The sequence below is a fragment of the Zeus faber genome (assembly GCF_960531495.2).
Source record: "Zeus faber genome assembly, chromosome: 17".
In the NCBI taxonomy this organism is placed as follows: Eukaryota; Metazoa; Chordata; class Actinopteri; order Zeiformes; family Zeidae; genus Zeus; species Zeus faber.
The window spans coordinates 12,181,391-12,251,705 of NC_137204.1; the positions used below are offsets into that span (position 1 = coordinate 12,181,391).

Below are 70,315 nucleotides of genomic sequence, written 5' to 3' on the forward strand. Positions count from 1 at the left end.
TTCCCCCTCCTCCAGAAAAATTATTCTGGAGTTGGTCTCAACTTTGCAGTTTTGCACAGCTTGATACCCAACCAGATGTACACAGTGGAGATACAGTGTGGTGCAAAGAATGCATTTTGGAAATGGAGCAATTGGAGCTCGATCACCTTTCAGACGATGACGGACGGTGAGCACGCATACACATACCCATGATGTTGTAGTGCTGTTGTGGCGAGTGTGAAAATTAGACACAGACAGACAGACAGAAAAATAAACAATAAAATACATAGAAAACAATAAAGATTGTCAATGTACAATAAACCTACTGAAAGACAGTAAAGCAAGATGATAAACAAGAAATATTGGCAAAATACATGAAACAGATAGATACAGAAAGTAAAAAAAAAATATATTATTTATATTTCTTTGTCATCATTACCTTTATTATATGGTTTTATATCATAACATATAATAATAGTGAATGTACAATAAAAAAAAAAACCACTCACCGGAAGATAAACAATAAACAAGTTAGAGACCCCACTGCAACAGATCAATTAAGTTGTAATTGACTGAAGATAATCTTTATTCATCACACATGGTTGAAATGGTGGCCATTGAAATGAGTTTTCTGCTTTTGACCCTTCCTGCCTTGTCCTTATTGATACATGGAGGAAACCCCATGTGAGCACGGGGAGAACATGCAAACTCCACACAGATAGGACCCTAATTGGGAGATAACAGCAGCCAACAGCACCCTAGGTGGGAATTGAACCCAGGACCTTCTTGCTATTAACTAGCAGTGCCATGCACTGTGCCACCGTACCCACCAATGAAATGTTAAGTAATGCGATGGTAAGGCTATGATGTTGGTGAATTGGGGCTTCGGCATGCTGGTGGGTGAGATGATGGATAGCGAGATTGATGAAGGATAGAACATCATGGGATGTTACGTTAATTCATGAGGAGCGGCGGTGTGAGCCCCTGGGATGATGGGAGGGCTGCAGGAAAGGATGTGGGGATGGGGAATGCATGTGCGTGGGGAATGGTCGATGCCTGCTAGCACAGGGATGAAAAGAGGGAGATGAAGAGTCAGACATGAAGGGAGCAGGCACGAGGGGGGCGGACAGAGTTGGGCAAGTTACTTTCGAAATGTAATATTTTACATATAACTTCATTTGAAGGTTATAAGTTACTTTATGATACTTGTGTGTAAAAAAACAAAATCCAAAGAACACATTTTATTAATAATTCCGCATTTATTTTGCGTTACTCCACTTAAGAAGCTCAAGTTATTGCAGCTCATAATTAGTCCAGTGGGAGGCGAGATTGTGTAGCCCAATGAAGGCCTGACCAGGCTTGTGCATTTCAGATGAGCGACTGTGATAAAAAAACGATCGAATGTTGGTTGTGCCAGTTTTTGTAGTTGCTGATGTTTTATTGTCTATGAATTGATGATGCACAAGTCCCGGTATCGGAACCAACTTAAAGCAACACTGTGTAATTTTTTTACCTCTAAATAACAGCTTCAAAATCCTTTTGATGGTACACTGACTTGTAAATATTGAGAATGGCACATCTTTCATTCACACCCACACCCCAAACACCTATTCTTGCACTATGTAACTTCGGTGTTCACGGGAAAAGTGCGTTAGGATTTACAGCACTACGTCACTTGCCTGATGTTTGGCTCCGGTATTACTGTTTTTTTTGCCTGGTAAAATGTATTTAAAAAAAAAACCTCTAAATGATAAACTTACAGTAATAATGCTCCGACAAAACGTAGCTGCTCCACCTCCCCGACAGCACGTGCAAGACAGGGCCAGTCGTGTGCCCGGCACCCGCACCTCAGCCGGCATGTGCCGGCCCTCACTTTCATTGCGCCGTGCCAATCTGCCAGGCCGAGTACATCTGGTACCTACATCAGTAGCACTGGGCCCCATCTCTCCCTGCGACCCTCTCTCCCTGCAGCCTCAAGAAGCGGCGAGGTCAGTGCAAGGGGCACTGTAACCTAGGTATACATTCTATTCGCGTTTGTAACATAGACTGTTATTAAAACGTGACCAATAAGGTTCAAACTTGTCCGGTGAAATAAATTATTTTCGGACATCGGACCGAGTTTTACGACAGTGGTGTAAAAGCGCAATTACACTCAAAAACTGTAGGGGCGGCAAATCCCAAATACTAAAAGTTACACAGGTACACAACCTGGGCCTCTGATATCGCCGCAGCGGAGGCCTGAGTGGACAAAGTGACGTCACTGGAAATGGCCGTCGACATGATGTCATCACATAAGCCACCCGCAAGTAGTGCAAGGTGAGAAGAGAAGTTTTTGTCCGGCTGCTTGCTTCCTAGGGAGCCGGTTAGGATACTGAAATGTTTTGCTTGTTTTGGTGCGGCAGAATGAAATATTTTGAGGTATTTTAAAAACTTTCAGGAGGTGAGCTGCGGTCCGGTCCGCGATAGTGGGTGGCGTTGCGGTGAGTGTGTTAGCGCTGGTGCAGCATCACCCTAACCTTTTCTTCAATGTCGGCGTCCCACTGGAAAACACTCTCATCCTGTTCGGTGGGGCTTGTCCACCGATGAGGGAACCGTGGAGGTGGGTTCACCCAGGGCGTCTATCGTCTCCCTGGCTCCAACTTCCCAGGGCGCAGCCGCTCAGAGACAGCAAGGAGGGGCATCCCCCCCCCCCCTTTGTTGAGGCGCCTGATGAAATGGTGAAGGAGTTCTATAAAACTACGCCATCCCGCCATTGATGGCGCCAGGACCACATATGGATCTTTCCAGGCGTCTCCACCTACCTCCCCTTTACGACCGTAGAGGGGAGGGGCAATGCCCAGACGAAGGGGATCCCTTGTCTCAAGGCCGAGCTGGCAGTACTTTTGATCCCTCATGCCACATGGCAGACGGACAAGAAGCCCATCCTGCCAAATAAGTGCCACCAGCTCCTCCCTGGGTTTGCGGAGAAGAGCTTCAAGTGTCGGCGACAGCGGCCAATAATATCACCCTCCTCGGTGCTTCTCTGGGCACCTTGACGCCGGGCAGAGAGACGCCGTCTCTGGAGGAGGTGGTTAGGGTGGCAAGGCGCCATCCTCCAGAAAAAAAAACAAGCTGATCAACGGGCAGCTCGCTGGTGACGGACTCTTCGGACCCTCCTTCACCAAGCTGACCGAGCAGCTCCGCAACTTGGAGGAGGAGAGGGCTCACTTGAGTCGCAGTGTCCCCCTGGCAGACCAGTATCGTCACCCCCATATGCCAGGGCCAACCAGACCAGACACCAAACCAGGGGGGCACGTACAGCCCCAAGAGCCCTCCCGCCAAGCAGACGACCACCAGCAAACAGCCGGACTGGCGCCCTCGTTCCAGACCACTCGGCTTGCACCTGGTCCAACATGTCTGTTGTAGTATATAAAAATAAAGATGTAAAAAAATCTCTATATTGAATAATCAATACATCTTCAACAAAGAGTAAATCCATGATACCCCCCTTACCCACCCTGACTCTCTTGAGCCACGACGCAGGTATATGAGAATGCGGGTTTTCTACGGGCTTCAGACGCCGAGCCAGGTTGGCCATCGTCTTGCCCTCAGCGCTTCCTGCCAAGAGGATAAGCCTGTGGGAACCGCTTATCCAATATGCAAATTAAAATGGACCCAGCGTGGGATTGGTTTAACCGCTGGTCTAGATACATCGTGGACCTGCTTACCCAGATATGCAAATGAGGACAGCCAGTCCCAGCGCATGCTTGGTTTAACCATCGTTCCTATTTTAATCGATGCTATTTTAAAGTGGAAAACCACATATGAATATAACGCTGTTCCCCACTGCTCTGTTACATGTTGGAAGTTATTATATCTGTCAGTTGGCCGGTTGTACCGGCAGAGCAATTGCCTTGATTCTTGACAGCAGGGCGTAGACTCAACTGCCTTTGCCTTATGCCAAAAATGACAAAGCTAGAGGGCAGAGCCTTTGTGAAATAGAATGATAGTTATACTGTTTTTACTCCAAAATTAGCGGGTATACCCAGGTTTTTTAAACGGCAGTAAACCTCTTAAAAAATAGGTGATTTTCTCATTTCACATTTTTTTCTCCTGTGTTAAGTTTGACGTCACGAACACGCCGGAAAGCGGGCTTGTCATGGTTCCAGTGTCATTGGGGAAAAACAGTAGCAGTGACAGCAACCTAAACAAACAACGATATAAAACAGTAAAAAAGAGCGCTCCCACAAAAGAGCCGTTCAAAAGAATCGGATCGTTCGTGACCTGCCCGCAAGCACTGGTAGCGCCTGATGCGCGGTGCGCGCACCGGTCCTTTAGCAGTGGGGGGCGGAGACCGGCTTGGGGCGGTGCTGGAATCCCTTGGAGCCTGTGGGATGCATGGGGGTTCAGCTGTGGTCCCCTCGGAGCGGTCCCCACATTGGAAACATTTTATGGTCCCCCGTGCAGGAAAAAAGCCATTAACCTCTGAATTTCATTTTGGATTCTAAATCCGATATGAAATTATCGAATGATACACGGATATTTCTGTTTATTTTTATGTCAACGTCAATGCGGGTTGCATTGTGCAGGTAAAGAGTGTGAAAAGGGGGTGAAAAGAGGGTGAGAATTGGCGGTCGAACCCAGATGTCGTGTTTACATCAAAACCTGACATTTGACCCGGGACTGAAACCCGGGTGTTTCCTTTCCCACTAATGACAAATGCCGGATGTTAATGGGTAGTACCGGGTTTTTGGCGCAGTGAAAAAGGGGTATTATCTTGCTCTAACTCAAGTTCTATGATCATAAGCGAAGCCCTCTAGCTTTCCTGGCCCTGCTGTCTTCCGAGGGTCGCTGGAGAGCCCTGGGAAGCAGAACGGCGGGGGCACTGCCCTTTTATAGTGGCAGGCCACAGCTGATAGGCCGATGAGTACATCAAAAAATTTCAGAAAGACGTGCATGCGCCAATAAGGACAATCAGGATGAAGCTAGAGGGCTTTGCCTGTGATCATAGAACTTGAGTTAGAGCAAGCTAACTATCGGTTTCTTGCGGGGTGAGTTTCATGCCTGGGTCCTGCTGTTACTGGGGAGGTTGACTGCCGTTGCCGGGATTTTGTCCGGGGATGCTGTGGAGGTTTCTGTTGGTCTCGACCCTCACCGGTTGGTGAGCTGTCCTCATTGTGAGGCGGATCGGTGAGCTGTCCTCATCGTAAGGCGGATAGGTGAGATTTCCTCGTTGTGTGGAGGATCTGTGAGCTGTCCCCATTGTGAGGCGGATAAGTGAGATGTCCTCGTTGTGTGGCGGATCGGAGAGATAGATGTTTCTCGTCCGGAGACGTATCGGTGAGATAGATATTTCTCGCCGTGAGGCGGATCGGTCAGATGGGTTTCATCATCGTGAGGCGGTTTGGTGAGATGGATGTCCTCGTCGTGAGGCTGATCAGGTGAAATGCTGAACAAATCTTTGACCGAAGAAGTGTTGAGGTTCGGGATTGGGTCCATTGCTGGGAGCTCAGGAAGGCAGTGAGTGGCTCTAGTATGAAAGCTAAGGTGACCGAGTGACAGGTGGATCTAACGGGTATATGTATGTAAAGTTGATTGGCAGTAGGTGAGGTTGGGGCGTGGTCTCTGCTCTCGAACCACAGTGAATTCTAATCCCATTACAAAATAAAATTGGCTATTATTACAATAACCTACTAACCTAAACAGTTAACAATAAGTGTAAACCTTATAATTAACAAGCAGCAATATATAATATACAATATAACATGATAAGAGAGAATTATACAACAAACCCAGAAATTTGAAGATCGGAATAAAATGGAAAATAAAACATTAATGATATTGTAACTAAGCAATTTTCTTGTAATATCTGGCAATATACAATAAAAATAATGATAAATAGTAATAAATATATGTAAACATAACCCAATTTTTTTTTTAATTTTTATTGGTATAAATGATACCAATAACCAAAAAGAACAATAAATCATACTTCTAGGTATCAACCAAAAATCACAAATATCACCAAAAAGTTTAAAACACCTAAAAAATTATGAATACATTTATATAAATTACTGATGAACAATAAAAATTGCCGATATACAATAAGCCTAATAATAAATAACAAACAATAGAAGTAAACATACCTAAAAACAATAAACAATGAGAATTATTTAAAAAAAAACATAAATATATACGCTAAACCTAAAAAATTAACAATTCACATTCCAGCAGTTGTGCAATTGTTGCAATTTGCATAGATATAGATATAAAATAAAAACATGAAACCATTACAGTTCCCAGTCTCGTCAATTTTTTATTTTTTTTTGGCATAGATGGACCATCGAGATAGTTCCATTATGTCTTTCCCATTTCACCCACAGTACCAGATCCATTAGATGTTTGGTGGATGATGGAGGACAACCAAACTGTCATCACTTGGAAAGTGAGTTCAACGGGGTTTCATGTTTCTCTGCATCTGAGTCATTCCATAAGATGGGTGCCATTTGGCCTTTCTATTTTCAGAATGTATAAAGGGGACCTATTATGCTTTTTCTTATTTTCTGTCATACTGTATATATAATGTTACAATGTCAGAGGGCTTTGTACTGTGCGGGGTTGTGTATCATTGATTAGGTGTCATTCACAAGACCATGGCCCCCACTCACATACAATGATTTTACAGTCAAACTCCAGTCACAGATACAATCTTAGTGTGCTATAAACAATCCACAATACTCTGTCAAGCCCCCTGTGGTTATCCTTGTCTCTTCGCAAGGTTGGGTAAAGATGGGCATGTGGTCTGGTCTTTGAAGTTTGGTATTATCTTAAAAGACAGTGTCTCTTCAAGTGAGCTCTGAGGGAGTCGTTAAAAACCCAAGACAATGTGTTTTAAAAGCTAAGATACAAAAAAAGGCTATTGACTTATATAAGACATAAAAAACATCATTCAAAGCATTGGTCATCTGCATTTTCTCTCACGCGTGGCCAAAGTGTCAAAAAATCAGGTAAACGAATGACAAAGTAAACACTGTGTGCAAAACGCTCAGGCTTCCGACTACCCTGAACGCTCGGTTTTCCAAAGTTTTTCCTCTCTCTGCACGAGCTGATGTCAGCTCATCACAGATTCCCTCATATGGTTATCTGCACCATCCCATCCGCTGTGCGTTTCTCCAAACAACATCACTAAAAATAGGGGTTTTATTGTAGATGTATTTATTTATTTTATTTTATTAAATTTTTTTACGATATTTACCTGAAACAAAAAAATCCCTGCGTGCGAGCGTCCAGTACGTCGTGGTGTCTGTGTCTTTCACAAGTCTGGAGCACGGCAAAGAAGGTTGGAAATAGCTTTTAAATGAGGCCTTGTAGATCCAATATGAGTGAAGATTCAGCAACTGGATTGCTTATTTCTCGCCTCATACTTGTTCAGAAACAGATTTCAGGTTTAGAGCCATGTCACAATGGCTCGAATGCATAATCTGAGTGGTATTTTCAGCAAAAAACTTAAAACATGCTTTGGGGACCTCAGAGACCTATATTAACTTGTTGAAAAGGAGTATAATAGGTCCTTTTTAAGTCTGAGTGACATCAAACTTGCTGCACATATCCAGCTATCCTGGTTCTACAATATGGACTCAAGAACAACTACGCTCCGTCAGCATCCATTTTTTGGGGAGTTTGGGGGACCTCAGAGACCTCCCATAGAAAGGAACATAATAGATCCCCTTTAATAACAAAGAAGGCATTTTTTTCACATATGATTAATTTCATTACACACGTTAAACTTCCCAGAAAAATATTTTTTCCACCTCAGGCAGGAGGGTGTGTACTGGTGATGAGCAGTAAATAACATGTTTTCTCTGTAAATATAACACAGAATTTATTTTAAATCTGTTTTATCAGTGATCAGGTTGTACTCGACAAATCCCCTCAAATATTATCAAACATATTTTTAACACATTTAAATTCAATATAATGTTTTTTATATTTTAGTAATGTGTGCTATGTGTATGGGTAAACAGATTCACTTCTGAAAATAACAAAATTGTGATGGTAACATGTTTTATTCTGTAATATTTGTGATGCAACTTCAGTGACTGTGTACGGACATGAAAATAAACAGTAGTCTTTTGACAAAGTTATAAAAGAAAATATATTATGATTCACTTTAAATAACATTTTCCCATATAGTTTGTTTATGAAGAACATTAAATGAATATTTTTTAGCCTTGCAAACATGAGGACAGATTATTGTGTCTTTTATAGACTTCATAAATTGTTGTGGCCCCAAATGGTACTCCTCTCATGGAATGGCTCATCTATTAAATACGAGGTGAAGTAAAATGATCTAATCTATTATTATTATTATTATTATTATTATTATTTTTATTTTATTTTTTTAATTATTATTATTCAGAGACCATTATCAAACCACAGTCACGGACAGATCCTGGACTACGAGGTGACCTGGGGGAAGACAAGGAACGAGGCGGTTTCCTCAACTCAGCACCACGTCTCTCTGAATCTCAGCACGAGTGAGGAGCGTGTCTTCTCCGTCACAGCGAGGAACTGGAACGGCAGCTCTTCACCTTCCTCTGTAACTGTCCCCAGGATACATCCAGGTATGAAGCAACTGTTTCTAATTCAGCTTTTTTGTTGTTGTTGTTGATGTTTTGTTTCTTTTAGCAATGGGGCCCAATGGACTACGTATTATAGATTGGTGCACGGCAGCTCAGCTGAAGGAAGACAGATATAGATAGATAGATAGATAGATAGATAGATAGATAGATAGATAGACAGACAGATAGACAGACAGACAGACAGACAGACAGACAGATAGATAGACAGACAGACAGACAGACAGACAGACAGACAGACAGACAGACAGACAGACATAGATAGACAGACAGACAGACAGACAGACAGACAGACAGATAGACAGATAGATAGATAGATAGATAGATAGATAGATAGATAGATAGATAGATAGATAGATAGATAGATAGATAGATAGATCGATCGATCGATCGATCGATCGATCGATCGATCGATAGATAGATAGAATACACCTAAAAAGAAACAATAAAATTAACCCAATAAAACAGTCAAATTAACTTTAAGATAAACAATGAACAATAAAGATTGTCAATGGACAATAAACCCCCTGATAAACGATAAAAATAAACCTAGATAAACAATAAACATGAAATATTGCCAATATACAGTATTTAAACCTAAATGTTAGCGGGATAAAAGCGAGATACTGGTTTTGCTTTTTCTCTGAATTAAATCCAAGGTTGGGTGACAATAGGGATGCACTGTAGGGTCATACCCTCAGTATGAATTTCATTCATAGATACAATTAAATTGTATATAAATTTCAGCGTTTGCGCACCTAGCTGAACAAATGAATGTTCCCATCAGCTGGTATGGTAAACATTTCTATGGTAACAGCGAGCTCCACCAATCAAAGACGTCACTGCTAGCCTTAGGATTATGGGTAGTGTAGTACTTCTCCATGACATTGCGAATAAAACATGTTTTTCTAAAAACAAGGTTGATATCATACAGCCTTGTGGCTTCTACAGGAGCGAAAAGCAATTATTATATACATTGAGTCATATTAACGCAATTTTTTTATAAACGTTTGAAACCCTAACCCTAAAAACGACAAAAACTGCAATCTTGTGCCATTTTGTCATGCATCTTGATGCAATTGCCTCATGGGTAAAGCTGTGATAGTTATATTATTATGAACCTAAAAAGGAAAACAAGGTATTGGTGAATAACGACATGCATGTGTTAGTAGGTGTTCATTTGGTCGCGGAATATACCTGCGTTATATGTCATTTGCTCATACATGGAAGGTATTGTGCATTTGATGACTAAAGCATTGAAACATTCTCCAGTGTTTCTATAAACTATGACGTTTATTTTCAGACATGGAGGCATTTCAGACTTGACCTCTGCGACTAGGCAGTACAAATTGTCTGAGTCGGGCCCCTCTGTCGTAAGCGTGGCACTGATGTTCCTGAGACTGAAGCAAATTTCTCCCTCTCGCTTTCAGGTTCATAACATACTCTATTTCCATTTTTACTGGTGTCAGGCCCTTCCTCTCAATTTTCCTTAATCGGGCCTAGTACGCCTTGGGGTCTCCTGCCGAAAATATGTTCAGAGGGAGAAAACCCTGTGGAGGCCTGGGGAACTTCCACTTTTGCCAACTATGGCTATCGTCGTGCGCAAACTTCCGAAACATGTTTTGTTTTTTTTCCAGCATTTTATTGAAGTACTCCACCAGGCCGTGCGTCTGGGGGTTGTTAACGCTGGTCCGAATTGAGCGGACACCCAGTAATTCGTAAATTTCCTTCAGTGAACGTGCCATAAAGCTAGTTCCCCGGTTAGTCCGGATTTCCTTTGGAATCTCGACTCGGGAGACGCCCTAAAACAGCGCCTGCGCCACATCTTTGCAGTGCAGTAATTCTGCACAGGGGCACTGCTTTGGGATGTCGGGTCGCGTAGTCCACTAGAACTAACAAAAAACGATACCGAGGTTCTGCCTCACATTGATCCATTCCGTCCCTGTTCAGGCGCCAATATGTGGCGGGTTGGCCACATTGAGGTACAGAACGGACGAGGCAGCGGTCCATGCGGCTTAAACGGCGCCGATTGGCATGTGTTTTTATTTTTAAAGGAAACGCTCACAGGCCACACATAGAACGCTGAAATACAGACGTTAAAGAAAGCTTGCTGTCCCGAGTCAAGCTAATCAGCGCCGCTGGGGCGCTGATTTCCGCGTCTGCAGACCGCGGCTTAACCACACCCCTCGGTCTGCCACAATGCACAACAAACTTCCCGGCACGGAACTCTTCTGCTGGGTGTTTCTTAGAGAAGACATCATGTCACAAACATGTACTGAGAGCCACATGGAGTAGTGAATGTGATCCAGGGCAAACAAGCCACAATCCAGCGGAGGAGCTGTGTGAGAGTTTCCACATAGAGCTGAAAGTTGCCGTCCCGCGGTGATTTTATGTACATGTACTTGTTACAGGCCATGGCTGAGGCAGCTGGCAATAAATAAGCATCTTTATAAGAATTTTTTTTTTGGCATAGATATACTGTACATGATTATAAAGAAAAGTGATGGGGCTTAAACTGGAATTATGCAATACTGAGGAGAATGACCTGCCACACTCTTAACGTTGCAAGTATACATTAACTATTCTTTTATGAAGCCTGCTTTCCAAATACAGAGGAGGACTGATTGCGGAGTGGTGAGAATACATTTGTGCACACTTAGAAATCAAACTGTCAGATGCAATTACGGATTCTGTGTGGAGCAAGCTTCAGGTTAACACTACTTCTATCTTTTTTCGGATAAAGCCGTCAACTCCTCGAGGATCACCGGAAACCACGGTTGCTTTGACCTCTCCTGGTGCGCTCACCCCGAGGCCATCTGCGGCTACGTGGTGGACTGGCGTCCCGCTTTCGACCGGGGGAGTCTGGAGTGGGTGAAAGTGCCCCCAGGTGTAACGAGTGCCAGGATTTCCTCAGGTACATCTTTCGCGTAAAGCCCGCAAAAAAACAACAGTGACAACAACCTTATATCTGTCAGGTTTTGTTTGATAATTAGTACCCATCTGTGTCCCAGAAAACTTTCAAGACGGGAGAAGATACTCCCTCTCTATACACGCCTGCACCCAAGGAGCCCCCGTGCTGCTGGAGAAAAGAGAGGGCTACGTCAGAGAGACAAGTAAACGTCGAAGGGTTTGACTTTTGTATTTCGACGGCTCTGCCGACTCAGACGGGCTTTACCCACTGTCCTGTGTGTTTGACGTTACCAGGAATTCCCGTTAAACAGATTGGAATGTTGAACTACGAACCGACGGGGTCAGATGTGCGTGTATCCTGGGCTCCTATTCCAGCGAGAAACCAGAGTGCTTTTATCCAAGGCTACATACTGTATTATACCAACGATGCACGTCAAAAGGATCCAAACAACCAAGTGTTCAATGTCAGCACCGGTATGTCAACAACACCCCCTTGTTTTTTGAGATTTATACGTTTTTAACTGTTTGAGATCATTTCCAGTCACATTTTTTAAATCTTTCGATGCGATTTCACGTTATTGATGATTATATTGCCAAGTTAAAATTATATTGGACAGTTCTGCCATTTGCGTGTCGAGAAAACATAATTTTTGTCAAACAATAGATTTCTATCAAAGAGATGAGTTTAAACAAACGTGATGGTGTTTGCCGCAGATTGCAATACATTTTCAATTGATCCCTTTTTCCCTTTTTCTCTAAGGCAACCCTGAAGCCAGCAGCCTGAGAGCAAAAAACCTTCAAATCGGTTCCTACACTTTTACAGTGAAGGCGCTGACGTCCGTTGGAGAGGGGGGTGATTCAACCTTAACCATAACCATAAATCCAAGTATGAACTCTGATAAAAATATAATAACTATATTATTACATACCTGCATCTTAAGCATATTTGCTTAATCCTTAATTCAGTGGCCAGCAACTCGCGGCTCAGAAGCCACATGCAGCTCTTTAGCCCCTCCCTATTTGCTCCCTGGTGATGACAAAATAAAAATGTATAATTTTTTTTTATTATTTAGTTTTAATATTTTGTAATCGTTACACTTGTATACCGCAGGGTTCTAGAATACACCTTCTGGTGCTACTTCGACACGTCTTCAGCGATGAACCCGGGGACATAGTGTGTTTCAGGTAGTTAATCAACAGACACCCTCCTCAAGCAGGGGCGCACTGCTCAACAGTGGCGCACCGCTCCACGGATTCCCCCTCCAGATCCACAGCCACTGCAAAGCCTTTTCAGCAGCCTGCAGAATGTTTTTGTGGCTCTTCTGCACTGCCACCCTTTTACTCCAAGGAGTTTGAGATTTTGCTGTAATGAATGGCCAGCAAAGAACCATCTTCGACTGGCTCACAGCGGGCTCTCCAGCTATTGCTCCAGCAATCTGTTGTAACAATATTATTTAGCCCTTTTGCTCTCGGTCTTTTATCAATCTGGTCTTCCCAGGGGACAGTGTGTTACAGCAGGACCGCTTGCTTTGTAGTCTCGATCTTTACAACATTTCTGGCCGCAGCAGAGTGGTTGTGATGTTCTCTGGGAACTTGAGCAACGCTCAAGACTAGAAGGACCCAGAGTAGCGTTGGCCTATTAGTTAAGAGGCAAGGCTCTTAATTGATTTTTCTGTCAGCCATGGAATCTGGTTAAAACTTCCAACTTTTTACGAAATGATTCCACAATAATGGACCAATCTGAATCAAACTTGGACAATGGCATGTCGGGATTGCCCCTAATACATATTTTTAACATCTTGTCTGTGAGTGCGGTGATACTTGAGATCCACACTCCACTGACATCAGTGTTTCATTAACAAAAACAACAACAACTAATAATATAGAATCAGATCATTCTATTTCACCTCATTCCATGCAAGGAGTGCCATTTGTGGGCCACAACATTTTGTCTAAAAATGTCTATAAGGTCTATAAATCTATCCAATCTGTCCACATTTTTGCCAGGCTAAAAAAAAATAATAATAATAATAATAATTTCAAGTTAATTCAACAAAGAAAATATAAATATATAAATTAATTTCATGAGCCAGAAAATGCATCTGGATTGCTCAGCTACTACGTTCGGTCACGTTCTGCTTGGGACTGAAACTGAGTTACCGTTCAGTCAGTACAGCGCCCCCTAGTGACCAGGGGCCATTAGCTAGCTGGCTATGGCTGCAAGAAGCTTCAGAGGAAAACCATGAATTAAATGATACTGGAAACACAATCATTTGTGTTCATTGCCATTGTTGCCATTATTATTCTTGGACGCTCTTTATTGTCCGTTTTCTATGCACTTGATATTGATGAAGTAGCCGACAAGTCATTAACGGTGACCAGCAGCGATATGAAGGGAAAACAGCCAGAGCTTGTTTATCAGTTGTCAATATGAATAGTGAGGTTAATTACCTGCATGAATGGCTCTACCAGGATTAAAAGTTGGTGAGCGCTGCCGTAGTTGGATCTAATTCAAGGTCAATGGACAAAGTGAAATTTAATGTTAAATTTGAAAAAATGCAAAGTTTTCATTCATTTCATCTACTTTCATTAATGGAAGTTTTGCCCCTTAAAATTAATCTCTCGCTTGTAAATCAGAAAGGAAAAAAAGGAAAAACATATGAAATACAATACTGGTGAAGCTGAAATAAATTCCTATATGTGTGTGTGTGTGTGTGTGTGTGTGTGTATATATATATATATATATATATATATATATATATATATATATATATATATATATATATATATAGGATATGATATGTATATATATGTCTGTGTGTGTGTGTGTGTATATATATGTATTTAATGGCATTTTACAATAACCACATATGGTTTTATCACCATAAACAAGCCAATAGCTAAGACAAACAAGCATTTTTACATCAAATGCTATATTAAAACATATCAACAATAACCAATATAAATGGATAAAATAAATAAGTAACAATAACTTTGGTGCGGATCTAGGAAGCGTGTTAATGGCATAAAAAATGTATTGCGTTAACTTTGACAGCTATATATATATATATACACATGCATACATACAAACAACTTTATGCACTACATTTTAAATACCTTTTCACCAACCTTTCTTTAAGGTCATATTTGAGTACATAAATGCAATTAATTGCAAGAATATCAAGTAATTAAAAATTATTTATTATTTTGTCATATATATATATGTGTGTTTGTGTGTGTGTGTGTATATATATATATATATATATGGCTGTCAAAGTTATGCAATATATATAAGTTAAACTATATATACTGTATATATGTATGTATGTATGTATCTGTGTGTGTGTGTGTGTGTGTGTGTGTGTGTGTGTGTGTGTGTGTGTGTGTGTGTGTGTGTGTGTGTGTGTGTGTGTGTGTGTGTGTGTGTGTGTGTGTGTGTGTGTGTGTGTGTGTCTAAGAGTTGCTTTGTTTTTATTTTCCATAGGTGACAAGTTGTACTTGGTCGTCACAATTGCCGTTGTCTATGTTTTCCTTCTAATTTTCCTCTTCATCCTTGGATACAAATACTGGACATGGTAACCAAATCTTTGCATTATTTCAGATCTATTACCAGTGACTATTTGAGTACAAATGAGTCTTTACTATTGTCCTGTTGTTTTCTCTCGATGTGTCTGTCCTTTGACAGTATTAAAGAGAAGGTCTACCCTCCAATCCCAAAGCCTGTTTTGCCAGGGGACTGGTTGACACTGGTAGGTCTCCTATGTCCCTGCAATGCATTATGTCCATTGTTGAAGAACAACCAATATGATTTTGCATTTGTGTGAAGGAAGCCTTAGAGAGCAAATAAGACATTGAAACCACATTTATTCTTGGGGGGGGTTTAGCCACAGTAACTTATATTGATGTCAGTTTCATTCATCTGTTTCTGGGTTGTTTTTTTTTATATATATATATATCAGGGGGACCAGAGCCTGCCAATCCTCAGTGAAAAAGAAGAAGTGGTCATTCCGAGCCTGCATCGGATTCTAATACCAGTGCATACTGATACCCAGCCGAGGGAAGGCCCCTTCACCATGGCACCAGCTTGTCCTGCTTACGAAAACCACCCAGAGATAAACGACACAGCGACCACCCTCAATGCGACCGCTAAAGGCGCGTGTCGATCGGAGGTGCCACCTCATCCACCCAGAAGCTTATTTGTGAACCCTCTGTACATCCTGCCCATGCCGAGTGAAGGGGAGAGCATGCAATACCAGCCCCTTTCGGAACTTGAATTGGAGTCTGATTTGCGTTTGCTGTCTTACCTAAACGCTGCGACCCCGACTGTTGGATCTTCGCCCTCAGAGAGGATCTCTCGTGACTATCAGCCTCAGCCTTTTTCTGAACCCCACGTCACATCCAGAGATGATCATCCAGAGCCGAATTTCCACTGACTTTCCCTCCCAGATTCATTTTTACAAATCTAAGATAAATGAATAACAAAACAAACAAACAAGGAACCAACCTAAGGCACAACCAAAACAGAACTAATGGTTTCCCCGGTTACATGCTGGGCGCTACAATATACAGTGTACAGGGACAGATTTGAGAAGCACACGACTCAATTGACAAATTTTAAATCCTTAATGAATGAACCTGCAACAACATAACACGACACACACAATCACATCCCAGACGGATACCTCTTACCACTACATTTATTTAGTTATTACTGTATTTTAGACAAAAAATAATAATATGAACCAACCATTAAGAGAGACATAACTGGTGCATGGCTGAACTTCAAAAAAAAAAAAAAAACATTGTAAATTGTTTGTATTGATATTAAACAGCATGTAAACCCCTATTTAAGATTGATGACGGTGAAACAGAGAAAAGGTGGATTTTACTGTTTGTTTCTACACACAAACTGATTGTACTTATCGTAGTCATACATGAAATACATTTTAATGAGAAGCCTAAACAGCATTTCAAACGCAATTATAACCCTATATAACCCAGATTTGGGAAATCTTTGTTATATTTGTGAAAACAAGAAAAATGCGGATTTCACTTAACTTTTTCCACACAGACCAGTGAGTGGCCTACTAACAAAACTAAACTAGCAGAAATCTAAATCTGAAATAAAAACACTCGGGAACCTGGTCCGTGAGCATCATAACTTGATGAATAAATAGGTAAAAAAAAGGCATTCGTGTCTCCAATGCACTTATCTAATGTAAAAAAAAACAACAAAAAAGCAAAAACAATTTAAGCAAAAATAAGCATATGACCCAATGGTGAACCCAATACACCACATGTATTGCTGGGTCCTCCCCCACGAAATTTTGCAGCGTCAAAACTTAATTTCCTGCATTCTGGTGAATTTTAATGCACCAATTGTGCCTTTCCTGTATCAATTTATGGTGGGAATGTTTTTTTTCATGTAAAGGAAAACACAAAATTCAGGTGCCAGGTGACAATTCAAATTATAATGGGGTATAATTAATTCAGGCTTTCTGTATTGCTTTCAAATATGTATTCTCCAGTAGATCAACTTTTCTCATTTAATATTATCCCTGTTGAGTCAACACACATATAGGCTGTTTAACTCTTCTGTCTTCTTCTGTTTGGGGAAGTATCTTCTTTAAATGGGCTTGTGGCACCCATTTACATGAATGACAAATCAATTCATTTTCATCCATTTATAAAGCCCTGGACTTGAATAGCTCGATGGCGGATGAGGGGGCGTGGTTAAGCCATGTCTGCAAGGGAGGGACAGGGCTGGCTTGGCCCTGTGACGGCGCAGCTTTACCGGAGAGTTTTCATATTTGTTGTTCTGTCTTTCAGTGGAGGTCGTGAGGTGCATGACGCGGAAACGCCTGCGGTCCAGAGCGCGACCGAGAGAAGCAAACTCTGTTCATCCCTTTTACTTTATGTTCCTGTTGTGCCAGCGAGCCTTTGTGTTATCCTTATTAATAAAATCCTCGCCATGTCCGCGCCCCACTGCCATAATGACTCCATCTCCCTCCCTAAACCCGTACATGTGGGTAGAGACTCCCACAAGCTCATATGTGTTCCAGCAAGATTTCTGCTCATGTTGAAAACTTTTTGCACAATCAAAACATATACTGCGTCTGTGTTTTGGGATGATTTTTAGGAATCATGTACATCTTAACTATTAGTAACTATAGTATTGAAGCTGACTGAAAACTAGAAACAACACATTTTGGCACTAACCGATTAAAACGTTGGTCAAAAATGTATTCTGGAAAACATGTTAATCACGATCATATTATAACGCCATTGGCTCACAGAACTCGGAATTTGTGCTCATATATATATGTGTGTGTGTGTTTATATTCTTGAGGTTCTCGAAGTTCTGTCAAACACTTTTTTTTATATTGACACTAATTACAAATTTGTAAGACCAGTTGAACATATTTATATATATATATGTGTGTGTGTGTGTGTGTGTGTGAGTGTGTGTGTGTGTGAGAAATGTAATTTGGGATAGCCAAGACTTATGTCTCTTAAAAACCATACATTAAACCTATTCTCACATTCATCAACCACTTTCCAGACATTCTCTTGTCAGGTAAAGTCAAGTGTACCTAGATGCAGACAGAATGGCAGACCTCCGCGAGCGGCACCTCCGCAGGTTGACAGGAAATCAGGTGCCCTCAGCAGCGGAAGTCGGCCTTCTTCCTGTTCGTTTTTTTCCTCTGTGAAGACGTGTGAATCCTATTTTAAAAAATAGATTTACAGCGGTACCTCGACTTACGACTGTAATTGGTTCTATAAGAACGGTCGTATGTTAAAACAGTCGTATGTCGAAGCAATTTTTCCCATATGAATTATGAAATCATGAAGGGTGAAAATAAACAAAATACAAAGTACAAACACAGTAAATATGAAAAAAATATCGATAAGCCACAAACTACGAGCACACACGATGTAGGTCGCCCGCTGACTGACTGCTGACTGGCAATGACTACAATTTCTCATAAACAATTTGTTTAACAATGTGAATGGGCACTGGAAGACCCTCTGAGCTATTATTGCATCCTCTTGTCAAACAGAACCCAGCTATTATGTTAAAATAAACAGACGCTCTTTATGTTTAGGGTCAAATTGACTCCAGCAATTTAAACCTACAAAGAAAAAATGGCTGTAATTCAATGTGTTACCCAGGTTTACACTTCAGAACATCAGCAAGGAACACATGACAGTAAGTCGATCATGGAAAAAACACCAATAAAAAGAATATAAAAACTCAGTAAAACTGTGTGTCTGGTATGGGCCGGACTCAACAGGTCATCAGAGCAGCAGAGAGGATCATCGACTGTGACCTGTGCATCCTTTAGGACCTCTGTACTTCCAGGTCAGGAAGAAGGGCCAAAAAGATGATCAGTGACCTGGATTGATGCGTTGATTCAGATGTCTGTACAAGTCTTTATTCCTTACACGTGTACATGGAGAGAGGACTCTTACAGGAGAATCATCACACAACACTACAACTCACTGTTATCCATTTATTTATTCATTCATTCATTCATTCAATGCGCTTTAAATGGCTTTATCCTTGTCCGTCGTGGAAACACGAGGGTCCTGGAAACGCCGTCCGGGAGCCGCGGCCTCCGCCGTCGCGGCGGGTTCAGGGGGACGCGCTCCTCGCGTGGCCTCGTAAAGTGACGTCAGATTTGCAGACGCTCTCCGCACGGCCAATCGGCGCCGGCCGCGGCGAGACGGCGCGTTCTGATTGGCCCAAAAGCCCCGCCGCTCAAGCGGCCGCCGCACGCCAGTGACCTACTAACACACACTCTTCGAACCGGGCTTCCTCGCCCTTGCCCCGCTCGTCGCTGGCACAACGCGGGGTGTGACGGTGGGCGAGCAGGAGCCGTGTGTTTCGGCCCGGCGCGAGAAAAAAAAGGTTTGTTCCGTTTCTCGTTCTTTTTCAGGTGATGAACTCTGCGTTTTGCGCCCCGGCGGCGGGTGATCTACGCGCAATAATGTAACGGCCGACGTTAAGTAACGCCTTTGCCGTTCTGAATCTCTCCCCCCCCCTCCCCCCGCTTGTCGGTCGCGATTCGCTTGTAAATTTCCGTGAGTGCGGAACGCTCGTTTTGGGGAAGATTGTTGGTTTTAATTTCCAACAGACACACACACGAACTGCGGGTTTACGCGCACGACGGGGGACTGTGGAAATTACAACTCAACACGAACGGGCAGCGGCGTGTCGCTACGAGACACCAAATGCCGTAAAGCAGCGTGTTGTCGTTATTTATTTTTTATTTTTTTTTTTTAACATTTAACTGTATAATATTTATAGTTCCTGCGCAAATGCTCCGCCGTCGCTCAGCTACCTCTGCGGAGCTGTCGAACCTCTTGGCCGGTCGGGTGGGAGGGAAGGAGACATGGTTGTTGTGTAATCCCGGCAGGGAGGGGGGGGGGGACGAATGAATCTGGGGGCAATAGGACATGGCGACGGTGTTGTAACCCCTGTGTCGTCGGGTGGCAGACGACGTGACTGTCGACAGCGGCAACACCGTCAGCGATTAAATATTCGCGGCTTATGAGATGTTTGTTTTGGGGTTTATTTTATTTTTTTTAATAGTTATAATTAGTTTATTTGTTGCTTGGGGTGACATTTCTTCCGTTCAGCCACGTGTTTATATAGTTGGGGCTCTTCCTTTGTTGCCCGTGGTTCTCGGCACTGCGGTCTTTGAAGCGAGCTGGCCGGTGGCCGAATGCACGTAGCGCTTTACGGCAATAGATGTACCGCGTCCGAAATATCTGCGACCATACGAGGTAGTGTGTCCTACGGCACGCCGGCGGGATAGGGCGAACTAGTCACTTGTTGAAAGTGACTAGTACTTATGTTTAAGTTACTAGTTGCTATTCCAACACTTACTAGTCCAAACGTATTAGGTCCTTGTAATTATGTATTAGATACTAGTAACTATTCCATTTGTGACTAGTTACTATTGTAATGCTACCAGTAATAATTTGCACAATTTTGTCATTGAATCCCATGAAACATCAAATATTTTTCCCCGGCTAGTATCTATACCGGCTGTTACTAGCGTCCATTTAAACATTACTATTTTACAAAAATGTAACACTCGTACTTCTTTATTGGTGACGGGTGCCATTTCCTGTTGTTACTCGTAACGTTTATATTTTTACTGGCAACGTTTAAATTAAACTATCAACAAGCTGTTCTGACTGGTAATTTCTCATGCCGTGTAAAAATACATTGTTACTGGTAACAGCAAGAAAAGGCACTAGTCACTCATAAATAAGTACTCGTGCAGGTACTCCTCACTTAACGACCAAGTTCCGTTCCCAGGACCCGGTCGTTCAGCCAATTTCACGGTAAGGGGGCGTGGCGATTGCAAACGCTAGTGTAGTGACAGACTGCAGAAACGAGACTGAGACTGAGTGATAAGGTGATCAGCGATTAGATGCCTGGATGAGACACCGTGCACACCACGGTCTTGTATTTCCGAATGGTCCTTAAAGAGGTAGGTCGTTAAGTGAGGAGTACCTGTACTCAATTAATAGTGACTAGTAATATTGAAATATATATATTAGTAACAAATGGAATGAAAAAAAAAAAAAAAAAAAAAAAATCCGAAAACCTTTCGCAGGCCCCACTTCGAGAATCACTGAACTAATATGGGGAGGCCGGTAAAATGTTTCTACGTATTGCATTTGACGTGTTTATAATGATTTCTCGGCAGGGTGATTGTTTGTACTGTTTCATTACCAGGCAAAAATGTTGTACAACCGCGTCATGAACAGGAAGTAGCGTTTTAGTTGTGTGGCTGCTCTACGTTGATATCTCTGCTTATTACTTGGGTCGTTCAAATCTCTCTTAAAGTACTGCAGCTGAACTATTGTTCGCCAGACGAGCACTACCATCTGACATAATCGAAATATTTTCTTTTTCCACAGTCATATTTGCCCGTGATTTGACTGCTCCGATGCGGAAGTAACCGTAACGGGACTCCAACGTCATGACCCTGGCCAAGCTTTGATTGAAAGGACCCATGAGTTTATTAAGAGTCTCAAATAGTGATAATATGCAAGCGGTCAAGAAAGAACCGGGTTTAAGCGGCTCCCACCCCGGCGAAGACGCCCTGGTCCTGGCTGTGGCTCTTCAGGGAAACGCCGGAGACCTGACGGGACATGAATTCCCCAGAATGCAGCTAATGGCTAAAGCAGCTTGCCGCCGGAAAAGGGAGTTCATCTTAGACGAGAAGAAGGACACAGTCTACTGGGAGAGGCGCCGCAAAAATAACGAGGCGGCCAAGCGCTCGCGGGAGAAACGGCGCATCAACAACCTTGTTCTAGAAAACAAGCTGATGGCGCTCGGGGAGGAGAACGCGTCCCTTAAGACCGAGCTTCTGTTGCTGAAGCTCAAGTTTGGCCTTCTAAGCTCAGCAGCGTACGCTCGGGAGGTGCAGAACATTTCCCGCTCCACGGCCACCTTGTACCAGGATTTTGTTGCGCCCCGGGCAGGCCCAAGTTCTGACGGCGGGGACCTCGGCAGCACCTGCATTTCAGTCATCAAGCATTCGCCTCATAGCGCACTGTTGGACATTTCCGCAGCCCCCCAGGGCAGCTTAAACGGCATTTGCACGATAAACGAGGGAGTCAAAAAAGAGCCATCGGAAACCGGGTGCTACACGCACGAAAGGGGTAGCCCGTACGAGCTCTACAAGAACTACAGTTCGAGCCCTCTCCCCCGATCGACCTCGCTCTTGCAGACCGCCAGGTCCTCCAGTAACTCTCCTAGGAGCTCCGAGGACGGCGCCATGAGCAAGTTCTCAGATGTTGAGGACGAGCAGCAGGTTCCCAAAGGGCCCTCGCAGGCTGTGAACCAGCCCAGGGGTGTTATCGTCTCAACGCTTAAAGTGCCGGACGCCAACTCTTCAGCTTTGCCCCATAAACTGCGCCTTAAAGCCAGATCCACCCAAATCAAGGTCGAGCCCATCGACCCGGAGTATGAGCCTTTGGTGAAGCCCTCGCCTCCCGCCGGAGCGCTGGGGACGACTCCGGACATTGCATCGGATTATAACCTGTCATCGCTAAGCCCTTTGTCGGTACAAGTAACAAACATTCACGAGTGGGCCCATTTAAGACGTGAGCGATGGCACAGAAATGACGGCGCACAAACTAATGACCGCAACAGCAGCGTGGTGGGACTGAATGCGGCCTGCGACGAGACAATTGGTAAAGATTTTTCCTATGGCCCTAGAGACTCGGAAAGCATTTACTTCAAGCAGGGCCCCGCCGACCACTCTCCTTAAAGACCACCGACAACAAAGAGTGGGTCTGCGGTGGAGTCTCCCGGTAGCCCTCCTTGTATTTGCGAGCGATTTTTCAGACGCTTCTCTCAATGAATTCTGCATGTTTGGCGCTGTGTAGTGTAAAAATGATATACATTAAAAATAAATGAATAAAAATGCCTGTGCCGCAGAGGTGTTGTAGTTTTGCATCTTGACGAAAACTCAAATTTGTACTATAGCAGCCTTACATCCAGCTCAATTTACACTTAAATAAAACTTTGAAACACATAACGTTTTGTGGTGGTTTTTGTTTGCAATGAATGTCTTCTATTGGAGTATTGACAATGAAACACTTTAATCCAGGATGGATTTTTGGTTAATTTCACCTTTTTGCAATTTGTCTCCGAGGTGCTGTATTCTACTGCCTGTCATTCCTAGGTATAACTGTTCCTAGGGAAGGAACGAGAGATTGGAGCTTACTGAGTGACGTCTTCAAACAAGGTGTTCAATTAATGGTTGCATTTTTTTTTTTTTTTTTTTTAAATTGGAGCTCCCGGGACAATTCATTATATTAAAAAAATCTATGGGAGCGGGGTTCGATTTATTTCAAAATATTAGTGCAGTAATAAACAAACTATAATTGATTATGTCTTGGGGAAATGCCTTGACATAGAAAGAAATAACGTTTGTCGCCTGAAGAAACAGGAATAGGAAGATAAACGGAATGGAAAGATTACCTCTTCTCCCAACGGTTTACCTAAATGTGTTTCGGGTGCCTCTGTATTAGTCTTTCGTAAGTCTAAAATTTTATACAGCGGGAAGAACATTTCCACACGTCAAATAACGGATCAGTCCGAACCCGATTGTGAAAGATCTTTCCATTTGGAAACTAACGGAATCGACTTTCTTGGGCAAGTCACCAGTGGGTATAACCCTAAAGGTATGCGCAGGCCTATGAACCATAATTACTTTTTTGCGTTTTGAACCCGACAATAGCGCCGCCACATAATTTAATGCATGCGTTTTATTTTATTTTATTCATAATAACAATTTTGATAATACCATTCCTATATTATCAATAATAGTAAATATTATTATAAGCCCAAAACGATTCGACGTCAAACTCCTCAGGCGAGAGTTCCCCCACGTGATCGAAACACGTGACCGGGGTTCAGAGGTGAAAGTCGAAGCGGCACTGCGGCTCGGCAGCATGGCGGCCTCGGTGGGATGCAAGCTCCTTTCGCAAGCCCTGGGCGGCTTGTCCCGACCGAGCCTGGCCCGGACCGCCTCCGTACGCCGTGTCGCCCCGGCCAGGGCGTCCCGCGTCTGCCCGGCCGCCTGTGGGCCGACGCGCCACTGCAGCTCCGACGCCAAGAATGACCTACGCGTTAGATACTTGGACGGCGACGACTCAGGTAGAGACTCTCGATTGGCGCAATCTCTGCTCGACGGGGCCGTTTTTGTTTTGTGCTTTGCGGGCCGCCAAAATAGATCATTTTGACGAATTAATTATTTTCACCGCACCGTCACATTTTGGCATTTCTCTCCACAAATGATTTTATTTTTTAATTTTTATTTAGTGCATTTCAATATTTGCATTCTTACACCCAAAGTGACGCTTGTGAGAATTGACGAACAATGTTCAACCGCCAACCGACCCCTCTGACGTCATATGGCCGCGCCGCTTCCTCCCATTAGTTCAAGCTCAAGTGATAATTCATATTTTTTTTAGTTCAAGTGATCATACATATATGCAGCGAAATGTCATGATGGCGTCACTGCGTAGAAGCACAAGCATGTTACTGATAACAAACCTATAAGGGCAGCTTGGTCGCTTTTCAACCCAAGTCTTATCAAAATGTTAGTTTCCATCATTTAAAATGTCTGTCATGCGCTTGCTTTACTGTTGGGAATCCTAGCACTCCGCGGCACCCTCCCACTGTGCTTGACTACAGTCAAACGGGACAAATATTTGAGCCGTAAAAGCTGAACATTGCTTTGGGACAAGTTTGACGCTTCAGCCGCGAGCGTTGTGTCCGGACACTGTGTGCGCCCGGTGCCCGTAAGCCACAGCACCGACTATGAGACTGTGGCAGTTTCGCCGTGTCCTTCTGGCGTGTGGCAGAAGGACACAGGTCATGACGGCTCCTCTCTCCTGAGCGTGTGTGTGTGTGGGGATGGGGGTTTTACCCGTTGCTTGTCAGACCAACCCAGACCAGAGCAAGCAACGCGAGCCACTCTGATCCTGGGTCCCCGATTTTCCTAGACCCAGGACAGGTGTGGCTGCTCGAACCAGACCATCCTCACATTCTGAAGTTGTGTCCATTTACAAAATAGAGAACTCTTGGATTATCTGCTGAGGTTAGGGTCCTCTAGAGGTTCAAGTCCTCAAAACCTGTTTAAAGTCCTTCTATAATTGTAAACGTAAAAACCTGGTTAAAGTCCTTCTATAATTTAAACGTAAAAAAACCTGAGGTTAGATTTCTAGAAATTTACTGACATTCCAATGACGGAGACTAGACACAGACTGAGGGACAGTTTGTTGCTTTAAAACATATGCATAGGCCACAAATCTTTAGGTGTCTAAATTAGTAGACATCGACTGCGGAAACTGTGCTTTGGCTTGTTTTTAATAATTCTTATGATTAATGTTTTTGATTTTGAATCTTCTAATTCTTATGATTAATGCCTTGATTGTATATGATTAATGGCTTGATTTTAATCTTTCACTCTCTGATTAATGTTTAAATCTTTTACTTTCTAATGCAGTGTTTGAGTTGCATTTATTGTTGGAAAGGTGCTATATAAATACATTTTTACTTACTTACCACAGAGACTAAATAACATGACCCTATGGTTATGGAAAGTCAAAAGAATTGGGGGTAAGCATGACAACCCACGACTATTGGCAAAGAATTGCATTATTTTACATCAGCTATGAAAAGGTGTAAATGATGGGTGGGATTCTGCAATGAATCACGATTCAGCGACTGCACCTTGAATATGTTCAAGAAACAGATTATGTTGGATTGTTAAGGTGAAATAAGGGAACAATGATAAAGAAATATTGTTCAGTAAGGGAACTGGTTGGATCGCTCACATTTGAATAGCTTAGGACCATAGAGTTCAAAAACTTTAAAGCAATCCTAAATTTTTGAGGTTTTTCGCTTTTTCAGCTCATAACCGGCATGTGTAATTGTTTTTCAGGTATTGTTGTTTTGGGAATTAACAGAGCCAAAGCCAAGAATGCCATAAGCAAAAACTTAGTCAAACTGGTAAGTGTTTCTCTTTATGTTGTCTTTTTTGACAATGACGCTGTTCTCATTTCAGTGATGTCTCGTGTATTAATTGAGATTAATCGCCCATTTTACATATCCACTGATCAATTTCCTGGTGATAGTTCAAATTTTTTGAATATTGTCTCTTATTATTTTCAGATTTTGTAGAATTCTAACCATTTAATGAGAAATAGAGGTCAGCATCGGGCTAGAAATAAAGCCTAGCGGTAAAAGTAAAATGAATTTCCACTAAAAACCCTTTATCCCTTCAACACTACAGAGCTTTTTGACAAAGGGCTGATAAATATGTATGTATGTATGTGTTAACTGAACAATTGACACTACAGTATGCTATTTTTCAACCCAGTCCTTATTAATGTTACTTCCCATAATTTCTACCTGTTCAACACAACTTGCTGAACTGTTGAGAAAAATACCACTCTGCTGCAGCTTCTCACTGTGCTTAAATGCAGTGCAACAGGGCAAACGTTTGAGCCTTAAACTTAAATCTCCTCTTTGAAAGCGGTATTCTCACCTTTTTATTTCAAACTCGTTTTTTACAAAAAGTACATCCAGAGCATAACAGTTTGTTGCCTGTAGGAAGTGGCACAACTTCCTGTTTCTAGTCTCTTACGTTAGTGCGCATGCACAATGAAGACAACTTTTATTTGAGGAAGTGCAAAATAATTTTAAAATATTTAAAAACAAATGTATTAAATGGAGTCGGATCATATATTATGGATTTGTTTAAAAAATAAATAAATAAATCCATCCATTTTTTGGAAGGTTGTTGTCTTATAGATAATTTTCTAGTATAAACTTAGTCAACCACTATAGGGAAGTTAAATGGAAAACATTTGTATACCTAAAATTGCACTTGGTTTTCAGATGTCCGAGGCCGTGGATGATATTAAGAAAAATAACAAAGTACGGAGTGTCATTTTATGCAGTTTGGCTCCTGGAATTTTCTGCGCTGGTAACGTCTTTTTGATTTTCTTCCTGTGAATTTAGCAAACTCAAGCTACTTTAGAATTGTGGAAAGAACTAGCTTGTTTATTGTGACATTGTACTTTGAAACACTTAATCTCTCTTCACACCTGGTATCATGTCTGTCTGTCTATTATATCTCTCAACATATTCATTTCTCATTAACTGTGGATAAATATGTACTCTTTGATTAGTGGAGATGGTTCTCTTAATTGAAATCTCAGAAATACATAAATCTACAGTAATAGTGTACCGTCTTTTTAAGAGCCTTCCTGGTCAGTGTCCTATGTTTTTCTGTCACGTAGGAGGCATGCAGTATGAACTCTCACTGCCTCGTGGATTGACTATGGAATTGGGAATAAATCCCCTCTACCAAATCTTTTACATCCGAGTGATTAGAGTTGTGTTATTGTTAAAGTCAGGATATGGTCAGATTTAGTATGGAGTGTTTTAGAGTTAATTAACGAATCTATTTTAAATGTTTTTAATCACTCTTTTTAAATTTCCACTCAGATGAATGTCTTTGGGTCAGTGATCATTCTTTGTCTATTGTCATTGAGTTTGTAAATTTTATTATGTGAAAATGTTGATTTGAGTTGTGTTGTGCTCAGGGCAACCTTTGTTTAAAAAGAGAATGTGTTCTCTGAGATTTCCCTGAATGAATCGAATGATCTCTTCCCTCTATGCAGGTGCAGACCTAAAGGAAAGGGCTAAAATGCAACCGAGTGAAGTGGGGCCATTTGTGTCTAAAGCCAGAGAACTTATTACAGAACTCGGTGAGTTGGCTTTTATCAATAGAAGTCTTGGCGGCGCACGGCTTTTCCAGAAAAAAAATAACCAGCAAGGAAGTAGTAGTACTCACCTGACAGGGGGCATTGAGGAAAAAAATGCCCATTGGAGTGGGAAGTAGTAGTAAAGGAGACGGAGGCTTCCGGAAGAACAACAAACATGGCTGCCTGGTCGATGCCGAGGACGAAAATATGTTTATTGTTGCTCAACAACTAGTGCTGCGTTCAGATGGAGAATAACAGCACTTTGTGAACGCCACAGGGGAGGAAGAAAGACCCCGAGCATGGAGAGGTACGATGGCAAAACAAAAAACAAGCAATATGTTGTTATGGTGATGACCTTGATCTGCTACGTAACATCCGGCTCAATCTGTCGCGCAGAACGGCAAAAACTTTAAATATTTCAATTATATTCACATTATTATATTTAATTTATATTTAAACTTGTGCAAAGACTGGTCGTAAATATTCCTGTATGTGAAAACCAGCTCAGCAAGTCTTGTCTCGAGGCCATTTTGCCCATTTTGAAATGAAAAGAAATGAGGAGAAAGGCTCCTCACATCCCATCACAAAATCTCCAAGGTGCACAACGTTGTCCCCACGCGTCATGGCGCCAACCCCTGGGGATGTCATTAGTTTTTATGTAATCAATTAATCAAGGAGTGTTTAAGGTTAACAACTATCGATTAAGGACATTTCTTTAAATGTACATCCCTAGATTGTGCCGATTGACTGTTTAGTCGGCAAACTCATTGACGATACAATAGAAGGACATTAATGACACTTTTTTTTTATTTTTTTTATCCGCCAGGAAAAATCCTGTCAGGAATTGAAACTGTGTCATTGCAGGTTGGTGGTCACTGCTGCCTGAGTTGGCATCTCATGGGCATGCAATCGGCAAATTTCCCAATATTCACAGGTTCCCTTCTCTCACTAGGCTTGAAACCAAAACTGGCAAAGTGCCCTTTTTTTGCGAACAAACACAGCGATGTTTGAAATAATTGTACTTGAAGGTCACGGTTATGGTGCCGCTGATGAGTGCTACCCTCAGCAACACTCCGGAGTCCCTAGCAACACTACATGCCTAGCAGCAACAGGGCTGTAATCAGCACTGTTACCCAGCATGCGCTGCAAAAATGTTTATAATTTATTATTGATTATTTGTAATGTTCATTGTATAAAAGTGTTCTTCTATTGCATGTAAAAAAATACTGTGATGTTTTCCCTCTCGTAATATATGTGATTTTTTTTCTTCTTTTTTTTTTTTTTATCTACTTGGGGCCGCACCAGCCCCCCACACCCAAGTGGTACCCCAGATACGTACCTCCCTCCGCCAAACTGCCCACTTCTTAGGGTTGGCGGTAAGCCCCACCCATGTCAGGGATTCAAGTACTGCCCGCACATGCTGCATGTGCCATCCCCAGCTGTTGCTATGAATGATTATGTCGTCTAAGTAGGCGGTGGCGGCGTTTGCCACATGTGGGCGCAGAACCTGGTCCATGAGTCTCTGGAAGGTGGCTGGGGCCCTGAACAACCTGAATGGAAGCATAACAAATGTGTACAACCCCTGCGGAGTGGAGAAAACACTTTTTTGAGAGATGGTCCGGGGTCTCACTGGTAGCTTTTGAGACCTCCGAGCCCAACTCGTCTCTTCCGATCACCAAGGTGGCCAGAGAGACGGACGGAAGACCCTTCCTCCTTCCTTAAGAGGTTAAGGTGATACACCTGAGTCACCCCTTGCCTATCAGTTTGATCCACCTCCCCGACTTGCCGTGAGACCGCGAAGGATCCTTGCCACCTGGCGAGTAATTTATAGCCGGACATTGGGAATAAAACCAGCTCCCTGTCTCCCGGTGAAAACTGTCTCAGCCGCCCCCCTCTGTCATACCACTGCCGTGCCTGGGCCTGGAGAAAATTCTCACGTAATAGGTTGACCAACATGTGTAGTTTTGCTCGCAGGTCCAGAACATACTGGATTTCATTTTTACTGGTGCTAGGCCCTTCCTCCCAGTTTTCCTTAATAAGGTCTAGCACCCCCCGGGGTCTCCCACCAAAGAGGAGTTCAAAGGGAGAGAATCCCGTGGAGGCCTTGGGAACCTTCCGTACAGCAAAAAATGGAGGGTCCAACCATTTATCCAAATTGTGGCTATTGTCATGCACAAACTTACGAACCATGTTCTTCAGCGTGTTATTTAACTGCTCCACTGTCTGGGGGTAGTACACGCTGGTCCGAATTGAGCAGACGCCCAATGTCCCATGTCCCTACCGGTCGCGAACGCAACCCCCCCCCTGTTTCCTGCATCAGAGCTCCAAACCTTACCTTATAACACATAGGCAGGAACTCAACCCAGCCTGCATCAAATGCTTCTTCCCCCGGTGACGAATTTCCCGCCGCTACATCGGATACACGTGAATAACCCCTTGTACGCACAGAATCTCCACCCGTGATGCCTCCACCAAAGCCCCGGGCCAAACCAGGCTTTTCCGGACCATGGACTGCATGCAGCAAGAGTCCAGCATAGCCGGGTGTCTACCCCCTTGTAGCCTTACCGGTACGTAGTAGACCCCTTCCTGATAGGGGGAGGGGCCCAGCGAGTGACCCGGGACAACTTGTCCGACCTCCATCCAAGGGGCAGTCCCCGAGGCGGTGGCCGAGCGTACTAGCGATCGCAATGGCCAAGCCCCCTTACCGTGAAATAACAGGGGTCCTCGCTTATCGACCAATTCGCTTAACGACCCGGTCCTAGGAACGGAACTCGGTCGTTAAGTGAGGAGTACCTGTACAGACATGCAAATTGGACTTACAAAAATAAAAAAAGAAATGGCAAGATACATTTTTGACAAGCGACAAGATCATACAAATTATATAAATATCTGTAAGCACATCGTAAAAAATATTTATAATCTATATACCCATAATATAATTTATCCTGTGCAGAGTATCGCATTTTGTATATTTGCGCACGTGCGTGTGTGTGTCTGTGTACTCCTCATTTAACGACCTACCTGTTTAGCGACCGTTCGGACTTACCACCAGCTCTCTGACCAGTCTGTATTGTGCGCTGGGTACAATACCTCAGCGTCAAGCATCTCATCGCGCATCCACCCTTTATATACATCTCCTCTCATCACCGTTCTCAGCCTCGTTCCCGCAGTCTGTCAGTATTCACTACACTTGCGTTCGCAATGGCCACGCCCCCTTACCGTGAAATAACACGGGTCCTCATTTATCGAGTGAGGACCCGTGTGAGGACCCAATTCGCTTAACGACCTGGTTGTAGGAATGGAACTCGGTCGTTAAGTGAGGGAGACCTGGATATTGTATTGTTTATTCTCTTTATATTCATTTGATTACTTTTTATTCTAATGGTCAGCATGCACCAAACCTCACCAAAACAAATTCCTAGTATATGTAAATATACCTGGCGGAATAAACAGATTCTGATTCTGACAACAGATTAAATGGAAAAAAATATTTATTTAATGAAATGTTTAAATAAAAAAATAATAAATTGATGCAAATCTTCTACATAAACAAAACCCGGATGGTTTTAATTGAGTATCTAGTGTCTGTATTTGTGTATTTCTTCTTTCGAAGGTAATCTGCCAATGCCGACAATCGCTGCAATCGATGGAGCCGCTTTAGGAGGAGGCCTGGAAATGGCTCTTGCGTGTGACATCAGAATTGCATGTAAGGAGTTAACCTTTTGAACGTAAATGAATGTATTATGTTTTACCATTGACGGCGTAGCCCCTAGACACGTTCTTCTGACACTTAATCCTCTGAATTGAGGAAGAATTTGGCTGATTTTGCTCCCCTTTAGTCTGTTGATTTGATTTGTTTTGACATAACTAGACTACCCTGGCACTTTTAGTGTGGTAATTCTGTTTTGAATTACTATGTGGATCTTGTATACAACTATCCAGCTGTGAAAGTCTGTCCTTAATGGTGAACCAAGTTCTCTCTGAATGAATGTAGGGTCCAGTCCTTGCATTGAATCAATGATTTAGCATCGACGCATCATTCGTTTTCCAACTCGTCAGGACAAGCCCCCCCCCCCCCCCCCCCCCCCATCATTTGACCATGACAAAAGGCATGTTGGGCCAGAACGTATTAAGTATTTTACTTTTACGCTAATTCCAAACAATATACAAATAGAATCTGAATTCTACTTCAAAACAATATGTTTCACATGTGCTTAGGTCACATGTCTTACAGCATTTTTAATAACAGTGACATTTTATTTCAAACTGTTCTTGCAGTTGCTGCAGTAGATCAAAAAGCGTCACATTGGCTACAGTAGTTTGGCAGTAGGAAGCGGTGCAACTTCCTGTTTCTAGTCTCTGCTTTGGGAGGGGGATGCTCCTCCACTTGTTATTCGACTAGATGGGCGATAGTAGGCACCACTGTCTGCCACAAGAAAAAACATTTTATTCTCTGTAAATATACTTTATATCAATAGAACTAAGTTAAGTTCACGATAACGCCTGCTCGTGTGACCCTCTAACTTACCTTTCTTTAATTTCACCAGCCAGCACTGCCAAAATGGGACTGGTTGAGGCCAAACTTGCCATTATTCCAGGAGCTGGTAAGGTTCATTTTCTTGGTTCGATATTGTTGCCTAGAGTGCATTGTAATAAATGGTTTGTTTAGACATTTTTTGTGGTGCCAATAATTAGAAAAATAATAGTGTGGTCGGAAACCTTGTGCAAGAAAGTCTTGAACTAACCATTTTAAAGTTTTGAACGTCCCAATGTAGATCTTGTGTAGATCGGGGGAGAGTGAAAGACCATGTGGGACCAAGTCCAATGTCCACAGTGGTCTTTATTTTATGTTATTGTGATGTCATTTTGAAGAATAGGCTCATCAGTTGGTCCCATTTTGATCAATTGCACCAGCGATTCTCAAAGTGGAATCACTGCACTTTCCATTACACACTTGATGATCGGGGTCATGATTTATCATTCTAGCAGTTCCTATTCAGGCAGGGCGGGATCATATTAAATGGTATTTGATTTCAAGGTTACAGTATCTACATCAGTGGAGAAGATGGTTGACTATCCCCAAGTAACAATTATAAGTAATTGTCATGACCAACTTCTTGTCTTTCCATCGCAGGTGGCACACAGCGCCTACCAAGGGCCATTGGTGTGTCCCTGGCGAAGGAGCTTATTTTCGCTGCCCGGGTGGTGGACGGGGCGGAGGCCAGTCGGGTCGGTCTGGTCAACCACTCCGTAGCTCAGAACAAGAGTGGAGACGCAGCCTACCTCCGTGCCTTGGATCTGGCCCGGGAGTTCAACCCTCAGGTGAGAAACCAGTGTTTAGCCATAGCCCAGAAATACAAGCACTGAGAAAGTGAGTTTTTCATAATAGGTCCCCTTTAAGCCATAGGAGTTCTGAATTTTCAAAGTTCCGAAATTTTAGCCCCGTATTGAACGGAACTCTAAACCAATACCAGCACAAAACCAATAGGCTGTCTGCCAGTGTTTCCAATAAGAATTCAAGACTTCAGATTGCACAGTTGCTTAATCAGGACATATTTCATTCTAACTAATGTTTCATTGTGTTTCTCCAACAGGGTCCAATTGCGATAAGAATGGCAAAATTGGCCATTAACCAGGGTATAGAGGTGAGATGTTACAGCAAACTGATTGTTTTATGGTCGTTTAAATGTTATCCAGCTATAATCCTTTCATACCATTTTTCTTCCAATGATTTTTAATGCATTATGAGAATTATATTCATATTGCTCAACTTTTTGCCCTTATTGGGACATTGTCAGATAAAAAAAAAAAAAAAAAAAAATCAAGCTCATTATTGGACTATATACCACTTTTGAAAACTTGGTTGTTTGAAGTGCTTGCATACGCACATATGCGTGTGACCCAAAGCGGCCTGCTGGGAAGCTCTTTCACGTTTAATCAATGGTTAGCAAAAAAATAAAGAAGGAAAATTCTCCAAATGATAAAGCATTTTTTTGTACCAGAATAACTCAAAATGTGAAACGCATGCTTAAATCGTCCGTAATTATGCCATGAAAATCTCGACCAAAAGAAGCCTCTTGAGTGTTTGCCGTGGGCGACGTCGGCGTACATGTACGAGCATAGCATGAGGAACCTGAGCTCTATCCTTTCTTCCACAGGTGGATTTGTCTACTGGACTGGCCATTGAAGAGGCGTGCTATGCCCAGGTGATCCTTCAGCCTGGGTTCCCCTTTCATTCTCAATAACGCTAGGTTGCTGACGATCATTGAACATGGATAAAGCGTCCTTATCCTCATGGCCTCATGGGGAATCACTGATGAAAATATGCGTGGTAAACCTGTCGAATATTGCTCCGTATTTGAACGTCTACGTTAAAGGATAGGCTCGCCATTTCTCAACTCAGGCCTTTGCCCCATTGGACTGCCTTTATGCACAATGAGAAGCTGCATCCAGGTGGTAAGTTTCTCAATAGTTAAGTGTTCAGCCAGGTTCTAAATTATTATAATAATTCTAAATTATGCAAACCCACACTCACCCCCTTAAGACCTGGCTTGAAAAATAGCAATTTACTCATCCGCCACTGTACTTATTACAACTCGAGGCGTGATTAAGAGGATGAAGAAGCTGTATCTACTTTAGATGAAGCAGAGCGACCCCCCCCCCAAAGATCCTTTGCCATAGGACTTTCTCCTCTGAATAACACATACTGACGTATCCCCCCAATTCATCTGTTTGTTTGTTTGTTTGTTTGTCAAGGTGATACCAACGAAGGACAGACTGGAGGGTCTCGCTGCGTTCAAGGAGAAGAGACCCCCTCGCTTTAAGGGGGAGTAGGGACTGTTCCTGGAAACCACCTTGAGCACTGCCTTCAGCCCCTTCCCCCAGACACACAAACAGTCAACGCTGCTTCGGTTGCGTTGACAAACGAACCCGTATCAGAACGATCGCCTTTGAAATGCAATAAATGCAATGACTTTGAATTTTAGTTTGACTAATAATTTGGCAGGTGTCTATGGGGAAAAAATATTGAAGTTAATCTGCCTAGTTTTAATACCGAAAGCACTGTAGTGCCAGGTAAGCGACAACTGTTTCAGTGAAATTCCAATGCTGATTTCTGTGATTTGTCTGAGGCATCCTGTAGTTAGTAATCCTACTAATGGTTTGACTGTGATTTATCTCTGTGGAAACATCCATGAATGAACAGCTAAAGTCAGTTTTCCTGGGGCATTAGCGTCCAGCTACCAGTCAACTTCATGTTATTACTAAATAAAGCTTTCCTCCATTGGCATGGAAATGATTGTCGCTGCGCTTTTCGCTGAAACAGATCAGCTCCTTTTTACCATGATGGCTTTACAACATGGAAACAACACTACATACGCGGAAGCATAAGACAATGTGTTTGTATCGTTATCGGGCGGAAATGCAACTGTGATAACGGAATTTTATCCAGACTCTGGATGTTATATAAGACTGGTCAAATATGAAGCCACAACTCATCTGTTGAGTTTTTGAAACTAATATTAAATGTACAAGTATAATAAATAATAAACTGCAAGTTAATTTATGTCTGTGTGCTTGTCTCTGAAACATAATGAAGAAAATGAACTATAAAGTACACATATTTTTGGTATTCTGTTCAGTATTGTAAAGTTTAATCTGAAACATTAAACTTTTGAACCTTAACATTATCAACTGTTGATTTATTAAGCTCTCAATCCTTACATCACCATTGTAAGTTTGTATAATTAGCACTTGGCTTGTATGGAAGTGGAGAGATCAACTGCAGACTCTGTACGCTTCTAGTTCAAGAATGATTCACTCATTGTCGCCCAACTTCCCAAACCCAGCGACTCGCATTGTTTCCAGAAGACAAATGCTTCTCCCCTTCCATGAACCCCCCTTTTCAGTCCTTCATACCATTACGATCTATGTTTATTGACCTCATCAGTTCCAAGGAGCGCTGAACAAAATTTTCAAGTACACATACTTTTAGTTGAGTAAGTATCGTGCAGTTAATGGTCCACTTGAGTACTTTTGACGTGTTCTGTATTATTCCAATGGAATTGTGAACCTGAAACTACTCAGAAAGCTGCTTATTGGATTTTGGAAGCCACCCATTCTGATTTGGTCAGTGTATGAATCCTGACCTTTTTCAGTTCCAGTCTAGATTGTTCACAAATCAGCTGTGAATAATTTCAAACTATCTTTTAGAACAATATTTTGCTCAACATTTTTATGTCTCCCCTTGACAAAAATTCACTATTCATCACCAGCATTAAGCCAATTACTGGCTGTCTTGATTGGCTCCATTCCTACAGCTCAAATACAAGTTTCAAAGTATCCGTCGGCAGCTCATCTCGCTGAAGTTTCATGTGGGGTCCCGCAAGGTTCAATTCTTGGGCCACTCCTTTTCTCAAGTTACATGCCTCCATTCAGCAAAATTATTCACAATTCCAACATTTCCTTTCATTCCTGCAAACTACACACATACTGTATATATATATATATATCACAGAAACCAAAGTACCGGCCCGGCCTTCGTACGCTTACTGAATGCACAAGAAACATTTAATCCTGGATGGAGCAGAATTTTCTTCAACTTAATGAAAACAAAACTAAAATTATGCTCTTTGGTCCTCTGGTCTCTACTAGCATCATTACTTTGAACCTTGATCAGCTATCCGCTTGTATCAGACCACCAACATTTGACAGTACGTTGGAGGAAATTTGACAAACAAATCAGTTCAGATGTGAAGTCAAAATTGTCGCAAGCATCAGGGGCTTTCTGTCCTTCTCAGCTTTCAAAAGCCATTCATGCACTTGAGAAGCAGTGAAGTTCTTCTATAAACAGCACAGGCTTTTACCAAAAAGTTCCCTGAGAATAAGACCACTTTTTTTGAGGGTTCCAATTCCTGACTCTGTAACTCTTTGGTTTCTCACAACGTTTCGGTCTGGAAATATATTGACCTATTTTCCAGTATTTGCTTGATATAGGCAAAAGCAAGGTAGGTCTATAGGTCTTTGCTATATCTAAACCATATTATGATGCATTCAATCTGGATTGGCTTATATTATATTGTATTATGCTTAGTTAGAAAAGGACCAGAGTCCAAACATTGATTTAATAGGATTAATCAGAGCACACAAGTGTTAGGTTAAATAACTTGCAAATGTGAGAGTTACTGAAGTTCATGCGGATAACAGTTTAATATGAAGGGAACATGAATATATTTATGAAACTCAAATATCCTGTTGAGGACCAACGTGTACACAAGACAGCGGTTTCTGACAGTTACACCAGTTAGCCCACCCCCAGTTGGGGCATCTCACCATCATCGCCAAAGAACACCTTTCATGGCCCAGGTGCAGTGTCCATCCGACCGCAGGCACAAGATGTGAGATGTCTGACTGTTGGGTCCTCGATGAGATGGTAGGTCTGGGTCTTCGTTGTGGCTTTGGGCTGTCGCTGTACAGGGGGGGCCTTAAGACATCGGTTCCCACCCCCACTGTGGCTGACCTGCTTCCGGCAGATGTTCCAGCCCTGAGCCGAAGGGGGATCCCACCACAAGTTGAGATTGCGTAAAGAAGAAAGGTGTCCTCCGAGATACGTTTAGAAACCGAAGAGCCGTTCCCCCGACAGCGGCTCATGGGAAACAATGAAAGTGTCTTTGAGGTCAGCGTCTGCTCCTGCAGATGTTTCTGCTTTGACGTTTGCCCTTTTTCCTCCACTTAATGGGTCTATTCCTTTATACAAGATATTGAGTTTAATGTGGTAATCTGTTCAATTATTTTGTGAAAGTGATCTTTTTTTGTTAATCATTTTGGCAAGGTCAATACTAATTTCATCCTTACGTGGTCGATAGCAACGGGCTACATGCTAATTATGTTAGCTCGATGCAAGGCTGCGTCTTCCATTCCAGCAGTTATTTATTTTATATTTTTCATATATTCTTTTCATATTCATCTTGCATCAATGTGACAAGTAAAAACAAAACACAAAAACGAAATCTGGCGTTACAGGGTTGCCAGTTCAATCAACTGAATTTTGTTGATGCAATTCGCACCTGACCACCTCTAAACGACTTGATGCAGCCCTTCACCGCGCCCAGCAGATGGAAAGTCAAAAATAGTTCCAGCGGTAGCAGCATTTAAAGTAACCAAGATCGTGTTGGGCAAACCTATGTGAAACTGGGGGAAAGGTGTAAATTCTACCTAGAAAGGTCCTAGTCAAGTTCAAATCGTGGACCTTCTTGCTGTGAGGCAACAGTCATAACAGTGCCAGAAAAGACGGCGAGTTCATAGCTCTGCATTGCAAATCAATAGAACACCATTCATTTCAGGAGTACAAAATGAATATAAAACGGTGATCAGTGCTCTGCCTTGTATCCGGCAACCGAAACTTGCCTCCCGTCCTTGCAGTAGTGAGACGAGTAGCAAAGCTGGATCACGAAAGCCACAACGCATGGGGCTGGTCTGCATCCAGTTGCCCATATATGCTCCAGCCCTGTACATTGGCACCTTATAGGCCTTAAGCCTGGTTCATAGTTGCCGCAGCCATAGTGTTGTTTAGTGCGCGCTGCATAAATACGTCATTGCCGCGCTCGCTACGCGGCCATTTTTCGCAAGGGTGCACACCAGCTTCAGGTTCTTCTTCTTGCCCTCAACCAGACTCCCTCCCTTCTCCTTCTGTACGTCTTGCTGTGCAATGCACTGTGCCACCGTGTCACACTGTGTCACTAAACCGGGAGCCAATGCAAGGTGGCCAGTATTGGGGTGATATGGTCAAACGTCCTAGTCCTTGTCAAGAATCTAGCCGTAGAATTTTGTGCTAACTTTTATCTTAGCTAGCTCATTTTGGCTTGTAGCACTAGTCATCAGAAAGGTCGGAGAGCAACACATTACAATAATCTAGGCGGGATGTTACAAATGCATGGACTATGGTCTCTGCATCCCTCATGGATAGAATGGGCCGTATCTTCGCGATATTGAGAAGACGAAAAAAACGCAGTTCTGCTAATGTTCTGAATATGCAGCTGAAAAGAGAGAGTGGGGTTAAATATAACCGCTAAATACTTTGCTGAGTTACTTTGGGTAAAAGTACAGCTATCAAAGTTCAGAGTGCTATTCTTTAAAAGGTCCCTGTGTCTGGCAGGACCAATAACCAGCATCTCCGTTTTCTCAAGAGTTTAGAAGCAAGAAATGACAAGACATCCACTGCTGAAGTTCAGCAAGACATGCCTCTAGAGTACAACAATCGCGCGGGTTTGTTAGCTCTAAGGGCATTTGTAGTTGGGTGTCATCAGCATAACAATGAAAGCTAATGCCATAGTTGCATATGATATCTCCCTGTGGCAAGATATAGACGCTAAACAACAAAGGACCAAGCACTGATCCCTGCGGGACCCCACAAGTTACTTTAGAGGTGAATTTGTCACATTGTGTCCTCCCTGAAGGATAAGATCCAAAACAAGAAAGTGCCAAATCTCTCATGCCAATGCACGTGTCAGGGCGATCGAGCAGTAGGTTGTTATCAGCAGTATCAAAGGCAGCGCTGAGGTCAAGGAATAATAGCAGCGGTGTAAAGTAACAAAGTGCAAGTCTCAATTACTGTACTTAATTACTTTTATGGAGTATCTGTTCTTTACTTGAGTTATTATATTTATGTCTACTTTTACTTACTTTGCTACATTTAGCCCCAAATAAGTATACTTTTACTCCAACACATTTCCCCTGAACACCTTTGTTACATCCTACAAAATGAAATCAGAGGCAAACTTGGCGCCAATGCTGTTAGCGAAGCCAGTTATTGCGAAGTTCATGTTGTGACTCAAGGGTCACATCCAGCAGCAAGCTGAGTGTAACAAACACTCTTGAGCCCGTGCTCAGAGTTGCCAGGTCTGCAGTTTTCCCCGCGGAATTGGGCTACTTTTTCAGTGTTGTAGCAGGTCATTTCTTTTTGTCCGTGGGTTGGGGACTGCTGGGTTTGTCATGGAGACCTGGCAACCCCGCCCGAGTTAAGTTTAGTTTTTGTGGCATTGCCCCTGAACTAGCCGGAGAGCGAGGACAACGGCGACGGCCTCCTGCAGCAGTGATGCTGCCCCACCCGCACCTGCTCCTGCTACGACTGATGGAGACGTACACCCCACGGCCATGTTTTACGACACATGTTTTCTTATGTCAGAGTGAAAGAAAATTAAGTACCTTTAATATCAGCTACTTTAAAACTTTTTCTCAAGTAGAATTCCAATGAGTGACTTTCACTTTTAGTCATTTTTCAGTTAGATATCTCTACTTCTACACTGTGGTGGAAAAAGTACTGGAAAGCCACACTTGAGTAATAGTACTGTAACTACTAATTCTAAATGATATATCCTGTGGTTTTAACACATTTTTGAACATGTACATATTATTGTCACTATAAATCAAAGCATGTTGTACAGTATATACTGTATATTGTATACACGCATGTACTGTCATGTCCATATGCCCCTCATTTATAAAAAGGTAACCTGTTAATAATTCATATTTATTGCAGCATCTTTGCACTCTGCACCATTATCTTCATGTTACAAATTCCATGGTTGTTTCTTATATATACACTTTTTATATATATTTATATATGCACATAGTCGTTAAATGTTTATGTGTAGAAAAAAACAGTCATATTCCTTGTATGTGTACACATACTTGGCCAATAAAGATGATTCTGATTCTAATCAATGCCCCGGGCTAGTACAAAGTCAATAGTGTTCCTATTATTATGGGTCGGTTCATGAATTAGTGACAAGCCAAATGTATAAATTATTGTCTGGAATGCCCTGCTAAGGGTTGAGACGGGGAGTTCACATGGATATTATAGTCACCAATAATTAATATATTATCTGCGTGCATCACCATGTCAGAAACAAAGTACGAGAATTTGTCTAAGAAGCTCGAGTAGGGGCCAGGAGTACGGTAGATCACTGCTAGGTAAATGGGCAGTGGTGTTGAGGGCCATCTTGTTGCATAACAAGAGCCTCAAATGTTTTAAAGTCATTGTTCAATTTAGGATTGAAGTTAAGATTTGATTTAGAGATGAGGGCAATGCCACCACCTTTCTTGGGTGGACGCGCAGCATAGCTAACATAGTTTGGCTGAGCAGCTTTGTTTAGTGGTAAGAAATCGCTTGGATTTCAGCAAAGTCTCACATAGACCCATCACATTGAGATTCTGATCAAATCATAAACTAACAAGGCTTTGGAGGGGAGTGATGTCATATTCATTAGACCAATTCTGCTTAAGTGAGGCCGATTGATGGCCTTCACCTCCATTCCCTCCATCGTATTCATTTTAATAAGACTGCATCTGATTTGTATTTTTAGGAACTATAGGCACAGCAGGCAAGTAATACTGTAGGTATCTGATCAGAAATGTGCAATGTATTCTACAAACAGTATGATTACCAGGGGGTCTAGCAGTAACCATGGTAGAAGTATAAACCATCTGAGTAGTATGAGCTACTGAAATGATATAGAGACGAGAGGAAGGCTGATTAAAATCACACAGTATCACATGAGTCTGTCTGGCAGGACCGGTCCTCTCTAGTACGCTAGGCAGGTTTACAACTGTCCTGCATAATACTGACTGAACTGGTAGAGTCTACACCCTCTGAGGTTGTAACATGTGCAGGCTTACTATCAGCCGGCCCTACCTTGACTGGGCTGGAGTCCACACCCTTTATAATGGTACTGTCAGGCTCTGTACTGACCCGCGTCCCGACCTGCCCTAGAGTGTGATGTAATGCTTGACTCAAGCATTTATTTATGTTCCTAGAAAGAATGATGACACCTTCCCCCGTTAGGGTGAAGGCCGTCCATCCTCAGCAGGTCGGTTCGCCCCCCAAAAGGAGGGCCGGTTATCTGAAAAACGGGGCAGTCCCTGATCTCTGGAGAACTTAGCCAGCCACCAGTTAAGCGAGACTAATCTACTGCACCTTTCATCATCGCCTCTCGAAGGCGAGGCACCAGAGACGATCACTCGATGCGGACTCACCTTTCTGGCGAGATCGCAAGTTCGAGCTCTGCTGCTCTTTGGGATCCCTGCTTGCCTCATCCGCCGAGATGCCTTTGTGTGCCTGTTTCTTATGGTTGTTCCTGTTGCTTGCCAGCACTCCAAGATTGGATTCAATGTCAATGTGCTCTGGCCCCAGGTAAACACACTACTGCCTCTGGCCTTCTAAGCCTGACGTGGCGGGCGATGGAGTCCACTATGACTAAGGTGCGGAGGCCAGGAGGAGCAGCTGGGGTAGGACTAGTTGATGTTTCTAACAGATTTGCCCCTTCAGCAACGGGCTCAAACTAGCTGTGCTTAGCTACAACCCATGCTATCAGGGGTGCCTGACACATCTTACCTTATCCGATCACTCCGCTCTTGGACACGTCACTCTAGCAGGGATGACCTCTCAAGGAGCAAGGTGCACGAGGAGCAGGAGTCCATACTCACCGCTGTGTCGGAGGGGCACGCAGCACGTCGCTTTTTTTTCAGGCTTGCGTAAACAGAGATGGTTTTGTTACCTGTTTTGGGATAGGTTGCTCCTAGCCTGCTCGTTCATGCTTCACATCTCTTCTTTATTTCCCAAAAACAAAAGGGAAAACCAACTATTCTGGACCTGCTGTTTACAGGCCGTCGGTCAGCAACCTTCCTTATCCCTATATCTACTCTTTTCTTGGATTGAGCCGTCTGGTTCAGAACATGGGGTAATTCTTTCATTTGAGTCATTCAGTACAGTACTGAGTCAGTCGGTACATGTAGTACATATTATTGTTTCATGGTGCAACAGTTTGAAGCCGTCAGCCTTACAGCGAGGTATACGTTCAACACCTCAGGGGAGACCCTGGTTGTACTGGAGGAGTTTAAATTCAAATTTACATCCGGGAGTTGGTCTCAATCTACCACTGTTTAGTTAAGACAATGCAGTGTATTCCTCGTAAACACCAGAGAACTTCAACCAGAACCCCTCTGTGATGGAAAATAAGTCTTTAAATGTGTGAGGCAGCCTTCTGGAAGTCTTTCAGTGTATCCCGACCACTAGATAAAGCATCTTCCCAGTGGCGATGGGGACGATCTTGCACATGGTGAAAGGTCTCCTTCCACTGAGCACCGAAGGTACGTGGGAAGTAACCTATTGTTAATGTATTCAAATGTGTTTTCAATTTTTTTCTAAATGGCCCGTAACTTGTGAACAGTTTGGCATAACAAAATGTTTGTTTTCTTCGGCTGGTAGCTCCAGTTACCAACACAGCTTGACATTTCATCATTTATCATTTCTATTTTGCTCTTTTTCCATAAGTTAATATAAGTCTCCGAGTTCCCCAAAAAGATGTATTTGAAGGTTGTTGCTGAAAATACACGTAGATTATGCATTCTAGCCATTCTAACATGCCTCTTAACCCTCATGTTCCTGACGCTCTGTTTAAGTGTGTGCGTTGGCCACTCCGGAGCTGCCCAGAGCCCGTTGCATGAAGTCCGTAAACGCTCACCGATTTCACCGCATCACTCCAGCAAAATCTGTTTCTGAACAAATCTGAGGCGACATATAAGCAATCCAGTTGCTGAATTTTCACTCATAATAGATCTACAAGGCCTAATTTCAAAGTTCGTTCCGACTTTCACTGCCGTTCTCAAAGCTTGTGGCCTTGCGGACATCGCACACGGGGTGCGATGTCCGCATACTTTTTTTATTTATTTATTTATTCATTGATATTTTTTTTTTAGAAAGAAACACAGCAGAATTATTTTTGAAATACTTACATTTCCACCGTCTGCAGTTTCTTCACAGACAGTTGGTATTAATTCCCCTTTCTTTTAAAATGCTTTTGCTGATCTTCCCAGTGGGGCAACTGTGGTTGGGGGGGTACTCTCAGATCGAGGGCGGTTCTAATTCTACTGAAGCGCAACGTGACGTAGGGTTGGGCTGCAAAATGTGAATGAGTTGTTTCAAGACATGTTTTCTGAAATAGAGAACTCACAAAAAAACCCTCACTGACTTGTCTTATTTCACAGTTTGTGCGTTAGTAGGCCCATCTCAAACCCAAACATATGTACACAAGTTATGCACTTGAGACAAAGGTCCCCTTCTTCCTCCAGGGTACGTTTCCAGCATTTGCAATAATATGAAAATGAACATGTAACATGAAAAGCTTACTGCATAAGCATCCATTTTATAATCAATTCGGCAATATATGTGCAATAACACTGTAGGATCTGGAATAACTTAGTAAGTACATGGTAATGTATAATTTATACCATAAATAACCATACCAATAATTGATCCTGTGCATAGAATCACATTTTGTAGATATCTATAGAACGCACTAATGGTCACCGTGACAAATTCCTTGTTTATGTAAATGGCGGAATACACTTTACACGCGGAACACTTTGATTCAGATTTTAATTCAGATCATGCCAGCAACAGTCCCACTGGTTGCAATATGTTAAATAGGAAACAGGCTTTATATCCTCAATGGTGTGATTCTTTAAATTTTTATGAATTAATTGTTTTTATGCATTGTTTTTGCAACAGTTCAGTTGACTGCTTGTCTAAACCTTCTTGCACATAATTAATTAGCACACACACACACACACACACACACACACACACACACACACACACACACACACACACACACACACACACACACACACACACACACACACACACACACACACACACACACACAATAAAACAAAGGCCATTTTGTCGTTTTCATAAGTTTGCATGTTGATCTTACCTACTGTACTGTATAACATTTATTGAATAACTGAATTCACATGCCCACCTGACAAACCCTTTGTCTCAATTCATGCCAAGAAAGTGGGAAGAGCTCATCGGGAAGAAGAAAGAATTACTTAGTTGGCAGAGTTTGTCCAAATGATTGTAATAACATATTATTTGACATATTATTGGAAAGAATTCATATACTGCTGAACAAATCAGGAGGAAGAAATACAATGAATATACATAATCATAAAATAAGCTTTTATGATTAATATAAAGAAGACACAGCCTGACATGCCTTATTCAACCCCATGCACTGCTTCACTGCGGGATGTCGTAGTAATATGTCCTCAGTCGCAGCTCGACGATGGAGAATGCGGGTCGCTCCGCTGCCCTGGAAGAAACAAGGAGATTTTGTTTATTATTTTTTGAAAAGTAACAGATTTCGGAACTGGTTGAAGTATGAGAGTGATTTGGAAACGATTCTCTCACAGCCTCACGTTGGACGTTAAATGCGAAAAAATGACCAAAAAGTAGTTATAGACTAGACTACTAGTTAAAGATTATTTTTATTATAGATTGTTTTTTATTATAGATATGTTTTTATATAGGCAGATGAATAAATGGCAATAAACACCAACCTCAAAGTTAACTCGAAGATGGAAGGGGGGGGCGTGGTTATGGCGGAAAGGTGAGCGCAACCTTTTGGCCCAAGCTCCGCACCCCTCCGTTCCAATTTTTAATTTATCCTAAAAAATGTGCGTTGGAAGCCACTCTTGGTATGAACATTTCATGTTGTGTCCTGAGAAAACCTTTGGCTGCAGTCTTTTGACAAAATGGGAAGAAACCAAAGGAAAAGAGCCCTAAAAAAAAAAAAAGACACGCCATCGAAGCCCGGCGAGGGCACACAAGATGGCCACCAGACTGAAGGCAATATCTCTGACAGACTCAACCCGGCACTCAATGCTCTTCATTCGATGGCCGTGAATATTATATTATCTAACTTCTATAAAGGAAGGAATCTCTGTCTATCTGTCAATCTGTCTGTCTGTCCTTTCATTAACTCGACAATTGTATTGCTGGGGACCCAAGGATGTGAAACGTCGAATTTGGTGCAATTTGGACGTGGGACACGTGTGATATTAATAAACTTTGAATAAACAGAGAAAAGCTCCAGGGCTCTGCGACTGAGTCACAAAGAGTGTCTTGAACGGCCGTACTCAGGACTGAATCGTTGCCATTTTGTTAACCTGTGCCATTCACATGCTCGAATTGGAAAAGCAGGTCAGTGCTCTAACTGAAAGTTGGCGGAGAACTACAGCGGGCGCCCGAATATTCGGGTCGTTGGCTCGGCAGAAGGCACAGAGGCGGGGCGGCCGGTGGATTTCTTTGAAGCATGGCTGCCCTGCGTCCTCAAGATGACTACCAAAGCCGGGCATCCGAGAGACAAGCAGAGGGCGAAGGAAGCAGTGCGCCGTGCCAGACGGCGCCTTAATGGGCAACGGATCCAGACTCTCTTTCCACAGTGACTTCTCAGAGACCATCTCATATGATGCGGTAAAACAGTGGCTACGGAAGCGTGGGATACCATATGCCATGCCCTGCCGGCCACTCTACAAGTGTCCCAGGGCGGCACCAAGAGGAGGTTCACCACCCAGGAGCAGGTACGTGACTACATTGACTCCCTGCGTGGATCACAGATCGAACTCACAGGTTGTCTCATCTTTGACATTTTTTACCAAAGTCTTGGTTCCTCTCCCGCTCATATCAATTGGACCGATCTAGTTATGTAGATGCCATTCTGAACATTACTTTTTTGACACACACACACACACACACACACACACACACACACACACACACACACACACACACACACACACACACACACACACACACACACACACACACACACACACACACAATATCAATATAGCCAATACAATGTCTTTTGGCCATGTCTAAATTAAATACCAAAAAAGTCTACGTCTCCATCCCTAAACCCCTACCAGTGGGTAGAGACACCCACGTGTCTGCCACCCAAGTGGCACCGGAACAGGAGGGGAAGGGCGTCGGATGAAAGGCGCCCCGGAGCCGAACGGCTTACTGCTGACACGACTCGCCGAACTGGGGGACGAGCGCCACTTCCCTCCGCTGCCAGCCGGAGTGCGTCATCGCTAGCATGGGCTCCCGGGAGGACAGGCGGACCCACCACTGGCAGTAAGAAGACGTCTGGGCAGGGGTGCACGGACTACCCCCCGATGGAAGTCAGCTGAATATATATTTCCCTCCTGGTTATTCCCCCAATTTTCTTTCCAAGGCCTTTGCAGAGTTTGCAGAACTGGCATCTGAGAATTGCTACGTGGGAGGAGATTTCAACTGCCATCTTAATACCCCTCTTGATAAAGGAAAAACACGGGTCTCAGTGCAATAGACCCGGGTTTTAATCGGCTCCACGTCCGATCGGCTCCGATGTGAACAGGACACCCGGTTCAACCCGCTAATTTGGGCCCCATTACCTGCGCGACGAGACGTGCGTTGAAATTGCGGACTCTGCCGCATAAACAGACAGGAATATCTATGCGTCCATCCCATCATTTCGTATCCCATTTAGAATCCAAAATCAGAAGTTATTGACTTTTTTCCGGGTGGTGGACCGGGAAATGTTGCGAGTGTCGAGATCGCACCGTGGGGAGCACGGCGGAGAACCCCCACGCTCCCCGCCATGCTGCTTCTACCGTAGCGCTGGGTCGTTCACGAACGATCCGATTCTTTTGACGGGCTCAAAATACAAGTTTTACACTTTTAAGTGGTTGTTTGTTTGTACTCGTGGTACTGTTTGGTTCACAATAACACTGGAACCATGACACACCCCTTTCCCGACGTGCTTCTGACGTCGAACGTGACGCACCGGAAAGAAACTGCATTTCTCCTGGCAATGGGAAAGGTGTCAACCGGCTATTTTTAGCGGGTTGACCCGGATTTAAAAAGCCCGGGTCAACCCGCTAACTATGGTGTGAGAAACGGTATAAAGGGCTGAGATCTGGCAACTTTCCCCTTCACCGTGGGAATAGACAGAGCGTCCCTCTCAGCCCACTGCTCTTCGATGTTGCTATCGAGCCACTGGCCCAAGCAATATGGCTGAACGCTCTACTATCTGGCATCCTCATTGGAGAGAGGGGGCGTAAGATTACTCTGTATGTGGATGATGTATTAATAGTTTCTTATCACGACCACAAACCTCTATTCCCTGCCTGACCCAAACCATTTCAACGTTCGGCACTTTCTCAGGATAAAAAAAAAAAATTTTATAAATGAATTTAGCGAAGTCTGAGGCCATGCCACTGGGGTCTCTCACGTCTATCCGAGGCAGGTCAGAGCCCTCTCCTTTGCGATGGGCACCCTCAGGTTTTGTTTACTTGGGAGTGCATATAACATCCACATATGGTCGGTTGCTTAAGGCCAATCTCCCTCCCCTTCTGGATGCCATAAAGGCAGATTTAGTTTGCTTGCCCCCCTTCCTCTTTTCCTGGCTGGGTAGGATTGCTCTCATTAAAATGCACATCTTGCCCAGATTACTCTACCCACTGAAAATGATCCCTATTTTATCATTATATCATATTTGTTTTGTAATGTTATTAAGGTGCTTGAAGGCTGGCTGAGTTATTTTATTTGGAGCAAAAGGAAGCCCTGACTGAAGATGGCAAACCTCCAAATGGCTGGCTCTGATTGGGGCTTAGATGTACCGAATGTGAGGTTGATAGCGGATTGGCTCAAAACCGACCCAGCTTCAATTTGGCTAACATTGAATCTTCTCGGTCCAAATGCCCCTTGCGGAATTTGCTGTTTGTCAAGGGCCTCTGCCTTGACAAACAGCTTTAAGCTTTAATTACTTTAAGCACAGTCGAAGCCTGGCGGTCGCGCCGTACTGTAGAGGGCCATGCTCAGTTAACATCCCCTCTTACTCCAACTCTAGATGGCCTGGACATTCTGCTCGACTTTCTTTCTTCTCTTTCAGGTCAATTTCAAACACAAGAGGTTATTCAATTTACGGACTTCGGGAAGAGTATCTCGCTCTTTCGGGACCCAGGATGCTGCTCCAACAAAGTCATGGTACAATCTTATAATGGAGTGTATACCCAATAAACACATCACGTGCATGCTTCACTCCTCAGTGGACGCTTTCTGTAAAGTCTGGGACCCTTACTTAGAATATATTGCACCTATGGCCAATCTTCCGTACTACAAGGGTGTCCTGAACTGGCTTAGCTTGTCTATTTACCGTTTTCTTTTTAAATGCAAAACCAGTATTCCTGTAATCTAGCTATTTGTTCATGTATTAATTTACTTTCTTTATTTACTTGGTGCGGCTCTATCTGTTTATTTCCTATTCTTACCCACTCTTGTTATTAAACATGTCATGTCTGAGCTGGTCTGTGTTGTACATGAAAAATGTAATAAATATATTCTTAAAAAAAAACAAAAAAAGAAAACAAGATGGGAAAATGTGAAAAAATACACAATACCTCAAAAAATCAACAGTAAAGTAAAATAAAATATTAAATATACAATAAACACTTAACACTAAGTAGAGAAGGTTACACTTGCCAAGTGAAATAAACCTCGGAAGCAAACAATAAAATCAGCCTAACAATAAAACAGAAAAAATGAACCTAAAGATAACGGTGAACGGTAAAGATTTGATAATGAACAATAAACCAAATTATAAATATAAAATATAAACGTAGAAACCTGCGCTAAAAAAAAAAACAACAAAAAAAAACAAAAACAGCCCAATAAAATAAAACTAAAATTAGAACATTTGACATCTTTCAATGTAAAACAGTAAAAACCTGCCACTCACTCGCACGTCCAACACTTCTTCATGAGTTCGTACATCTCCGGGGGGCAGTTGAGGGGAGCGTCCATGCGCTTGCCGCTCTCAATCATTCCCATGACGTCAGACCCTTTCATTCCCTGCGGGTACAACAGAGTCACAGCGATTCACCTCCACGGAGACGGCGGCGGCGTCGTCAGCAAACAACCGCAATCGAGTCACAAGGCAGCGCACAGTGGTATTTAACTTGTTGACGCGGCTCTTGCACAGGTGTTAAAATGCTAAATTCTGCCACGACCACGGTAAAGCATGGAGCGATTTTAGGGATTTCCCGCGCGGTACGGGGAGCGTTCAGACCTTGTACGGCTTCTGTCCGAGCGAGAAGGCCTCCCACATCAGGACTCCGAAGCTCCACACGTCGCTTTTCGACGAGAATTTCAGGTAGTTTATACACTCGGGGGCGTACCACTTCACGGGCCACTTGCCGTGACATTTGGACTGAAAACGAGAAGTGAACGAGAAAGAAACAGTCAGACGTGGATTCGGACATTCCAAAGGGCGTATGACGGCTGTTTGATATATGTGACTGGCGAGTGCTTTTCTGCATCACACGAATCAAATCAATTACCGCTTACAAACTTGCTCCAAAATGTGTGATTTGGCAGTTTGCAGGAAGCAGGTTTTTTGCAAATGAAAGACGCTGCCGACTTTGGGCCACTTCTTTTAGCGCAAATGTAAGCCACGGAGTAGAAAATGAAAAACCTGATCAGATGCGATGGTTTGTGACCATCTTTTAAGGGGCATAACATAATAATCACGACTCTGGGACAATAATGTCAGCTACCCGTTTTTCGAAACTGAGATTTAACATTTTTCTTGTCATGGCTTAAACGTTTGCCCCCATTTAAGCACAGTGAGAAGCTGCAGCAGGGTGGTAATTTTCTCAATAGCAAAGCGTTCAATGAGGTCGTACTACGAACTGCCCTAACATAACCTCAAAAACCTTGTCAAATTGGTTATTTAACATCACTGTCTCAAAAACGTTCCATCCCTCCCACCATCCTCATAGTACCTCATAGTATTTCTGATCCTCGCCGAGGGCTTTAGACAAGCCAAAATCGCTGATCTTGGCGTAGTGCTGGGTGACTAGCAACACATTCCTGGCAGCAAGGTCCCGATGGACAAAGTTGTGATCCTCCAGGTATTTCATGCCCATGGACACCTGGTGGACCAGCTCTGTGATGTTCCTGATGCTTATGGATCTGTGAAGGTATTATATGCTTTTATTTTTGATTCTGATGATTTTGATGATTCCCAGAGCCAAACAGACTCTTTCCGACTCTCGTCACACCAACTGAATCAAACCAAAGAGTCGGGAAATTCGGAAGGACTCTTTTTACCGAGTCACTCGCAAAGAGCCGAAATCTCCAAAAGGGAGCCAAACTTTTCATCCCCAAGATTGCTCAGATTTCAACCCCTCTTCCAGAAATCTCCAGGAACGGTGCTTACTTGTTCTTTTGCAGGAACTTGTTGAGTGGCCCAAGGTTTGCCAGCTCCATGACCAGCAGCAGGTTCTCCACGTCGCAGATCCCGATCATGCGGACGATGTACGGATTGTCCAGCTTCTGCATGACATTGGCCTCCTTCAGCATCTCCTCACGCATCACTGGGTTGTTGTCGCTGTTTTTCAGGATCTTCACAGCCACTGGCTTTTGGGTCCTAATGGGCAAAAGTTGTTGTTGTCAGCGAGAGAGAACTAATGTAGAATGTAATAAACCCACGGTACGCCACTATCCTATTAACCACTAAAAACGCCAGACCATGTATAACTGTGCTTAATATTATGGCCTACTTCATGTCGAAACAAATGTTCTAAATGACTCAGGAGTGAGGAGTCACTCAGGCAAAAGAGGGGGCGAGCGAATCGACTCACAAACTGAAAATAATTACAGGGGGTGAATATATTGATAATATCATTTAATATCAATAGCATTTAAGGTTAAAGTGTCTATCACGTACTTCTTCATCATGTAGGTGCCCTTTATAACGGTTCCAAAGTTTCCGGATCCCAATTCGGCGTCCTCAAGGAAGAGCTGGTCGCGCTGCAACATGAAAGTTCTCAGCTCGTCGGGATCAGCATAGGGGCTCTCGTACACCCCCGTGTCCATGGGCATGGCCTCTGTTGGAGTTAGGTGTCAAATTAACAGTCTCCCCAAATTTCTACGTTCTGAGGTTCATGTCAATAAATGACTCTTCTTCATAGGGTTGATGTGTGTTATTACGATATAATAATATTATTATTATTATTGCATTCTGAGAATAAATACATGAATAATAAATGTATAATAATATTTTTTTATTTTAATAAAATAAATACTATAATATGCTTATTAATAAAGTTGTATCTTATACCACTGTAGTGACATACAATTATCCAAGAAGACCATCACAACGACTTGTATGACAGTTGATCATCAGCTAAGATTTTAAGATAATGACAACCCTAGTTTGAGTTGTTAACAAAACATAATATAACATAACTACATGCAAATATCGTCATATTGACAGATTACATAGTCTGAATATAAATGGAGTCAATGTATTGTCAAAAAACCATAAGAGAAACATTTGCAGGAAATGCTGCACAAGTCAATGGTGCTCAAACAAATAACAAAATAATAAAAACGAAAAATAAAAACAAATTCCACCATAACCTACCTTTGTCGACTGATATGCCGTCCTCATAAGGATTGTTTGTTGCGCTGTGGCGAGACCCTCTCCATCCTGGTTGCTATATCAGACAGCAGACAGTCAAGAAAAACAAACAAACACACAGCAGTGACTTAATTTCCTCATTTAATTACATACATTTATTTATTTTTTACTTTTATTAGCATGGTCAATATGAAAGGGTTGTAGAATTTTTTTTGACAGTTAGTTTTTTGCAGTCCCTTATCTTGATATTGACAACACACACTTTTACCAGTGAAGAACAGTGGTTTACTGTTCAAAAACCAAAACTATCTAAATCACACTGCCGAATATCAATAAAGCCAGCAAGTTAAAAAAAACAAAAAAAAACATGCCACGTGTGTATATCCAAAAAGATTAATCCACGCGGTTCAATGCAGTTTGACCGTTTGAGTTTGAGTATTCTTCTTAAGCTTGTTTGTGAATGGAAAACCTCCATTGTGTTCATATAGTCTCGGAGAAGCCTCTGGTAAAAGCATGCGTCCTCTGCGTGTGGATTAATGGACTTGCGCTGACGGACATGGGCTTTCTGAATGTTGTACAAAACTATACCATATCACCTTTAAATAAGTTGAGCGTAAAACATATATTCTTTTCAAATGTTTCCATCCCTTTTGTTTTGGCCATTAACCTTAAATTGGAATGGCTTATGGAACCCAGCCAGTTGTATTCCTACATGTAGATTAAGGCTATTTTTGTATTTATTTTTTCTGATCTGAATTTGTTATTTGGTACACCGAGAATGAAAGTGCCTCAAACATGTGGCCAGGCTTACTTGGAAAATAAATTGCAATACTGCAAAACGTATCATTAAGAGCATAATGTGGCGGTGGGTTACATTTGTAGACCTAAATATGTACTATAACTTATAACCATATTAAACACCCTTGTTCAAGGTGATTAAGGGTAAATAAGGACCTTAGAATCCATTTCAAGGCAATGGCTTATTTGCAAATAACCTATTGTCCGCATGCGCTATATATATATATATATATATATATATATATATATATATATATATATATATATATATATATATATATGCAAATTATACATGCTATAATTTGACCCCGTCAGTGCCATAAAAGGCATGATTTACATGATTTGTGAGCTTGTTTCAGACATTTGTAGGAAGATAATTGAGCTAAGGACCAAGAATAGAAGAGAGAGCTTCTCTACATATTGTATAGGCAAGATCAGGCTTGAGATAAGTGTAGGGGAGATAAGGGAGTCATTTGTACACATTGTGTAAGTTAAGTTGTATGTAAGTAGTTATGACAAAGGTGCACCTTTTTCCGGCCAGGAATGGGTACGGAGAGGTTTCTCAATATTGGTAGAAAGCCAGCTATGGCACTTTGCTGAAACTGCAATTTCAGAGAAAATGTGGTTATTTGTGGTGCCAGTTACGACAATTTCTGGTAATTGTGCAGAATCTAGCAGATGATTAACAATATACTGTAAATGTATATTCTAATCATTGCAGGCATTCAACCAATGAACTATGGAAAATTACTTGACATGACAAATTCTATTCATTATACTATGAGCATTAACACAGAAATACGCACATTTTGGTATTTTTACAGCTTATAGGGCTTACTGTGCGTAATCACCGGGTGTCATGACATTTCACTGCATATATGTATGACCGTATGCATATGTATGTGACAAATAATCTCTTGAACTTAAACTCCAATTCCAGAGCAGTTTATAGCATCTGAAGAAAATCAATGGTTTCTGATGTGGGTATTCTATCTACTGTATCTATCTATCTATCTATCTATCTATCTATCTATCTATCTATCTATATGAGATTGATGGCCAATATTAAAAAAAAAAAGTAATGTTCCAAGTATAGCTGGAATCACTTTCTTTTTCCAATTGTAAGTATGTGTCTGCTACAAAAGAGGTTGGACAATTAGCACTTTGATATTTGAGTTTTCAAAAACAACTGCACCAACCAACTAGTTCCAAATGCTGCTCCAAACCAACTAGCTGCTTCCAAATTGCAGGTGAATTAATCACAAAACTGCAGACTTATTAAATGTGTCAAGGGGAACATTCTTGGAATCTTGGACAAACTGCATCAGCAAAGAGGCTCAGCGGGCACAAGTTTAAGCTCACTGATAATATTGAATGGGAACTCCAAATACTGGAGAGGCTGGGAAATTGATTTTATTTATTTAGAAATAAAAGTATTCCACACACACACACACACACACACACACACACACACACACACACACACACACACACACACACACACACACACACACACACACACACACACACACACACACACACACACACACACACACACACACAATATATAAAAAAAATTAAGTTAAAGCTTCGCTTTTCAAGGATTCATTGCTATAAACTACTGGAAAGAATTGAAACGAGGTACAGTAGCTGCGCCAATACCACCCATATAATTTAGCATCGAGTGATTAACAATCTTGAGGCATGTAAGACATTTATAAGGACAAAAACTGAACTTACTGTTGGGTGGTTTTGTGGTATGGGCGGCCGTCCTATGGTGCCTGTCAAACAAAATGAAAAGGTCTTTCACGTACACAAAGAACATAACAAAGAATATTGAGAAGAGTTTGAGAACATTACACATTACGAAAACACACCTCAACAGACCCAGCACAGCTCCTTCACTGTGCTTAATGTATTACAACGGGGCAAACATTTAAACCTTCAAAAAAGAAGACGTCTCCTTTTCTAAAACGGGAAATTCACAATACACAATAATTCATGTTATTCATTCATGTTATTTTAACATGTATCGCATTTTATTTAAAACTACTTTATGCAATTGCCACAATACATTTAAAGCACAAAGTCGACTATGGTGAGTTGCCAGTAGGAAGTGCTGCAACTTCCTGTTTCTAGTCTTTTACATTCGCATGGATGTAGCCAAAGGAGCGTATTTGCAGGAATACAACCCTGAAATACCTGATTAAATGCCCTGCCACAATTTTTTTGGTCTAACATACTGTAAAAAGACATGAAAGAGACATTCAAACTTGTACATGTTTTTAAGGCTTAAATGTTTGCTCCATTGGACCGCATTTAAGCACAGTGAGATCAGACGCATCGGAGTTGGTACGTTTCTAAATAGTGAAGTGTTGCTTGCGAGCTTGCGCCATGAACAGTTATAAATGTGAACCGACATTTTAAAAGGCCACGACGTTTGAAAGTAAGTGTCTTACTTCTTACATTTGAGTAAACGCTACTTCCACCTTTGCTTATCATTATTGACATGAGCTAGTAGCCGGGGGCGGAGGGCACAATTTGCACCCCTGTCTCCCTCTCCATGCGGTCCTCCAAATAAAGCAGATGAAAATGTTGTGTTTTTATTTTAGATGCATTTTATTTTACTCCATTTCCTTCTTGAACAAAACAAAAAAACAACAAGAGCACCTTTTCAGTCACTCTTTATTTTCTTAAGGGGGACCCAATATGTGTTTCCTTATTTTCTGTCATATATATAATGTTACAATGTCGGATGTTCATATTAGACATGGCCAAAGTGTCAAATAACGAGGGAAACTAAAGACAAAGTAATCGCTGTGAATAAAACTCTCAGGCTTCCGACCGCTCTGAACGCTGGGTTTTCAAAGGTTTTTTTATACTCTGCTCGAGCGGACGTCAGCTGGTCAAGGATTTCTTCACATGATCACCTGCTCCGTCGGATCCACCGTGCGTTTCTCCAAACAAAACCAATAAAAAAATAGTGTGTTTTTATTGTATATGTATTTATTAATATTATTTTATTTCCCTACGTTTACATGAAACACAAAATCCCTGCGTCCGAGAGTCCCGGTGAGCCGCGGTGCGGTGTCTCCCACAAGCCTGGAGCATGGCAACGTAAGTGGGAACTACATTTTAAATTAAGCCTTGTTATAATAACATGAGTGAAAGCTCAGCAACTGGATTGCTTATTTCTCGCCTAAAATTTGTTCAGAAACAGATTTTGGTGGACTGAAGAGGTGAAATCAGTGAAAGTCAAAGAGTAAATAAAACGAAACCACAGAACTTGTCCTCAAACCCCATTGGCTCACAGAACTCGAGCGGGCGGCTCCTCCCACAAAAAACAGCCCGTTTTGGAACGAGAGGGTTATAGGGGCATGTTAGAATGTCTAGAATGCATAATCTGAGTGATATTTTCAGTAAACAAAGTTCAAAAAGAGGTTTTGGGGAGCTCAGAGACCTATATTAACTTGTGTAAAAAGGAGCATAATTTTAATTTTAAACTTAAAATCTAAAATTTAGGTTGAGAAAACCCCCAAAACATATGTTTAATGAATGAAAGCAAATTTTTATTTATTTATTTATTTTTTAAAAAATATGATCAATGATTCATTTCTATTATTTCAAGGCACGTGTGTTCACCTCTTTCTCCATCGGGTCGTGGACAGGGCTCCGTTAACACACAAAAGAGGCCGTCCGCTTTGTAGGAATAATGCTCCATCAGCTGTGGTGGAAAGATAAGAGTTCGGAGGTCAGAATTATATCTGAAGAAATTGTAAAATTCTGCTGTTTCCAAACGAAATAAAATAGAGCAAACAAGTCTGAATACAGTCAGAAAACGGAAAAAAAGGTAACAATAAAAAAAGAGTTTTCCTACTTTAATTTTCTTTTTTTTTTTGATAATGGGTAGTAAAATAACATTATGGCAGGGATGCATCGAAACCTTTCTGAAGACTTACAATAATAATAATAATAGACCGCATCTAAATCGTTATAATAGACATCTGACTCTTTTAACCAACCTTTATGACAAGATCTATGTAGGATTGTCTTAACACCTTGAAGATTTGCCTGGGACTTGAAAATCCTGGCTAAAGTGATTTGGTGTATTTTGGGCATTAAGGTTCGATATTGATTAAGACTTTTTTTGGGCAATTTATCCAATAACTAGAAAACCCGTTACCGAAAATATTCCTGTGTACCTCATGAAACAATATCCAATACAAAGTCTGTGTGCCTGCTACGGAAGAATACCACAGTATTCATTTTTATTGTTTATTTTTTTAAATTAATTTTTTATCTAATGTGGATTGTGATTTTGCTGTTTTACCATGTAGAGATATATATTAATCATATTTAACAAAAAATAAAAACAAATGGTTACATTTAGTATAAGGTTAAAGGTGGGGTTAGATATGTTAGATTTAGGAATTACACTACTCACAAAAAGTTAGGGATATTTGGCTTCTGGGTGAAATTTCAGGATGAACCTAAAATGCATTATAACCTTTACAGGTGAACTTAATTTGACCTTCTCTAAACTTTTGAAAGCACATGTCCAAATGTTCAATGTTTCAGTACTTTTTGCACAACGTGCTGTTCTCTAACAAGGAGCTGAACAGCAAAATTCACAACAGGTGTTTGATCCATGAATCGACCAATACATTTCCTGGTTCAATTAGAATTGGTATTTAAACAGTCCTCTTCATCATGCTGTTCACATTTTGACATCATGAGAACAAAACAACACTTAACAACTGATCAACAGTACCTTGCCTTTGTGAGGCTTCAAACAGGATGTTCTTAGAGGGAAGTGGCCACTGAGCTTAGAGTGTCACAGTGTCATCAGCAGGTTGCAACAGAGATACAGAGAGACTGGAAGAGTCACAGAAAGGATAGAAGAAGTGCACGTCCTTTGGCCACATCCCACACTGATGACCGCTTCATTGTGAACAGTGCCCTGCGGAACCGCATGATGAATGCCACTCAACTCCAGGCACATTTAAGGGAGGTGAGAGGCACCAAGTGTCACGTCAGATCATTCGAAACCGTTTACATCAGGGTGGTCTGCGTGCTAGACGACCTGCAAGGCTACCTGACCACACCACCAGGCACAGGCATCATCGTCTTGCACGGGCCAGGGAGCATTTATGCTGGATGAGGGACCAATGGGCCTCAGTGCTGTTCTCTGATGAAAGTCGATTCACGTTGAGGACGTCAAGGAGGGCGCTATGCATCAGCCACTGTTGTCACCAGACGAGCCTTTGGTGGTGGTGGTGTTACAGTGTGGGCAGGTGTGTCTAGTCAATACAGAACTGCCTTTGTGAATGGTACAGTGACAAGCCCATACTACCTGAATAACATCATTAATCCAGTCATTGTGCCCCTGCATGAACAACACAACCATCATTTCATCTTCATTGACGACAATGCTCTAGCTCATCGAGGTCGCATCATTAGGGAACGGCTGCTGGAGACTGGGGCACCTCAAATGGAGTGGCCTGCACTTTCTCCAGACCTGAATCCCATAGAAAACCTCTGGGATCAGCTGAGTCGCCGTGTAGCAGCTCGTAACTCTGTACCCCAGAACCTCATTGACCTAAGGGCCGCCCTTCAATTAGAGTGGGGGGCCATGCCTCAGCAGACAATAAGTCGACTTGTGAACAGCATGAGACGTCGTTGTCAAGCTGTAATTGACACATGACAAGTTATCAAGACATTGACATTTTTTGTTGTGGTTTACCCACCACTGTTGTTGGCTTTTATTTCAATAAATTATTTGAGATGAGGAAATCACCATTGCATGCTTCTACTTAAATGCCCTACTTTCATGATATAATATCACTGTAGCGTAAACTTTTTACATTTTCCATAAATTTCACCCGAAAGCCAAATATCCCTAACTTTTTGTGAGTAGTGTATGTTAGAACGTTAATTGGTTAGTTAAGTTTAAGAATTAAGTAAGAGATGGATACGTTTATGAAGCAGGTTAGAAAGATATGCAGTTAAGTTTAGGTACAGATGAGGTTAGAGATGGTAAACAAAACAGTCCACCCGGACGTTGCAGGACTGGCGCAATGGTATGGCGACTGGCACGGTGGTGGTGGTGGTGGTGGTGGTGGTGGTGGTGGTAGTGTAGTTGCGTTAACCTGCCACAGGGTGTCGAACTTCCTGCCGTCTGGTATGGAGATCTTGCCGGCCTTGTCACTGTCAATGCGATAGTGCATAACCTTTCCTTCATGGAGCAGACACAGAGCGTAGCTGCCCTTCACCTCCTTCTGCCGTATTCTGCAGGAAGACATATGGAAAGAAGGGATGCAGCTTTGACATAAGAATGAATAAAGACGTATATTAAAACACCATTCTTAAGGCCAACACCAAAGGGGCATTTGATGAAAAAATAATAAAAATAAACCCATGGTGTTGGAAGTGTGCGTGTGTTTTTTTTAAACTTAACAATCTTTTTTGATTGTAATTACACATGGGCTACAACAGCATTTAACAGCGAGGTTACAATAGGTTGGGTATAGGTTTATGCAATGCAATTTTCCCCCATTGACTTTTTAATTTGTATTTTTTTTTTTTTTTTTTAATTGGAAAAGAGGTTTTAGCTCAGCTGTTGTAAAGCCCTCTACAACACACAACGGTATGTTTTTCCAGTTGGGATATTTGTAAAAAATAAAAAAATAAAAATAGAAGACGTTGAAGCAGTAAATACGGAAATTCAATTCTGGATTTTATATTGCCTCAGTCAATGTTGGTAATGTCGGCTTGGTTGTCTAGTCTAGTGGAGGTTCTTTTTGTCTTCACTATTATGACTTCAGCATTTGGTTTGGCCACTTCAGGAAGTCACAGCGGAAACCACAGCATACTTCTCTTTGTCTTTCCAGGCAAGACCACTGCTCTTTTTCTCTTACTTTACTGAGGGTCCATTTGCTGCACGTGTTAAACACGTACTATGGGTGAAATATAGCCTTCAAGACACCTGTTTTTCTTTTTTTTTTTTTACAGTTATGGTTTTAAAGATGGTGCGTGAAGTAATTTTTTATATGAAGGCAGATTTCTAATGTCACTGTAGCAGTTATGCCTGCCACGTGCCACCCGAGTTGCGTTTTCAGGACTACCGACACATAAAAATAGAAGATAGAGTTGAAAACGACCAGTTTTATTGTAGACAGTTGGCGAGGTGGAACAAGCCCGGAGCAGATGGAAAACACGTGACAAGGGCTCCTCTGTTTGTGTGTGGGGTTGGGGTTTTTACCTGTTGCTCGTTGATTGCTCTAACAAGCAACAGGCGTACGGCCACCCTGGTCCCGGGCCCAATTAACTACACCTAAAACAGGGGGACCTCTTAAACCACACCACCCCCACACCAAAGTCCCCTTGAGCCCCAACGTTGGCATTGGTCACGAGTAAGGGTTAGCCCCATCTGTACCATGCTGCAAAGCAGGGACTCAAATGTGGATACAGAATAGCTGACATATATAATAATCTTTAAAATCCTTACAGAAATTTTCCATTGGTGTTGAGGCCATTTTGAAGGCGTGACTCAGACTCGTCTCGCGCGATCACCCCGTGGAACCAGGGCATCTTTTCATGGGCGGTGGTCGCAATTAGCTTCTCCAGCTGAGGCCGCTGGCTGATGATGGCCTGTTCTAGCTCTGCGCCCTGCACGGACACATGACCGGTCACCTTCCATCGCCCAGAGAGTATCATGAACCAGATTTGACTGTTAAAGCAATGTTTGGCCCTTTTTCAACTCAAGTCCTGTTGAAATGCTGGTTCCCATTATTAATAACGCTGAACACTTCACTATTGAGAAACTTACCATTCTACTGCAGCTTCTCACTGTGCTTAATTGAAGTCCAACGTGGCGAACATTAAAAAAAAAAACCCCAAAAAACCACAATCTACTTCTTAAAAGCAGTAAGAGTATGTTATACGTTGTACCGGGGAAAAAAAGAATTGTCCAGAACAGAAATGGCTATGATTGAGGAGAAAACCACAAAAAATGCAACCCCATCTCAATATGATCCCAAGGAGAGATTAACAGGAAATAGATGCATATGAGACAAGTTCTACATACAGTAATCAAACCTCCTCACTCACAACGCTCTAATTGCCTTCCTCATTCTAGCATGAAGAAAAATTATTTCCCGTATTCATGGTAGAATGCGGGAAATAGTGGTTTATACACAATTGTTATCTAATCTGAGAATGTACTCCCCTTAAGTCCCTGCCCATGCATACGAAATACATTAACCCAGTGTTTCCCAAGCTTTTTTCTGCCAAAGCACACTTTTTACAATGAAATATTCCCACCGCAAACCACTATCCCAAAACTCCTAAAGCACATGGAACTTATTATTGCTTGTTGTTATGTCCTACTAATACTAATAAGCACATACAATGCATTTCAAGATGGAGGATAAAGATGTGGAAAAAACTAACCTGCAGGTTCCAGGTCTGCTTGACGTATTCATGGATGAGCATCTCTTTTAGGTTCTCAAACGGCCCTACCTTGGGCTGCATGTTCCTGGGCCTGTTGCAAGGCTTGTTCAGCAGACACACAAGGCCGTCCATCTCCTGTGAGTGGTACTTGATCACGTGCACGGGGCTCTTCTGGCTCTTGCCGCCAGCAATGGCGTACGTGTTGTTGGGTTCGTTCTCGATGGTGTAGTGGTAGCAGTGGCGCATGAACGCCACGGACAGGGCAAAGCCGCCCAAGAAGTTTCGGCTCTGTCTGAGGAGGAACGAGCCGTTGGCCATGCCGCCCTGCCTCAGGTGATCCTCCGCCTCCTCTCGGGTGATGTTTCCGTAAAAGAACGGCAAGGCGTTCACTTCGTCCGCCATTCCCGCTCCCCGGGTACCTCGGGAGTCTCTCAAAAAGCGGAGCGTGGTGAGCGGAGAGTTCTCAAAGAGGGTGCCTAAAAGGTGAAGCACGTTTTGGACGTGAACATTCGTTTTCAGAATTGAGAATCATTTTTCGTTGGAGTTAAACCTTAAAAAAAAATATTTATCAGATGATGTCATGCATTTCAAAAACTACCTTATTTTAAATCACAACTTTTAGTGTCCTGCAACTCTTTGCGGATGGGGTTCCTCCTGTCCTGCTTCTGAGCTTGATGTCTTCTTCCTGTTTAATACAGTTAAATACAGAGATATAGAGCAGTTTCTTTTTGTGAGCCCATGTTGAATGCACAAAAGCATTTTCACCGGTTTGTATTAGCTTTGTCAGATTACCAAGTTTTAGGGTTTTCATTTTCGGTGTGAAAATAAGTAGACATCAACAATATCAACCGGGTGAAAACATTTTTGACACCGCCAAAAACAGTGAAACCACACACAATCACCTGCCTAAAGAAATAAAATACAGTATATAAACATTTAGGTGAATTCAATAGATACTCATATTTGAAGAAGTAGCTCCTCAACTCCTCCACACCCCTTCAAACAAGCCATGCAGAAAAACGTCTGTTCTCACAGCTATTTTTAACTCGCTGTCTTCAAAACAACAGCCTGACACCAGCGTTAATAATTAATTTATTACCAATACATACGAAAATATCCAATACCTTTAGTTACAGTTGAAACTCAGGCTTTACCCAGTTTTCCCCATGAAGCAAACAGCCCATGCTAAAAAAAGGGAAATAATAAGAATGCAAGACTTGTGAAAAATAGAAAGTAAAACTGTGTAAGGAAACATTTTGGCCTGTTAAATGACAATATAGTAAAATGTAATAGTTTTGTATTGTATTAGCGCAATATAATAATGATAATTTATAATCATACTGCCTGCTGTTCACGTGAAAATATTTTAACTCATTGGTTTATTAAATGTTTATCAACAGGCCGACAGTCCAGCAAGAAGCCGAGTGGGGAAATCGGACAAGAAGGGACGGAGCTGGCTTTATTTCTGTAGGAGGCTCGGGTCCTTTGAAGGGCGCAGGACTCTGCTGAACATCTTTTACCAGTCAGTCGTGGCCAGTACGGTGCTATACGCCGTGGTGTGATGGGGTGTCTCCAGCATCAAGGCTGATGGAAAGTGGCTGAACAAGCTCATTAAGAAATCTGGCTCTGTCCTCAGTGTTACCCTGGATTCTGTGGAGGAGGTGGCCAACCTTTCCATCGCCGTCGCTCATCCCGATTGGTGCAATATGTGGCATGAAAATAACTTTATCCTTTATTTAATAACAGTACTGAACCTACTAGGGTTTGTAACCTAGGTGTCGATTCTTGTGAACTAGGATTGGTGACCTACAGTATTAACATAATGACGAAAATAGAAATTGAAAGCCAAATCTTAAAGGCTAAAATCAATAACAACGGACAACTAGTGATAAAAAGTGATGTAAAGGAAAAATAGTGAGCTAAAGGAAACTGAATGTGACCGCTTCACTAGGTTTTAAAGGCCTTGTAGCAGAGGGGTCTTGCAATGCCATTTAGTAGGTTCTTTCTGCCTTCTATTTTACCATACCATGGTTTTGGACATACTAAACACTAATTTGCTGTATTAAATGCCACTTTTACGGTCAAGCATTTCAAAGCATAACACAGACGTATATAGTATACTATATCATAACAGGTATAACCGTGGTGTAGTGTCATACTAGTGAACTCAATAACAAGATGATAGATACTTTATTGATCCCGAAGGAACAATGATGCCAATAAACAATCCTTAAAGTGGGTCAGCCCACACACATGGAAAAGGGGCAATAGTAGGCTGGTATGCCATTTTGAACGCAGCGATGCTCACCGAGGCAAACTCGATTTGAAATTGAGACAGCCAACAGATATTCGCTGGCCTATATGTCTGTCCCCAAAATGCTCTGCTGCTTTATGGACAGAGGCAGCGCCGCATGTCAGCCGCTGTTTCAGTGGTGATCATGGATCGTCTACAAATTACACAACCCGGTATTCAAAGTGCAATAACTGATGATTTTTGTGCCATGTGACACTACCGTTTCTGAATGATTCTAGGAACTGTTTTACCTGTTGCACAGCCTTTCATTTTTAAAATTAGAGTTTGATGTTCCTTTGTTTTCAATTTTTATACATTTTCAAAGTTCAATAGATAATTTTGGCAAGGAAATGTGATAGGGTTTGAAACGGAAGAAATACCAATGGCACCTTATTATTTCTAATTATTAATACATTTTGGCCAAGTCTCACTAAACTTCAAGGGTACTTGCAAGTTTAGCGAGCCAACAGGCAAACGATCATGTCCGAAGAAAGAAAGATATGCTGGGCTGAACAGAGCGCTCCCACGACTGATTTGTCAGTTTTGCCACGTCGCCAACCAGTCACAACTTGGAGAAAAAACAATTGCCAATTAGATTTAAAAAAAATACTTATTTTTATGGGTATTTTAACTACACCAAGTACACCACAATAACAATAAAACAACCATCTCATCTTGAAAGAAGGACACAGAAATTGTTTGGGTGGGCCCTCTGCAGGTCCATCGATATATCAATAACATTTGTACATTTAGTGCCAGTATTATAATTTCAAATTGCTTCTAGTAAAGTTTCTGAAATATCTGCCCTAAAAGAGCAGGTGCAACTTAGCGCAGGTGTCTGCGGTGGACTGTGGACTGTGGTGACCTCCGTTAATATGACGGCAAATATTAGACTATTCAACACATGTTCAACACTTAATGTATATAACCAATTATAACACCTTGTGTCAGGGTTACAATATGCTCATCTTTTCCACAGGTTTCTTTTTCCGTATCAGTAGGGGAAAAAAAGATAATCTCAAAACGGCTTTAGTGCTGTGATAATGACTAAAATTCCATTTCAGAGAAGCATATTTTGCCAATGCCATGTTTCAGATCTCGGGATTAATTGCACTAAAATAGATGCAGTTGCATTAGTTGGGTTCTCAATTTTCTTCAATATGCGACTTTGTCATAAGACAAGAAAGTTCATTATTCAAATTAAATTACAACCACTCCAAATATTAAGTACAACAGAAATATGAAATGGTTAATATTTGTCAATGTTAAAATGATAACATTCTATATTTGGCTATTTTTTTATATTATTTTAATTGTAATTGTACTATTTTGTTCGGGCTGTCGGGCCTTTTTAAATTGCAATTCTCTGTCGAGAAATGCATCAATCCCCACCAGGACAAATTCCTTGTCAATGAAAATGTTCTCGTTAAATTTATGAACTCATTCTGATTCCGATTCCAATTGAATGTCTGAAAAATGAAAATCAAGAGCTGCAAAGGCCAGTACAACGGCCACCTTATAAAAGCACCTGACTGACCTGCCAAGACAATAAAAACGGAAATAATAATAACAATTTCTATGCCATGCATTGCACTGAAACATTGTGGCATCTGAAATGAGCTCCTAAAACGCCTAAATTAAATTAAAAAATTAAGGTTAGGCTTCAACTCTTTTCTAATTAATGACCTTAAGCGTTTACAATTTCAATCTTCGCCACACAAATTGAACATTATAAATTGAGCATTACAGCACTTACTCTGTGTGTGGTGGTCAGTGGCGATGGTTTGCTTGTGTGGAGCGGAGTTTAAGCGTTTGCGTTTGAGCGTTCGTCCGAGACGATCAAACCCAACCGTCGCTCCGCTGAGCAGGATGTGAATAGGTCACTTCAAATTCTCTTGCATAATCACCACTACTGAAAACAACTGACAACAACTACAGCAAAGAGGAGCATTTGAAAAGTCTCCCACACTCACACTTGCCGGAAGATACCAGACACAGAAACGGGTGTAGAATATGTATAATCCTATACATTTTCAATGTGATACAAGTTAAACACCGAAGTACAGTTATTTTGAGGCTTCCTTATTTAGCTACTTCCTTGAGCATTTTGGTGGGGGAATTTTTTTCATGTCTGTACTTCCTTATTTGTCTGAAACCCTGACCAACCGAAAATTATTTTGTTTATGCTACAGTAAAAATACTTTTACTGGAATAAAATGAATTTGATTTTTGCCACGTTGTTTTTAATGCCGGAATATTTTCAATTCAAGAGACTGTGTATTAGCAAGATTGTGAATTATTTCAATATATTAAAGTATGTAGACACAAATTTGGGAATTTCTCACGGAAAATCTCACAATCAAAGAGTGTTCCCAGGGCCTGCAGTACTTTAACCCCTAAATATAGGCTTGTATCATACACATGTATATACAGCATGCACTTTGTTAGGTACACCTGTACAATCCAATGTAATCCAATACACCAGCTCTGCCATGAATTCTTCTTTTATGAAGTTTATAATGTTCAGGTTTTGTTGTCATAGTCGGAAATGTGAACGTGCTTTAAATGGATGACTCAGGACATATTTAAATGTGTTGTTGTACTGAACTAAATTATATTGAAAGGTTTTTCTATTTTTTTGGCCACACTTTTTGACATACATGGGAATATATGAAACATCTCTGAATATAATGCAGCTCAGTACAATACCCCCACCACCCACTATCCATGCTTAAACATATTGTTGAATTATCGTCTTCTATGACCGCGTTAAAAACCCTGAACATTCTAGGCAACGCAGAGCAAAATTCATGGCAGAGCCGGTGTACTAGATTACATTGGATTGTACAGGTGTGCATAATAAAGTGCACAAATATGCACACCGATACACACTCGTTCCAATGGCACCTGTCAATGGGTCGGATATACAGTATTAGGCAGCAATTGAAGTACAACCAGCAACTTCCAGGACTTAAAAGATCTGCTGCTAACGTCTTGGTGCCAGATACCACAGGACACCTTCAGAGGTCTTGTGGAGTTTTGGTGTTTGCTGTTTTGGTGGCAGGAGGGGGACCTACACAATATTAGTGGTGGTTTTAATGTCGTGGCTTATTGGTGTATGTATATATAAAATCTAAATATTTGGTTTTGTTAAACATGCACTAGTTGAAATCCTATAGGCATATTTTGTAGATTTGATGTTTTTATAGAAATATTGTGACTTTAAATGTTATGTTGTGTTATGTTAAACAAACATAATACATTGATGTTATTCAATTCATTAAATCGGGCCCCATCATAAAGGACTGCAGGTTTGTCAACACACGGCAAAAACTTGTAAAGTTTTAAATGTTACAGGATTGCAGTTAACCAGTTTAATATTTTATACATTCCTGTTTCACTTTATTGGCATTAGTACTAACCCTACAGAGACTGCCTTTTTAAAATCTGATGGGGGCATCCCCATGTATTCAGTATTCTGCTACTAATAAATAAAAACAGGACAGTTCTGTTGATCATTGATTATGTTTACAATAATTTTGCTTTAATTTGGAAATATGTATTTTTTTATAGTAACTTGTGGCACATAAACCTTATGCCTTATTAGTTGTGATATTGCTTTTGAAATAAATAATTGACATTAATGCAATTACATATAAAGGAACCACTCTGTTACTTGGATATATTTATTATTTAATATAATTTATGATTATACACTTTATTAAATATAAAACAGATCAACATTTGTAGAAATTCTGTGCCGCCCTCTAGTGGGCAGAAAAGTGAACGAATTGTCATCACTTTGAAAAAAGAAATGTAAAGTTGCAAAAGACACTTCTCCAGAGAATTGTCTTCAGGACATATTTTGAGGACTTGTTTCTGTAAATTGGAACAACTTTTGTTCGATAGGGAAGCCTTGCCACTAACTAATTGCAATGGCAAATTACAGAAGTTGCTAGAAGTTCTTGGACCCCAATTAAGACAATTCAAGCAGCATTCTATGCTTGCTCTGTCGAACAGGAATAAAAAGGCGGTTGGGGTTGCAACAGCAACAGGTCAGTTACAGAGAACAGTGTTGCAAATGTGTTGAAACAAGCTGTGTATCTACACACTTACCATTCTGTCGCTTGGGATGCTCTCATTCTTGGAATTGTTTTAATCTAAAATAGGGATCTAAAAATAAATAAGTTATTGTAATTTAGCAATGGGTGTACATATTTAATATCACAGTTATGGCAATTGATTTCGTTTTTATTGCTCTACCATTAGTATGGCAATGAAGGATGAGGTGAAAAAATAAGTTAACAAACATTTGAATCCAAAGGTCCAAGTTCATCTCAATCATTTTACAATTTACTAAAATTGTTTAAAGCAGTCAAGAAAATTTTTGAAAAATATTTCAAAATGTCTTTTCCAAAACAAAAACTGAAACAACAATTACGGCACATGGCCTCTTCCGTAACATCTACAGCAATAAAAGACAAGAATAGAATAGGGAAAGACGTAAACAGGAAGGTGTTAAACAGAGTATATAGAGTATGCGTTGTGACGGGTTAGGCCCACCCACGCGGGATTGCTCCCCAACTGATGCTGGAGTGTGATGTCAGAAACTTATCCTAGTGCCTGCAGCCGCAAAAACACTGAGCCCAAAGCATTGCAGCCACAGAAGAACACCAACACAGAGAAGCTGAGAGCCCAAAGAACAATGCCCACACTTTTCTAATGGCATTCTTACTGCAACTGTGGTCTGATGACACAATTAAGAAGCTAAGCATTTAGGGAGAAATAATATGAAATTTTATTGTCACTACATCATAAAATTCCCAATATAGGGGGATTCATTAAAGATCCAAAAGATTTATTTGACACATACATAATATGTATGTATGTATGTATGTATGTATGTATGTATGTATGTATGTATGCATGTATGTATGTATGTATGTATGTATGTATGTATGTATGTATGTATGCATGCATGCATGTATGTGATGAATAATTATTTTAAACCAGAAATTCATTTTTGGCAAACTCAAGAGACTGTGCTGTGCATATAGTACAAATTGAAAAAATAAAGCAAAAATAAAAATAGGACTAAAATTAAAAAATAAATAAATAAATAAAATACACACACACACACACACACACACACACACACACACACACACACACACACACACACACACACACACACACACACACACACACACACACACACACACACACACACACACACACACACACACACACACACACACAACAATATACAGCATTTAGAAAGAAAAAAAAAATACCAGACCAACAGAAACTATGTTTGCAAGCCGAGAATAATAAATAATACTAATAACAATAAAATATCAAGGAATATCAAAAGTGTACAAGCACTACAGAAATGAGGTGAACACAGTATTAATGAGTTTATTCCTAGGTTGTGACAGAGTTCAGCGTCCTTATGGCTTTGGGGAAGAAGCACTTTCTGAGTCACTCAGTTCTGGTCTTGTGGACTGGAACACTGGAACAGTCCATGATTGGGATATTTAATAATCCTCTTTGCCCTGGTCCTGCACTGCCTGGTGTTTAAGTCCTGTAGGGGGGTCATTGTCATCCAGGTGGTATGCTCAGCCGAACGTACCACTCTCTGCACGACTTTGCGTTCCTGAGAGGAGACTGAACTTCCTCTGTTGTCTGAGGTGATAAAGGCACTGCCTCGCCATTTCACCAGCGTGTCTTCATGCGACGTCTGGTCCTCAGTGATGTGTACACCGAGGTACCTGAAGCTGCTCACCCTCTCCACTGGGGCAACGTTGATGGTGAGGGGGGTGTAGATCCTCAGCTGCGTCCACCTGAGGTCCATGACAGCCCTTTGGTTTTGTTGAGGTTCAGGTAGAGGCTGATGGCCTGGCACCACAGTAGCAGGTCCTCCACCTCTCCCAGGTAGTCCTTCTTAGTGTTGTTGGAGATCAGGCCCACACAAACTTTTCTCTAATGCAGCCACATTGGATTTTGGCAGCCATATTGGATCCAGTATTGAATTCAATTTGATAGAAAATGTTCTGTGTAAACATTTGGAAGGTACCGAATAACAAAACATCTCACTATATTATGCATGTTCCCAGTTATGGGTGCACAAATCTAAAAAGGTGATATTTGAGATGTTCCTCGCACTTAATTGCAAGGGGAAGGTCTCAGTATGTGGATTCCAATGAAAAAACTATTTCATAAGGTCAAAATACAGACTTAAATTTGTTTACATCACATTTCTTTCAAGGTGTCATAATGGGTATGTGGCTTGAATGGTTGACGCATTTTACACATCTTTGCGTTTATTTTACCACTTAACTAATTAAAAAAACAAATATTGGCACTGATAAGCAAATCTATTGGAACAGAAATAACACATTCTGGTTGTCACAGAATAAATAACAAACAATCAATTTTCAAAGACACAGTAAAACAATAGAAATGTAAATTATAATAACATAACAGGGGAAATGATCAATAATTAATCAGTCTTAAGAAATATAAAGGAAATACAAAAGCGTACAAAGGAAAATAAATAGAAAGGGGACAGGTGGCTGGAAATAATCAATGAAACAATCAAAGAATTACAGGAGAATATAAATAAAAAGAGCATTGGTGGC

The 70,315-nt window shown here is 41.7% G+C and overlaps 4 protein-coding genes across 5 annotated transcripts; 3 read left to right on the plus strand and 1 right to left on the minus strand.

Annotated features, from left to right (window-relative positions):
• Positions 1–5,337: 5,337 nt before the first annotated feature.
• LOC307242950 (oncostatin-M-specific receptor subunit beta-like) lies at positions 5,338–13,121 on the plus strand (the record flags this gene model as incomplete). The annotated part of the gene is made up of 8 exons (XM_080017598.1): positions 5,338–5,365; positions 6,342–6,403; positions 8,378–8,582; positions 11,341–11,511; positions 11,609–11,710; positions 11,802–11,981; positions 12,268–12,360; positions 13,006–13,121. 8 exons carry the CDS (start codon positions 5,338–5,340, stop codon positions 13,119–13,121), a joined length of 957 nt encoding a protein of 318 aa, XP_079873724.1.
• Positions 13,122–19,288: 6,167 nt separating this feature from the next.
• nfil3 (nuclear factor, interleukin 3 regulated) lies at positions 19,289–23,032 on the plus strand. The gene is made up of 2 exons (XM_080018216.1): positions 19,289–19,419; positions 21,447–23,032. Exon 2 carries the CDS (start codon positions 21,542–21,544, stop codon positions 22,802–22,804), a length of 1,263 nt encoding a protein of 420 aa, XP_079874342.1. The 5' UTR covers positions 19,289–19,419; positions 21,447–21,541; the 3' UTR covers positions 22,805–23,032.
• Positions 23,033–23,955: 923 nt separating this feature from the next.
• Positions 23,956–35,477, plus strand: auh (AU RNA binding protein/enoyl-CoA hydratase). The gene is made up of 10 exons (XM_080018239.1): positions 23,956–24,198; positions 25,991–26,058; positions 26,950–27,037; positions 27,738–27,824; positions 31,435–31,527; positions 32,369–32,425; positions 32,956–33,143; positions 33,416–33,466; positions 33,980–34,027; positions 34,578–35,477. The coding sequence occupies exons 1-10, from the start codon at positions 23,994–23,996 to the stop codon at positions 34,653–34,655; spliced, it is 963 nt and encodes a 320-aa protein (XP_079874365.1). The 5' UTR covers positions 23,956–23,993; the 3' UTR covers positions 34,656–35,477.
• A 9,092-nt stretch (positions 35,478–44,569) lies between these two features.
• syk (spleen tyrosine kinase) lies at positions 44,570–67,844 on the minus strand. Of its 2 annotated transcripts, XM_080017800.1 has the most exons (16): positions 67,791–67,844; positions 62,506–62,566; positions 61,980–62,066; positions 61,382–61,857; positions 60,438–60,598; positions 59,080–59,218; positions 56,573–56,654; positions 54,671–54,711; positions 53,458–53,532; positions 52,136–52,208; positions 51,437–51,596; positions 50,927–51,136; positions 50,490–50,679; positions 49,775–49,915; positions 49,445–49,557; positions 44,570–44,974 (listed from the first exon to the last, which is right to left on the minus strand). In XM_080017800.1, exons 4-16 carry the CDS (start codon positions 61,781–61,783, stop codon positions 44,902–44,904), a joined length of 1,860 nt encoding a protein of 619 aa, XP_079873926.1. In that variant the 5' UTR covers positions 61,784–61,857; positions 61,980–62,066; positions 62,506–62,566; positions 67,791–67,844; the 3' UTR covers positions 44,570–44,901. The 2 variants fall into 2 exon arrangements, with proteins under 2 accessions (XP_079873926.1, XP_079873927.1); XM_080017801.1 differs by lacking the exon at positions 53,458–53,532.
• Between the last annotated feature and the right edge of the window lie 2,471 nt (positions 67,845–70,315).

Excerpts from the sequence above, each read along its gene's own strand:
- nfil3 (XM_080018216.1), top strand. The coding sequence starts at position 21,542 with ATGAGTTTATTAAGAGTCTCAAATAGTGATAATATGCAAGCGGTCAAG.
- auh (XM_080018239.1), top strand. The coding sequence starts at position 23,994 with ATGGCGGCCTCGGTGGGATGCAAGCTCCTTTCGCAAGCCCTGGGCGGC. Across the intron at positions 27,038-27,737 it reads TCCTGGAATTTTCTGCGCTG|GTGCAGACCTAAAGGAAAGG; the intron begins GTAACGTCTTTT and ends CCCTCTATGCAG. Across the intron at positions 31,528-32,368 it reads GTGTGACATCAGAATTGCAT|CCAGCACTGCCAAAATGGGA; the intron begins GTAAGGAGTTAA and ends TAATTTCACCAG.
- syk (XM_080017800.1), bottom strand. The coding sequence starts at position 61,783 with ATGGCGGACGAAGTGAACGCCTTGCCGTTCTTTTACGGAAACATCACC. Across the intron at positions 60,599-61,381 it reads AGCAGACCTGGAACCTGCAG|GGCGCAGAGCTAGAACAGGC; the intron begins GTTAGTTTTTTC and ends GTGTCCGTGCAG. Across the intron at positions 49,558-49,774 it reads TCGGACAGAAGCCGTACAAG|GGAATGAAAGGGTCTGACGT; the intron begins GTCTGAACGCTC and ends TTGTACCCGCAG.